The sequence below is a fragment of the Balaenoptera musculus genome, chromosome 2 (assembly GCF_009873245.2).
Source record: "Balaenoptera musculus isolate JJ_BM4_2016_0621 chromosome 2, mBalMus1.pri.v3, whole genome shotgun sequence".
NCBI lineage: Eukaryota > Metazoa > Chordata > Mammalia > Artiodactyla > Balaenopteridae > Balaenoptera > Balaenoptera musculus.
In genome coordinates, this window is record NC_045786.1 from 138180358 (window position 1) to 138252446 (window position 72089).

Sequence of the window (72089 nt, forward strand, 5' to 3'; positions counted from 1 at the left end):
TCAATTGCACTGAGGAGTAGAAACGCAAATAAAAGCAACAAGATACCATTTCATACTCATATATTAGCGAAAACTAAAAAGCATAAAATAGGATATGTTGGCAATGATGTGAAGCAAAAAAGTACTGTTATTGGGATTGTAATTGGTACTATTGCTTTGGAGAGCAATTTGTTTGTAGCTACTAAAATTATAAATGTGCATAATTCACAACCCAGTACTTCCACTTTGGATATGTACCCAAGAGAAACTCTTGCATAATTCCACAAGGAAATTGTCACAAAGGTTTTTATAGAACTTTTTATTTTTCATTTTAGTTTTTATTTTTTATTTATTTTTTAAATTAATTTATTTATTTTTGGCTGTGTTGGGTCTTTGTTTTTTTTTTGTGCGAGGGTTTTCTCTAGTTGCGGCGAGCGGGGGCCACTCTTCATCGCGGTGCGCGGGCCTCTCACTATCGCGGCCTCTCTTGTTGCGGAGCACAAGCTCCAGACGCGCAGGCTCAGTAGCTGTGGCTCACGGGCTTAGTTGCTCCGCGGCACGTGGGATCTTCCCAGACCAGGGCTCGAACCCGTGTCCCGTGCATTGGCAGGCAGATTCTCAACCACTGCGCCACCAGGGAAGCCCTGGACGTATATTTTTTTAATTCTCTTGGGTAAATACCTAAGAGTGAAATTGCGGGGTCATATAATTACTCTGCTTGTATTTTGAGGAAATGCCAAACTGTTTTCCAAAGACACTGCACTGTTTTACATTCCCATCAGCAATGCTTGAGAATTCCAATTTCTCCATATCCTCACCAACACTTGTTATTGTTCGTCTTTTTTATCATAGTCATCCTAGTGTGTGACGTGATATCGCATTGTGGTTTCGATTTGCAGTTCTCTAATGACAAAGGATGTTGAGCATCTTTTCATGTGCTTCTTGGTCACTTGTATATTTTTTTTGGAGAAAGGTCATTCAAATCCTTTGCCTATTTTAAAAATTGAGTCATTAATCTTTTGTTATTAAGTTGGAAGAGATCTCTATATATTCTAGATACTAGACCCTTATCAGATATTTTCGCCCCATTCTGTGGATTGTCTGTTTCCTTTTTTGATGGTATCCTTTGAGGCACAAAAGTTTTTGATTTTGATGAAGTCCATTTTATCTATTTTTTCTTTTATTGTTTGTGCTTTTGGTGTCATATATAAGAAATCATTGCCTAATCCAAAGTCACAAAGATTTATTCCTATGTTTCCTTCTAAGAATTTTATAGTTTTAGCTCTTAATTTATCCACTTTGAGTTAAGTTTTGTAAGTCTATTTTTTTTTTTTACCTTGAGATTTTTTTTTTTAGTAAGTTTAGGTTTACAGAAAAACTGGGGGAAAAATAAAGATATGCCCCCTAATCCCCTCCCCAACCCCCCCCTATTAATTTTTGCATTAATGTGATATTTGTTACAATTGAGGAGCCAACATTGATACATTATTATTAACTAAAGTCCATAGTTTACATTAGGGCTCACTCTTTGTGTTGTACATCAAAGCATGTTATTTTAATATAAAATTGCATATTAACATGTGAAAGAAGCCAATCTGAAAAGGCTATTACTGTATGATTCCAACGATACGACATTCTGGAAAGGGCAAAACTGTGGAGACAGTGAAAAGATCAGTGGTTGCCAGGGCCTTAGGGGGAAGGAGGGAGGCATAGGTAGAGCAAGGGGATTTTTAGGGCATTGAAATTATTTTGTATGATGCTATAATTGTGGATACACGTCATTATATATTTGTCAAGCCCATAGAGTGTACAACACAAAGAGTGAACTCTAATGTAAACTATGGGTTTTGATTAATAATGATGCGTCAGTGTTGGTTCAGCTATTGTAACAAATGTACTGCACAGGTGCAGGATGTTGATGGTGGTAGAGGCTATGTAAGGTTTGGGGAGAGGAGAGGTGGGGGAATGTGAGAACCCTCTATACTTTTTGCTCAATTTTACTGTGAAACTAAAACAGCTCTAAAAAATAAAGTCTATTATATTTTTTAATGAACCATATTGATAATTTAATTGTCCCTTCTAGAGGTATAAATAAATTGTGATATAATTATATAATGAAATACTATACATTAGATAACAAATGAATTAGATCTATAAATTATAAACAGGGATATATCTCAAAAACATAATGCTGAATCAAAGAAAAGCAATTGTTGAATGATACCATTGATGGATATTTAAAAGAATACATAAAATATTGTACAGTGGTTATGGATATACAAATATGTGCGTAAAAGTAAACAATGGACTGGAAGGACTCATAACAATTGCCTCTGCAAATCATGAGAGGAGATGGGAATAGGGCAATGATGAAAAGATGCTTCTGTAACGTTTTACTTCTTTTTAAAAATACACTAAATCACTAATCATCAGGGAAATGCAAATCAAAAGCACAATGAGATATCGTCTCACACCTGTTAGAATGGCTATTATCAAAAAGACAAATAAAGATATGCAGAAAAGGGAATCCTGTACACTGTTGGTGGCACTGTAAATTAGTGTAGCCACTATAGAAAACAGTATGTTAGTTGCTCAAGAATTTTAAAAAGGACTACTGTATGATCCAGCAATTTTACTTCTGGGTATTTACCCGAAGAAGGCAAAAACACTAACTTGAAAAGGTATCTGCACCCCCATGTTCATTGTAGCATTACTGATAATAGTTAAGACATGAAGCAACCTAAAAGCCCATCAATGGATGAATGGATAAAGAAAATAAATACACGTATGTACACACACAATGGAATATTATTTAGCCATATAAAAGAATGAAATCTTGCATTTGCGACAACATGGATGGAGCTTAAAGGCATTACGCTAAGTGAAATAAGTCAGACAGAGAAAGATGAATACCATACGATCTCATTTATATGTGGAATCTAAAAAACAAAAATACAAACTCGTGGATACAGAGAATAGATTGGTGGTTGCCAGAGGTGGGGGGAGAAGAGTGGGCAAAATGGGTGAAGGTGGCCAAAAGGTACAAACTTCCAGTTATAAAATAAATAAGTCACAGGGATGTAACATACAGTATGGTGACTATGGTTAATAATACTGTATTATATACTTGAAAGTTGCTAAGACAGTAAATCTTAAAAGATATTATCATAAGAAAAGAATTGTAACTATGTGTAGTGATGGATGTTAACTAGGCATATTATGGTGATCATTTCATAATATATACATAAATCAAATCATGTGTACACTCAAAACTAATATAATGTTATTTGTCAATTATATCTCAATTTTAAAAAGTAAAATACAATAGACTGGAAGCAAATATGACAAAATACCAAGGGTAGTTCATTCTAGGTAATGGGAATATAGATATTTATTATATTCTTTTCACTTTTCTGTAATTGTTATAAATTCTCAAATAAAACAGGGAATGGGTGGTGAGGAAGTGGAGACAATATACAGACAATTCGCAAGAAGCTGAGAACAGAGACATGAGGCAGACCATGTTTGTGTGCTCTTGGCAGCAATTTAGTAGATAGGGAAAAAGTCCATGTTTCAGGATAAAAAAGATAACTCCAGGAGAAAAGTTCTCTATGAACTCCAATATATATCATTAATTGGAAAAAAAAAAAGAGGGGAGCAATTTGCAGAACAATATGTACAACATCCTGCTTTTGTTTAGAAAACCCAACTTTTATAAAACACAATTATGTATTTCAACATGTGTGAATATATACATACAAAAGAAAAAAAAAACCCTCCAAATGGCAACACTGGTTATTTCTGGGAGGAGAATGCAATTGTTATAATGGTCAAATAGGACTTCTGCTTTTCTTGTATTTGAATTTTTTTACACCACCAATGTATCCATATATATCTCATGTAATTTTTTGTGGCAGGTTAACTTCTCATTTCTGTGAAAAAATTTCACTGTAAGAAAACAGCTGACTGACATTCAATAATCTCATGTTTTCTAACAGAACTTTTGAAACATTTTTTAAATGCCTTACTGCAATGAGCACTGTTGAAATTTTAGAAATGTTCTAATGAACAAAGGTAGTGATTTTATGTTCTGCTTATTTTATTTTTAAAAAATATAACTTGATAATGTGCTCTGCAATTTTTAAATGTCTTGAATTTATTACAAGGGTCTTATTTTCTAAAATACAACATGAATCTTCAATGTTCATATGAGATTTATGCTTGTAATGAGGTAGTTTTACATTCTTTATCAAGCATTCTCTTCTCTGTTTTTTCTTTTAGTTCTGATTGAGATTCCCAAAGGGAATTTTCTTCTTTCTCTTTCTCTCTCTCTTTTTCATTTACATGTTCATCTCCATAGCTAGCAAGATTTGTTGAATGAATTATAGAACTACTGAGGTCTTTGGCATCTACCCTGTCCTTGCCCCCCTCCCTTTATTTTGTAAAGAACCATCTGTTTAGGGATTACAGTTCAGAGCTATTTGGATAGTAGGCTGGATTAGGTAATGCCTAGTGGTCACTTTAAACCTTGTGATTCAAACAAGAATTATGACCGAGACTTATAACCTCCTATTATGACCCTTCTAAAGCTATTAACTCATTGTTTCTCTTTGGAGAAACTTGAAACTTTCTTAGACTAGTGTCTACAAACCTTTTATGGACAGGACAAGATAGGCTCCTTCGACTCTATTCCCTCAGTGAAAAGGGAGTAACATTTTTTCTGTTAAATTTCAGTATCCTCATAAAACCAATAGAAATATTCCCTTTGTTTTTGCATGCTTCGTCTAGTACAGTTTATTAAATTTTAGTGTTGAAAGGGATCTTAGAGAACATCAAGTCCAACGTCTTCATTTTGTATGTGAGGACATGGTGTTTCACGAAGACGGATCTAGTGCCTAAAGGTATACAGCAAATTATAGTCAAACACAAAACAAAGTCAAAACAAAAATTCTGCTCTTCTGACGTCATCTGCAACATACTGGCTTGAGTCTGTTTCTTTTATTCAACATACTTGTTTTGTGGTATTTACTGGAGAAAACAGACACAGAATGGGAACATAAAAGTCAATACCAATTTGGCACCAGCATCTTCATGCAGACTGGAATTCATACACAAAAATTTTCACAAGGATGAACAAGAGTTCTGTAAAAAATGAAGAGTTCTTTATCAGGGTCAGGATTTGAGAGAAACCACTGCTTGCAAGCTGGGAATCTGAAGTCAGCTTTATGATAGACTTGCAAGGACAAGCATAAGAATGTAACATATTATGACATGGAACACCTTAAAGTCCCCCAAAACAAAATTCTATGATCTTTCTGTTCTGCTTACAAAACCGTCTCATGGAAAAGTCGCCAAAGGGTTCTTTGAATGAGAGTTTCAAGTGAATGATATGGAATGGCTATACTTGCAGGTCTGCACTGTCTAGTAACATGTTTGAGGGCTAACTGGAAGGTAAATATAAGACAATATAGTTATTATGTCCTTTTAAAATAGGTAATAGACACACATACACACTTCTAACGAGGAAGCTAAGAACCCTCCTGAACAATAATGTTGAATCAGAAAAATCAGGTGCTCATGGGCGTATTGTGGATTACCTGACATATATAGAACATATTTATGGGTCTCTGTGATTCTACTAGCAAACATCCTTCCTACGCTCACCCCACAATCCATGTCTCAAGCAGTTGGGGTTGATCAGATGTGTGATAGGTTCTGACTTCAAACCAAAGAAGAAAGTTCAGTCTCAAGTATGGTGGGATAGGAGATAAATTGAAGAACACCAACATTACTCCCAGAGCATGTCTCGAAATCCCAGTGCATCCCCTGGGAGGGAGTCCTTGTTGTGGAACACATGAAGGCCTGCAAACTCTGCAGTCCTCATGCTGCATTCCTTAGGGTTGTTTGCGGGGTTCTTGGTGTGCCATTATTTGCTTTACAACCCTCTAGTGAGGGTGGAAGGTTGGGGGAGTATAACTTCACATTCAAAGTTCTCCTAAGTCACTTGGGGCTCCTCTAAATAACTGCAACTGTAGCAGTCATGATCTCATGTCACCAAAGTTCAAGGCCTTGGGCTTCTTCATATAAAATCCAGGATTAATAATAAAAAATTGCCTTACTTCTCTTCTCAATAAGTAAACAAGACTTAAAGCTAAACACACAACTCTCTTCCGTTATCACAGAGTAAAAATATATCCTTATTTATTGAACAAACAATAGTTTTTTTTGTTTTTTTTTAAACTTTTTTTTTAATGCTTCTGTCCTTAGTGTCTTTCATTTTATTAGCTACTTGTTAACACCCTTCTGTTGTTGTTATTTTCTCTTTTTTATGTTTCTTCAGAATATAACTTTTTTTAAAAAAACTTTATTTATTTATTTATGGCTGTGTTGGGTCTTCGTTTCTGTGCGAGGGCTTTCTCTAGTTGCGGCAAGCGGGGGCCACTCTTCATTGCGGTGCGCGGGCCTCTCACTATCGCGGCCTCTCTTGTTGCGGAGCACAGGCTCCAGACGCGCAGGCTCAGTAGTTGTGGCTCACGGGCCCAGTTGCTCAGCGGCATGTGGGATCCTCCCAGACCAGGGCCCGAACCCGTGTCCCTTGCATTGGCAGGCAGATTCTCAACCACTGCGCCACCAGGGAAGCCCCAAACAATAGTTTTGATTACCTTCAAGTTGGGTGTAATTTCATCCACAAGCAATAAATAGTGCAGCTCTTCTACTGGTAAAAAAAGGCAACATCCACTATTACCATTGTTTACTGAACAATTTAACAAACTTCTCAGCTTTACATTCTACCATTCCCTTCCAGGTACCTTGATGCTCCAGACAAACTGCAATCCATTTGTTTGCCAAACAGGTCTAATACATCCCATTTCCATGTTTTGGTTCATCCGATTACTTCTACCTAAAATGTATCCTCTGTCTCACCACACTGCTCTTAGCCCATTGAAATTTTATTTCACTTATTTCATTCATTCATTTATTTCAATAATGCATCATAAAGTTACAGTCTGCCTAAGTATTTAAGAAGACTGCATGTGATTATCTGCTAATAATATTATAGAATAGATTTATGCACTTGGTAAGAAATTGCCATATATGAGCTCTAAGATGCCAGATACATCTAAAGTATTTTGTAATTCTTACCATATGACCCAGCAATCCGACTCCTGGGCATATTATCCAGACAAAACTATGATTCAAAGAGATACATGCACCCCTATGTTCATAGCAGTACTATTCACAATAGCCAAGACATGGAAACCACCTAAATGTCCATTGACAGATGAATGGATAAAGACGATGTGGTACATATATACAATAGAATACTATTCAGCCATAAAAAAGAGAACAAAATAATGCCATTTGCAGCAACATGGATGCAACTAGAGATTATCATACTAAGTGAAGTCAGAAAGACAAAGACAAATACCATATATCACTTATATGTGGAGTCTAAAATATGACACAAATGAACCTATCTATGAAACAGAAACAAAATCAGGGACATTTGAATAGATTGGTGGTTGCCAAGGGGGAGGGGGGTGGGAGAGGGTAGGAGTGGGAGTTTGGGATTAGCAGTGCAAATTGGTATATATAGAATGGATAAACAATAAGGTCCTACTGTATAGCACAGGGAACTATATTCAGTACCCTGTGATAAACCATAATGGAAAAGAATATGAAAAAGAATGTGTATGTATATATATATATATATATATATATATATATATATATATATATATATATAAAACTGAGTCACTTTGCTGTACAGCAATTAACACAACATTGTAATTCAACTATACTTCAATAAAAAATAGATTAAAAAAATAAAGTGTTTTGTAAATCTATGATTACCCTTAACATATATAACATAGTTGGAAAATGTAGACAACTTATTTTTAGAAAAGGAAGAAAAATATTTCAGACATAAATGTCATGTTTGGGTTTGTAATTAATTAATGATATTTATAAATTAAGTTATATGTTAATTTTAAAAATTTACAGCTTGTGTCCATGAATAATTTAAATAAGATTTTGGGAATATACTGCCAAGAGAAAGAAATATTTTTAAAATATTTATTTTGTAAAGCTATTTGAAACATTTTGCAGAGTGGAAATGTTGAGGGACTACTTTTTTTTCTTTTACTTTTTCAAGTTTGTCATCACAGCATTTCAATCAGAAATTAGCAAAAGTAACACCACCATTAAAATGAGTTTGGTGAATTTTATCCCTTAAGTCAGCCCAGATAAAAGCAGGGAGGCGGACACTGGGGGAACTTTAAATATTAGGGGAATTAGAATCCACTTTATTGTCACCAACCCCAGTTGAGTTCCGTAAGTCTGGGCCTGGAGACATTTGGAATCCAGGGGAGTCTTTGTGCTTAAGTAAAAAAATTGATATTTAAGCCCTGACTATATCTCATCTACATTTTAATTATAAATATCACTTTAATTATAAAAATCACAGATTGTGCAGTAGTTGGTTATGTGAAAGATTAAAGATCAAACTGTACAAAGTAATATTCTCAAGAACATATTTATATAGCTTATTACTAGAAACTAAAGTTATATCCCCATATATGCAGAATATTTTCTTCTCAGATTTTATTTTAATTCCAAAGAAAATAACATCTTAAAACTTATTTGGATACAAATCACATTCTATACAATGGGGTATTATAGTAATTACATGTAAAACATTTCAAGAATCTAAATGATTATCCTTTAAATATTTGCATGAAAAGTGACAAAATTTTTACTAGATGAATTGGATGCATTTACTTACAACCTAAACCTTTAAAACAGCTAGAACAAGAAGTAAAATGTAGACTATTACATAATTTTAAACTTTTTTAGATCACCGGTCTCTCTAAGAAGCTGATGAAAATTGTAGAATTTTTCACCCAGATAAACACACATACTGAAGCCTGTCTAGAGACTGGGTAGTCATTCAATATATATTATTATGCGTGCTCTGTCCCAGGGATCCAGAAGTAAATAGAGGCACAAGCCACTTTTCCTCATAGAGCTTACATCATGGAGATGAAGATAGAAAATTTAAGAAAATGATACATAAATAATTACAGGTTGTGATATGTGCTACAATGGATTTCAATTATGAGAACCCCTAATTTAGGACAAGGGACAAACCTCAAATCTGAAGAGGTAATATTACTGTAGTAACTATTTTTTAAAAAGAGAATCCATTTTACATCTCATAAGAAAATGTCATTATGTAACAAAGGAAACTTTAAAAATATGTATTAAATCAAACAAATATTGCAAACAGCATAATAGGTAAGTGTATGAACTTTTAAAACCTGAGATAATGGACTTTATGACATTTAAGGTTGAAATAGACCCAATGATGTTGTAGACATCATGATACAAGCTGTTAGTATAGGTCATAAAGCTATTTTAAAATTCACTTGGCTTTTAGAAAATGACAGGAAAATACCCTTTAAAAACACACTTTAGATTTCTGTCATATCCTGCTGCTTACAGTACTAGGAGCTAGGCTTTTTAGACATCCATGGAAAGTGCACCAAGACTAAGCATGATGAAAGGAAAAAAGAAGGACAAATTAGCAGATACCAGATAGTTGAGGTTAAAAAGCTAGTGTTTATTTCTGTAAACATTTTTATTTTAAAAAAATACTTATTTTTCTTTGAATTTTCCCTCCTGTGTGTCTCACAAGGAAGGCATGGCATGCTTTGTTTATAAAGATTTGTAGTGGTCTGGTGTGCTTAAAAATGAAGAGCTTTCTAAAATGTCCTTTGTAATTAGCATGTTAAAACTTATTTTTATTGTGCTATTTATAGCCTATGTAACCACCATTAAAATCCAAGTGTAAAAGTTATTTAACATTCAAGTTTAAAAGTTTTCTTTTTAACTTATGTATATAACAGCAAAAACTGGAAGAACACGACCAAAATTTGACAAAATAATAGCATAGTAACATCCACTACATCAAAATTACTTTCTCAAACTATTGCCTCTTCCCTTTCTCAAAATAATCTCCACAGCAAGCAACAAAAACTCCCTTCAGAAAAACTAATTCAGCTATAAAGTTGCATTTTAAAAACTGGGCCTTATTGATGTCCAGATTAAACAGTTTGGTTTTAAATCTAGAGTAAACATTCTTCATTAATAAGAATGAAATTGCTTTGGCAATAAAAAATCTTTGCCGTATAAAATTGTGTGATTATATACAACTTTACTCAAAATAAAAACATTTTAACATTTACTCATCTTTATCAAACATTTTATGAAAATCTGCCTTTAAATTATACTCATATCACTGAATTAATTTTTATGTTGTCTTTGAAAGACACATTTAATAAACATTACTTGTAAAGAAAGCTAGTAGATAAAATTAAATTACATAAGTCTACTATAGTAGCATTGCTTTATATTAGGTCTTATAATGACTTTCGGGAAGCCCTAGTTTTTGCAGTTCACATGTCATGGCACTTTATAATTACAAAATGAAATGTCCATATGTTTATTTTGCTTGTAAAAGTACCTGTTCCTTGTATTATGATTAATTCCTGAATTAATGGATTAACAGCCAACTACCTACAATACTTAGTCGTGGATTTTACTGAAACATGTTTTATGCATAAGTTTTAAAAATAAAGTTATGAAACTTTTCACTAAAAGTACAGTGTCAGAATGATCATATATAGAGCCCAAAGCAGTTTGAACCTTAAAGAATTTCTTCAATGTCTTCTATTTCTAAAAACAGTACTTATATTGAATAAAATGCTTCAAAGGAAAAGACTGCTAGAATGAAAATACTAGATATATTTTACAAATCTCTACCAGACAATACAGAAACAAATGCATAGAAGGCAAACAAAACACCCTCCAATCTTGAATTTGGCTTTTATTTTAAAATACATTTAGCATGGAACTATCATAGGACAGAAAATAATAAATCACAAAGAAATGGAATATTTTCAAATACCTTTTAAGCTAGATATAAAAATTAATAAGATAGCATATACTCAAATTATGGGAAATAGTCCCTAAAATTTGATTCAGTGAACACATTTTGAAAGAAAAGTTCTTTGCACATTTTCCAACGTACCGATATGTTCCTAAGTGCCTTGGTTTTCTGTTAATAGGTAAATGTCGAAAATTTAGTTGCTTTACTTACAATTATCAGATTCACTATTGGCAAAAATTATCATGTCCCTAAATTCTCAATCAGAATTATAAAAATATGAGCTCAAATAGTTTTGCTGCCCAAAATAGAAACATCTTAAGTTGATACCTCTGGATAATCAGACAGATATTGCACTAAGTCAGTAATTCCATACCTGATGCTCATTTACATGGAAAGTTAATTCTCTTTATGAAAAACTTACTACAAATAAACTTAATGTTAACCTAATTACAATTACACTTCAAAATATAAAGGCACGAACAGAATAAAGAATAGTTTAATATTTATACTCAAATATTCCACCATGGAAATAATAAAAGGTTGAAAAAAAAAATAGGGCCTGAAATACTGATACTTTAAAATTTTATAATTTACCGTAGTAGCTAATAAATGGTATTAAAAGTTAACACTGCTAAACCCAAGCATTTCCAAATAATTTAGAAACATGGTTTGTTTACATATGAAACGTGCATTGTCCCATCTATAAAGTTCAATTACAGTTCCATTCATTGGAAATATCTACCTGTAGTATAAACGATCAAGACAATGTACAAAAAATATATCTTGTTCCTATAACTTACAATGCACAGAAAAATACCTACAAAAATGGAAATATTTATCCATTTAGGTTCCCAATAAATTAGTGAGAAAGTTTAGTCCATTCCACATTTCTTTCTAAACAAAGGCTAAAGAACTGAAGGTGGTTTACTGCTAGCCCTGTTAGCTTGACAGATATTTTTTTAAATATTTGTCTGATTATATGTAACTTAAGATAAAGTTAGTCTTATTTTTATATCACAGTATACATGGCATTTCTTAATTCAGCAACAGAAAGGCACAATTAGCAAGCAATAAAATTCAGTACCTGAATTATTAAACTAATGTCCAGAACAAGTGCAAATAAAGTACATTCAACACAGTGTACAGAACTGGGAAACAAAAAAAGGAATCCAAAAACTAATTTTTCTGAAAATTTGGTCCATTAAAAATGCCTCCTATGTTCAACATCATGAGTAACATGAAAGGTGATGGCAGTATAAAAAGAGGCAGTAAATCAATATGTGGTAGCATACGAATTCTGGTCTAGTAATTATGCAATTTGATCAGGAAATGGCTCCCATAGTAAATAAACATTAAATATATCTGTTAATAACAACATACCTGTATTAAGTCCAAATACACAGGCACAACTGTTTGCATATTATTATTGATTTTATAATACACCCCCATGGTTTAAAAAAAAACTTAGGTATATTATTTTATATATAACATATATTAGATACATAATTGTATATTATGTTCCTTAATATATATTATATATAACTTGAATCCATAACAGCACAAAACTCTCCAAATATTACATGAACATTCCAAATGGATACTTATCATTTTCTCAATGTTGAAATAGCTCAGCTCACCTAAAACAATAACTGGATGTGCAATGATAAAATGCCCTGACTCTTATGAATTTACTTAAATAATTATTTAAGTTAAATTCCTGCAAAAGCCTAACTCTGATTTGGCTTTTAACTAGAATATGGTTTTAGATATCAGTAACTGATACCCTCCTTTCTTACTGTAAATAATATTTCTCCATCAAGAGATACCAATAAAGAAAAATACGTAAGGAACAAAAAATGTGATAGAGAAACCAACCATTCCATAGGTAAGATACCGATAAGGAAGTTCAACTTCCATGTGCTGTCTTGCTTTTCGAACATCATCACATGGTATATTGAAGATTTTACAGGCTAAAGGAATAGTGATCCTTTTCATTATATCTCTGACTACTAGTACAAACAACATCCCTAGGAGAATCCGCAATATGGCTTTTCCAAACAGAGTCACTGAAATGGGGTGCCTAGGTAAAGGTAATATATCCAGAGGAGGATCTAATATTAGACCCATTTTATAGGTAAAATGAGATCCACATGCAATCCCAGCACCACTTCCTAGAATCTCAGCTGTGTCTCCCCGGGATGTACTCCAAGTGTCTAGAGTGAAAGAAAAGATCCCCAAGGCTAAATGAAGCCCGATGATGATTAATGGAGCATATTTGTGAGTTTGGTTGAAGTTGTCAATCAGGTCCACAAATGGATAGAAGATAGCTAAGATTAAAATGGTATATACGAATCCAGCAATAACATCCTGAGAAAAGAAGAAGGTAGAGTTGTTTAGTATAATAATTTTTTGGCATTTAAGGAAATATATATATATATATATTTCACATTTCAATGTTAATAAATGTACATTTTTTAAATATGTCACATTCTTAAAGTAAACTTTACATAATAGGTACTAAAAGCTGTTTTAATAATACTAAAAAGATTCATTGATGATAATAAAATGATTATACTTTTATAGTTCTGTCCTTTTACAAATTAATACATATATGCTATACACAAATGTATATTCAAATGAACAATAAACTATGCTTAACGTACGTAGTTGTGATTTCTGGGAAAAACAATATACAGCTGACCCTTAAACAACATGAGTTTGAATTGTGTGGATCCACTTAACTGCTGATTTTTTTCAATAGGAAACAGTAGTACAGTACTACATGATCCCCAGTTGGTTGACTCTGAGGATGCAGAACCCCTGATACAAAGGAACTGCAGATACAGAGGAACCAAGTTTATGAAGGGCACTCTGTAATTATAGGTGGATTTTTGATTGTGCTGACCTCCACGTTGTCCAAGGATCAACTGTACTTATTTTTCAAAGACTTCATCTTCATGCATTTACTATAATAATCACACATTTAAATACATAATTATTTCCATGACTAAAGAGGATACAAAGCCTATTTTTCCTTTTCCCATTCATTCATTTATTCACTGAACAAATACTTATTGAGTACCTACATGTGCCTGACACTATTTTAGGGGCTGAGGATACACTGCTTAATAAATGAAAAGATTCCTACTGCCATAGAGCCTACATTTTAGTGGGGATGACTGACAATAACCATGTGAGTAAAAAATAGATAAATATTACAATTTCAGATTGTTATAAAGAAATTAAAACAAGACAATGGGATAGAATGATGAAAGACCCTATTAGAGCGATTAGGGAAACCTGTCTGAGGAGGTGACCCTTGAGCAGAAATCTGATTCCAAAAAAGAGTCAGCCCTACCTTTAGATCTAAGCAGAAGTGTCCCAGGTAGAGGGAATACCAAGTGCCAAGGCCTTGAGGCAGAAAAGAACCTAGTGAGTTCAAGGAACTGAGAGAAATTCCGTGTGGCTCAAATAGTGAGAAGAGTGATGTGATATGAGATCCAAGAGACAGGCACATGTCAAATCATGTAGAGAGGGCCCCTGTAGGCTAGGTAAGAAGTTCAGATTTTATTTCAAAAGTGATAGGGAGCCTGAAAGATTCCCAAGTAGGAGTGTAATAAAATCTGATGGATATTTATAGAAGAACACTCCATCTGCTGTGTAGAGAATATATTATAGGGGTAAAGTATGGAAGACAGGAGACACTAGTGGGAGGCTACTGTAGTGGTTCACTCTAGATATGGTCCATATAAAGAGACGTACATAGATGGATTTAGTAAAATATTTTAAAATTAGAGGTGACGAACTTCAGCTTGGTGATGATCTGAATGTAAGAGAGAAGGAAAAGAAAAAGGGATCAAAAATGACTCCTACTTTTAGGTACAAACAACCGGGTAGAAAATAGAAGATGGTTTATTGGAGGAAATAACACTATTATTAAAAGAACTTTCCTTTCTGAATCATTCCTGACATGAACAAAACTGTTTCAGAATTTCCACCTTAAAACAAACAAAATGAAATCCTGGGATCTAGTATCACTGAAAAATTTATCAGAAGAGTTGCTTATATTCACTGCCTCCACTTTCTCACTTCCTATTTTTTCCTAAACTCATCACTGCATTGAAACCACTCTTTTCATGGATACTAGTGACCTTTATGCTGCCCAAAACAATGGTTACTTCTCAACAGCATTCAATACAGTTAAGCAACAGAGTAGTTGCTTAACGTTTTTCTGTCCTAAGATTTTTATTATGTAATAGTTAGTACATAGAATAAGATACGTAAAGTACATGTGAAATTACAAAAAGAGTATGAAATCACTGCCCCAAAAAAGAACTATAATATTACCAGTACTTTGAATCTATTGGTATGCTGTTTCCTAGTTCTATCACTCTGCATAAGCCTGAGTATTAGCTGAATAAATACCTGCTTTTAAAAACTGTTTTATTACATATCTCCAAATAAAACATTACCTAGTTTTGCTTCTTTCTGAGCTTTATAAAAATGTTAGGCAGTACGCAGTCTCCTTTGATTTGCTTTTTACACTTAACATTAAGTTTTTAAGATTCATTCATCATATGTAGTTAGTTATAGGTCATTCACTGCCACAACTATATAATATTTTATTGTGTGGTTATACAATTTAACTATTTTCCCACTGATGGTCACTTAGGACGTTTTCAGCTTTTGGATTAGTTCATTGGTTATGGTTGAGCTTGAATGCTTTCTTAATTGGTATATATTCTTAAACCAACCAGCATTATAAACAATGCCTCTATGTTCTTTCTTTTTATGTTCCCTGTACGGGTCTATGAAAGTTTCTCCAGGACATATGCCTAGGAATGTCATGGCAGAATCATAGTATATGTGCATGTTCAATTTTACAAGAGAATAAAAAATTTCCAAAATGTTTATAGAAATTTACATCCCATCAGTTGTTGGTATTTCTTGATGTTTAATTTTCATTTCCCTGATAATTAATTAAGCATTATTTCATATGTTTATTGACTATTCGTTTTCTTTTTCTTTTTTTTTTTTTTTAATTTTATTTATTTATTTACTTATTTATTTTTGGCTGTGTTGGGTCTTTGTTTCTGTGCGAGGGCTTTCTCTAGTTGCGGCAAGCGGGGGCCACTCTTCATCGCGGTGCGCGGGCCTCTCACTATTGAGGCCTCTCTTGTTGCGGAGCACAGGCTCCAGACGCGCAGGCTCAGTAGTTGTTGCTCACGGGCCTAGTTGCTCCGCGGCATGTGGGATCTTCCCAGACCAGGGCTCGAACCCGTGTCCCCCGCATTAGCAGGCAGATTCTCAACCACTGCGCCACCAGGGAAGCCCTCCTTTTCTATACAATGTATATTTGTGTCTTTAGGGCAACTATTCCTTTGGATTTTCTTTTACTTGCTGATTTACATGATTATATATATATATGATAACACATCAATTATATTTTTAGGTGTATATTTCAGTATGACATAAAACATCCAATATTTGTTGTCCTCTGCTTTTCTTTTATAGCTCTATGAACAACAAACTTAGATTGCTACAAGTCTCTATACAAATCTGCCTCCTTTTCTGATTGAATTATTAATTACTTATAATATTATCCTGGATAAAAAGGCACATTTAATTTCCATGCTACAGAACCAGAAGGAAGAATGATTGAATTCAGGACATAAACATGGTGGCTATCATTGTAATATCAATTTAATGTACAATATTAAAATGTGTAACAAAGTGGTTTTAAGCATTACAGCACAAAGTATTCAATAAAGAAAAGCTGATGTTAAAGGTAGCATAAAGAACTCAAAGTAGGAAATTTTCCAAAAAGAAGCTTAGCAAATAATTTTAGATACTTATTAATTATAGATAACATATATGCCGTAAAAGTTAATAATTACACATTTGAATGGAATGTTCCTGGTTATCAAATTTACGGTAGAAGATATCAAATACCATAAATTCAATAAAGATGTATTATGTATTAAATTTGAAATTGTCTCCTTTTCATTTCTTCCAATCAGTAAATAAAACTAGAGAGGCTGGTGATTCACTGAGGCTAGAATTCAAGACTTCTGCTGGCTCCTAGGGGTTTGTTTTTTTTTTAATTGTAACATATTTCAGGTGTTCTGCTTCTAATTCAACATGTCAGTGATGCCAACAGGGTTTCTAACAACAAAATGTATTATTGGAATGCAATCCTTGATTATAAAGGCATTATTAGGGATGGATTTTGAAATTTTTATCTTTAATTAAAATTCAAATTTAATACATGTTCAGTACAGAAAAACTAGAAAATATGGATAAACAATAACAAGTAATTATTACCCAGAAATAACTACTATTAAAACTCTTAGTGTTTACTGTTCTGGATCTTTCTCTATAACATGTTTTCAGGATTTTTCCTGTTGTTTGGTTAGTTTGATTTTTATGTCTCGTTATAAAAATGGGTTTGAGAAGTACATTCTACTTTATGATCTCATAATACCTTTCGAAAAAGACTTTCCACATATAGAAAAATAAACTTTTAGTACAATTTTGGGTAAATGTAATTATAACATATTCATAATTTTACTAATGTAGAAACAAAATAGTAATTTGTCAAGTACTTAATCTAGTAATTTAAAAATGGCTTGTGTTTCAAGAAATTTTTAGAGCTAGGTTTGATAACGAATAAAGGAAAAATGGGGACTTCCCCATTAAGTTAAGACTCTGCACTCCCAATGGGTTCGATCCCGGTTGGGGAACTAAGATCCCGCATGCCGCATGGCACGGCCAAAAAAATAAACAAACAAACAAATACATAAATACATACATACATACATAAATAGAGGAGAAATGGATGTAGTAACTCCTCTACTTTTCTGGGGATTAAGAAAATCTATTTAGGAAGGTAGGCAAATGTTAAAAATAAACTTAAGTGTTGCTCTTTGTGTTATAACAATAAAAACAAAGCATATGGAAAATACTCAACAAAGTGCTCATTATAAATTATTTAGACTACATTATTAGAACTTTCTTCTTAATGTTAATAAAGACATCTGCCTAGATAATATGGCATCTAAGCACCTATTAGTAACTTCTAGGCCATACTCTGCCTATAGTTCCATAGTAATTTCACAATAAACAATGAAGATACAAATTATGATTAAGAAAATAGTTCAAAATGCCGGTAATTACTGAAGCATTAAAATATAGGAAAAAGTGAAAATTGTGGGAATATATTAGATCCATAATGTAAAAAGGGGGGGTTCATTAGGACTATAATTTCATATATCAATTATCAAATGATAAAACCAATATAATATTGATTAGGAATAATTGTGCTTATAACACAGAAACATAATTTACAATGCTTGCAAGTCATCTGTGATTTTACTTTTAAAAGAAAAACAACTTGCAATGCTATACATAATAAAATTCAGTAGCTAGTCAGAATAAAACTGATAAAGACATTTTATGGGACAAGATCGTTTTTGAATAATTAAAAGATGGGCTGGGGAATTCCCTGGTGGTCCAGTGGTTAGGACTTGGTGTTCTCACTGCTGGGGCCCGGGTTCAATCCCTGGTCTGGGAACTAAGATCCCACAAGCCTCACAGTGCGGCCAAAAAAAAAAGACCAAGGGTTATCGGACTCACGATTTGGTTGTCAGACTCATGATATGAAAAAGAATACATCAATATTGTTTTTACTTCAGCTGATTCAAGAACAGATGTTATCCAGTATCTAAACATGAACTGAACTCAGCTTGAATATTTAATCAATTCACTATACATTTCCTTTTTATTAAGAACAGCATGGTTGAGATTACATATTCAATATATTAAGATTCTTATTCCTCTTTTATGATGATAATGAATCTAGGGATAATATTATCATTCATAGATGCATAACCTTTTGTTAGTTTTTTAGGTGCGATATTGCTAATTGGTAGTGGAAGGGAATAACTGTAACATGGCACAGAGATGGAAAACATTTTCTTGTGACTAATATTAGATTTGATATAAAAATGTGATACTTAGTCTATTATAAAATTAGTAGAGATTAGTCAGAAAGATAGAATTATATGCCAATTCATAATTTGCATTAATATAAATAATTATAAAAAATAAAACACAAATAGTTTGCTTCTTAACATAGCATTTGGGACTTCTGGAAATTTACTAGTGAAGGGGCAGCTGCTGGAAGCAAGCAATCTGAGGAAGAAGTAGAAACCCAATACTTCTACAGCTACGAGATAAGCTGATGAGACACTTTTATGAGTCGAAAAGTCTAAAAATGTGAACTTCTTAAGGACAAGAAAAATTTTATTTAACCCATTATAAACTTTTGGATTCCATGAATTCATTTCTATCTCTCCACCTTTCTTCTGATCCTTTATCTACAAGATAATACATAATACATTCACAGTGTCCTAAGAGACACCACACTAAATGCAAGGGATAGAGAGTTACTTTTCTCATGTTTCTTATTATCTAGTGGGGATGAGAGATAAAGAAAAAAGCAATAGCAATTTAGCATAAGTGTTATGCCAGAATTATGTTCAAGATGCTCTGGGAGAAAGGCTACCTAACCAGTCTTGAGAAAGGAAAGATGGGGAAGGTAATGAGGCTTTAGGAGATAATGTTTTTTTGTGAGTCGTGAAGAACAGGAGAGGATAGTCCGTTAGGCAAAGAAAAGGAAAAGGGCATTCCATGTGGAGGTTAAGGCATTCCTATTGGTGTTGGGATATGAAACACCCTTTGCATTTGAGGAAACATAAGTCATTCAGTATGGCATCATACTTGTGTGTTGGGCAGTAAACTACAACAGGAGGCTAAACACTGTTCGGAGCAGTGTCTTATTGGAAGTGGGGCTGCTAATTAAGAAGCTGCTGCAGTAATCCGGTTAAGAGATGGTGCAGGCCAGAACTAGGAAATGTCAGTGGGATAGAGGGGAAGGGAAGCGAGTAGGTGTGTCTGGCTGAAAGAGTACAGGGTCTCTGTGCTGCTGCTTTTGAAACTGAATTGCATTCTCAAAATAAAATACCTGATGTAAGCCCTAAAATACTGTCAGGAAAGAGGAGAAAACTAGAGTTTAATATTCAAATACAAGTGGCACCAGGACAGTTTAAGTTCACTTAGCTTCTAGTCACGGGGTCCTCACTTATAAGTAGAGCTCCTTGGTGTCTGTATTTACATTGTTGGTTTTGACTCAGTGGTAGGAAAGGCATAGAAGAGAATGAGAAAATAAAAGTGAAACTGGAAGGAGGGAGAAATGTTATCCTGAGTATAATACTTGGTTATTGTGGGAACTGTTTGTACGAAATACGTGATAACTACATTAAAACTTTACAAAGCATCCTGTTTCTATTTTTGCAAAACAAAGAAGATTTACAGTAACTAACTATATTTTCTCATTTAGGTTTCCAGTAAGTTTGAAAATGATTAAAAATTATACAATTGCCTGTCGATTTTAGAAAAAAAATAAAGCTCTATGAATACAATGTTTTCCTTACCAGAATGGAGTGCATGCCCATGTAAATTCTACTTAGGCAAACTAGAGAACACCAGCAGGGAATAAGAATCAGTCCATATATAAGAGGATACTAAAGGGAAAAAAAAGTAAAATTAGTTAAATAAATTAGGTTAAATATAAACAAGCAAATAAAAAATCACTATACTACAAAACTCCAGGAGAACAAGAACTATGTGTTTTTTACTCTCCGTTGTATTCCCAGCACCTAACCCTAAGCATGGCACATAGCAAACATTCAGGAAATCCTTTTACATGAATGAACAAATGAATCAAATGGAATGTTTCTACAATCTTCGTTGTGGGAATTGGCTCATTTTTGCTTCTACAGTAAAGATTCAATCACTGGTATGCTACAGAAGAAAAACAGGTAAGAGACATACTTTTACTGTAGCTTCAAAATGAAAGTGCCTCTGGAATAACGCCTGAATCTGGTCCAGGTGAATATCATTGCTCCCTTGGGGAGGAGGCATTACCTCCCTCTCACTTCCATCAGTGACTGACTGCTATTTGCCATTTCCCCATCTTCCTTTTGATATTCAGCATCACGTAATTTGTTGCCCATTTTTGCCCCTCCACTAAAATTTCAAATGGCAACCTTATTGCAAAAAATTTTGGTGGGATACTGGGAGCAGAAAGCCATAAATTGGGAAAAAACTTAAAATGTAGACAACTCTTAGTATTAATGGCACTGGTATTAGACTTGGCTTTGAAGCTCCTGATATTAAAGGGAAGGAGGAAATGACTGATGGATGGGCATGTGCCTGATAACTTCAAATTTCTCAGTGAAATTGAAGCCAAGATAGTTCAATTCAATAAGAATTCAAGGTGGTTCAATAAGAAGTGGAGTTGAAAGAGTTAAGTAAGGTTGCAAGAAGAGTGGTCAAGATTTAGTACACGGTTGTTTTGATTTGACTTCTCTACTGCTTTTAACATGGCCCACACATTTCTTCCTGAAAGTCTAAATACCTTGATTTCTACAGCATCACACTCTCGTGGTTCCCCTTTCACCACCTATTTTTTTCTGTGTTTTCTGCACAAGAGCATGTATTCCTCTAATTGTTCCTTAAACGTTAGTTTAACTAAGGGTTCTGCCCTTAGTAGTTACTGGCAGTCTCACCTTTTCTTATTTTTTAACTACTACTTAGCATGCTGAAGACCTATCCATGCCCTTGGATTAAGAACCATTTAGCCAACCCCTGCACATATCTCCATCTTGAGATCCTTATGGAGTTAAACCTACTATACCTCAAACCCAACTCACCATCCTACCACCTAGACTTGTTCCTCCTCTCATATTCCCTATTTCATTTGGAAGTATCATAATCTAAATGAGAAGTATGAATTATCCTTGATTTCTCCCTTATCCCTCATATTCAACCAATAAGCAAGTCTTGCTGATTTTACTTTCTAAATATTTCTTGATTCTGTCATCTCTTCACCCTACTTACACTGTCCTTATTCGGATCCTCATAGTTTCTTTTCTAGGCTCCATGTATTTCTTCAGGCATTCTTCCATATGCATGAGGAACTTGCTTAATGGGGCAGACAGACATGTAACCCTATAAGGAGGTTAAGGGCTATGATAGGAGTATAATAAAAATTCAGAGGGAGTCTAAGGGATGGGCTTTTAACTTAAAGGATGTTAGTTGAGTCTCCCAGATTAAGATTCAAATTGTCCCAAAAGATAAGGAGGATTTACTCTTTAGAGGAAAAAGGAGCACAGGGCAAAAAAGATAGAGGACATTACAAACAGCAGGAGCAAATGAAGAAATGCTTGTGTCCAAGAAGCTGTAAGTAGTGAGGTTTTCTAGGAGAATAAGTTTTAAATTCTTGCTGAGGAAAGGCACTAAATAATAAACACAAAATATGCAAATTATACAATATGTAAATATATAAATGACATTTTATATAAAATATACAAATTATACAATAAAACATGATAAGTACTATGGAGAAATAAAAAGAGAACAGGTGTTGAAACAGTAATGTTCACCAAATATTCCTTGTGCTCCTTTTGCAGTTAGATTGGGGCCATGTGACTGGTTTTGACAATGAACTGGGAAAAAGGTGACTTTTGCCCCTTTCAATCATTCTATGAACTCTCTCTTCCCTACAGATGTGACGCTGGAAGCCGCATGTTGAGATGCATCACAAGATGGGCAAACTTCCATCAGCCTGGGTCCCTGAGGTTCTAAGTGGAACAGAGTTGTTTGCTAACCCGTAATGGATATGAAACACAAATGAGAAATAAGCTTTTGTTGTTAAGCTGTTTTCAGGGTTGTCATTACCAGAGCATAACCACACCTATCATAATTAAAACTGTAACAGAAATAGGATCAGGAGTATGGGAGTGTGAGTGGGGCAGGTTAAAGTATTAAAAGATAGTCAGTGTAGGCTTTATATTGACAAGCTGAGATTTAAGGCAAGACTGGATGGAAGTGAGAGAATTAGCCAACCAGGTATCTGAGGAAAGAACATATATGAGGGAGTGGGATCAGGTAGAGCAAAGTCTTGAGGAAATGCGACTGGCAAGGAAGCTAGTGTGGCTGGAACAGAGAGCAGGTAGGAGGAGAGGTGAGAGAGGTCATGGCAACCAGAGCCTGAGAGCCCTCCGTAAGAAATCTGATTTTGGGGGGAATCAAATGGGGAGCCATTGCAGGGTTTTGAGCACAGCAGTGTCATGGGATTAGACAACAAGGGAGCAAGGGTGGAAGCAGGAAGACCAGTTAGGAGGCTGCTGTTACAATCTAGGTGAGAGATGATAACAGTGGCTTTTGTCGCTGTAGCAGGCACTCAGGTTTTTTCAATTTTTCTGTTAATTTTTTTTTTAAACTGTTAATAGCAAGGGAGAGGCAAAGAAGTAAAAACTACCACCACCACCAAAAAAGTCTCCTATGCGTCTTTCTTCTTTCTCTTTTTTCACTTAGACCCCATAAGGAAGTAAAAAAGTACAAAGTTATTGGTGGGAATTCTCTTACACAATAGATAGAAGAAAAATTTATTTATTAAGTCTCAAAAGCTAGGACTAAAGGTAGGCAAAAAGAAGCATTTTAAGTTAACTGAATTTAACTTAACTTAATCCACCTTTATTCAGGCTTACTAACTCCAAGGTGTTTAAATGGGAGAGTTAGGAATGCAAACAAGCTAGATGCGGAGGCTTTTCCCCTATTCCAGAGCACCTTTAGACCTCACTGGGGTAAGATGACTACTTGGGAAAAGAACAAGTCACTTTTTTTTTCACTGATGGTTGATTTTTTTAAGCCATTAGTCTCTACCTTCACAATATTTTCCCTAGATTTTTTTTGTGGAAAGAAACACATTTGGGGGAAGACCTGATTCAGTTCTGACTACATAACTTTCACATTTGCTCCCCACAGAACAGAATTCAGTATAATTACAGTATCAACAAAGAAGTATTTTATCAAGCAATCTTTTAAGCAGATAAAAAAGATCACAGATCTTAATGACTATAAAAAGTAAAACCACCTAGAAAAACTAGATAAAGTAATATTCCTAAAGTGGGATCATGTTGGGGGAGGAAGATTATGCATAATAACCAATTCATCTGGCACACTTATTTTATATTTAAGAATATCCAAATTATAACTACCTTTTTATTTTATGTTAATCTGTCTCTAAAATTTAGGACCACTGTTCTCATTTAGATATTGCTGGAAAGAAAACAGATTTATGTGGAATTATCCTTTCCTAAGAAATGACAGAATCTACTACAAATATATAAAATATACATAGACTACTCCTTTTCAGTCATTTTTGTTAGTTCCCCCCTTTATTCACAGCTCTTTAGTATTAGTGTGCCCATTTCCCAATCTACACTCACTCCCTTAGTGATCTCATCCAGTCCCAAGGATTTATATACAATCCACATGTTCATGACTCAAATTTCCATCTCTAGCCAGGACACCTCTCCTGAATCTCAGACTTTTATATCCAACTGCCTACGCGATCAATGTCTAACAGGCATCTCAAATGTAACATGACTAAATCTGAACTCCTGATTTCTCTGCCATCTCCACATCTGACCAGCTTAAATTCCTATGGTTATCTCCTTCCTAATAAATGACTTCTCCACTGTTCCATTCCTCAGGCCAAATACCTTGTTGTTAACCTTGACTTCCTCATTCATACCTATCATCCAATCCATTAAAAGTGTCAGTTATACCTTCAAAATATATCTAGTTATTAATTATAATCCCCATGGTAACCACAAAGAAAGTATCTAAAAAATATACACAAAAGGAAATAAGAAGGGAATCAAAATGGTACGCTATAACCCTCCAGTTCCCTTTCCCATTGGATTTGAACCCTGGTCTCGGTGGTCGTAAAAGGAGGAATAGTAGTACTGAAGCTGTGCTCATAGTGTCTGCTATATAGCATGTGGACTAGTTTAAAACAAGGTAAAAAAAAAAAAAGGTACGCTATAAAAAACTCAAACACAAAAGAAAACAGTAATGTAGGAAATTAGAAGTAAAAAACGGCGTAAGACACACAGAAAACAAACAGCAAAATGTCAAAAGTCATTCCTTATCAGTAATTACTTTAGATGGAAATGGTTTAAACTCTCCAATGAAAGGCAGAGATTGGTAGAATGGATAAGAAAACACGATCCAACTATATGCTGCCTAAAGAGACTCACTTTGGATCCAAAGACACAAATAGGTTGAATGTGAACAAATGGAAAAACATATTTCATGCAAATAGTAACCAAAAGAGAGAACTATGTGGCACTACTAAAATAAGACAAAACAGACTTCAGGTCAAAAATTGTTACCAAAAATTGCAATCATTGTTGCTTTTGTTGTGGTCATCCATGTACAATGCTTGGTGTCAGTCTATTTATCTCTTGTAAAAATAAAATACAGTGTGTGTGTGTGTGTGTGTGTGTGTGTGTGTGTGTGTGTGTGAAAAAAAAACTGTTACCAAAGACAAAGGACAATATTTATTGATAAAAGGATCAATTCATTAAGAAGATATAATGATTGTAAACACATTTGCACCAAACAAAGCCCCAAAATAACTGAAGCAAACATTGACAGAATTGGAGAAATAGTTCTACAAGCCAGTCTCATCAGCATTGAAAACCTGCTTTTCCACATAGCCTTTTTCCTAAATAACACTTAGCAGACAATCTAAAGATTCTCCCACAGCCTCTTGATCTTGACTCAGGATTATTGCAAGTTTAACATTTTTCATGCTGTATAGTCTTTTGAAATGTGCAGGCCAGTCAGTACTACAAGAGAAGAATTTAATATTTTCCTTACTCTGGGTAACATGATTTCATTGGCTTTCAGCTTCATAACGATGCTGTCCACTATGCTTTCTTTTTTTTAATTCGTTATCATCTCATGAATCCACAAAGTCAGTCACTTTTCCATCTTTTCCATAGCTTCATCAGGCACTACAGATACTACTTCAGCATTTCCAGAGTGGCCTTACATACACATCAGTGCATTTCCTCTTCCCTTTTCTGGATGTACTATATTGTTGATGCATTAATATTGAACTCATGGCCAAAAGAACTATAACTGGTGCCTGAATGAATCTTACCTCACACATGTATATTTCCTTTGTAAAGCATATCACAGCCTTCTTGTATGTAGGAACACTAAACAACACTGCAGCTTGGGGACCATTTTAAACAGCAAAGCCATCAAAAAAAAAGCACAAAGACATGACAAACGTGGTACTGAACAGACTGCAAAAAGGACTCTTGTTTACAGTATAACAGCTGAAACAAGAAAGCAGTTTATTGCCTTGTTCAGCCTTGGCTGGGAACATGTACGCCAGGTGACTCAAATTTTTCACCACTCTGCGCAGGTCTGAATGTACTGATTCTCGAGTAACAAATTCTACTGCGTAGGTAAACTTACAAACAAGCAATCCATGAATAATGAGGATCAACTGTATGTAGAAATTAAACTACTCTTTTTTTTTTTAATTGTTGTTTGGCTGTGTTGGGTCTTAGTTGCGGCATGCGTTGCAACTCAAGGGCTCTTTCTTGCGGTGCAGGGGCTTCTCTAGTTGCAGCCCACGGGCTTCTCTCTAGTTGTGGCCTGCAGGCTCTAGAGTGGAAGGGTTCAGTAGTTGTGGTGCAGCCTTAGCTGCCCCGTGGCATGTGGGATTTTAGTTCCCTGACCAGGGATCGAACCCGTGTCCCCTGCATCAGAAGACAGATTCTTAACCACTGGACCACCAGGGAGGTCCTGAAATTAAACTACCCTTAAATAACCATAGGCCAAAGATGAAATCACAGGGAAGTTATAAAATAGAGACAAATAAAAACTAAACACAACATACTAAAAATCATGTAATACAATAAAAGCAGCACTCAGAGGGAAGTGTATAGCAGTGGAGCCCTACATTAAAAAGAAGGAAATCAGTCACAACTCTGTACCTTGAGGACTAGAAAAAGAAGAGCAAACTAAATGCAAAGCTAGCAACTGAGGGAAATAATAAAATGATAAGAGTAGAGAAAAATGAAATACAGAATAGAAAAACAAGAGAAGCAACACAACTAAAAGTTATTTCTTTAAAAAGAACAACAAGACTAATAAATCTATAGCCTGGCTGACAAAAAAAGAAGAAGATGCAAATAACTAAAACCAGAAATGAAAGTGGAAACATTACTATTGATCTTACAGAAATAAAAAGGATTATAAGACGGACTTCCCTGGTGGTGCAGTGGTTAAGAATCCGCCTGCCAATGCAGGGGACACAGGTTCGAGCCCTGGTCCGGGAAGATCCCACATGCTGCGGAGCAACTAAGCCCGTTCGCCACAACTACTGAGCTTGCGCTCTAGAGCCCGCAAGCCACAACTACTGAACCCACGTGCCACAACTATTGAAGCCCTCACGCCTAGAGCCTGTGCTCCACAACAAGAGAAGCCACCGCAATGAGAAGGCCGGGCACCACAATGAAGAGTAGCCCCCGCTCGCCACAACTAGAGAAAGCCCGCACGCAGCAACGAAAACCCAACGCAGCCAAAAATAAATAAATAAATTCATTTTTTAAAAAAAGGATTATAAGAGAAAACTATGAACAATTATATGCTAACAAATTAGATAACCTAGATGAAATACACAAATTCCTGGAAAAACACAAATTACCAAAACTGACTCAAGAAGAAATATAGTCTAAACAGACTTACAACAAGTAAAGAAAGTGAATAAGTAATCAAAAACCTCCAAAGAAAAACCTGAGTACAGACAGCTTCACTGGTGAATTCCACCAAACATTTAAGGAAGATTTAATGTCAGTATTTCCCAAGCTCTTCCAAAAAACAGAAGCAGAGGGAACACTTCCTAACTCATTCTGTGAGGCCGTTATTACCCTGATATCAAAACCAGACAAAGACATCACAAGAAAACTATAGGCCGATATCCCTTGTGAATACTGATGCAAAAACTTCTACAAAGTATTAGCAAACAAAATCCAACAGCACATTAAAAGTATTATACACCACGATCAAGTGGTATTTATCCCAGGAATACAAGGGTGGTTCAACAAAGAAAAATCAATCAATGTAATACACCACATTAATAGAATGAAGTAAAAACAAAACAAAAAACACATGATCATCTCAACTGGTGCAGAAAAAGCATTTGACAAAATCCAACACTCCTTCCTAATAAAAGCTCTCAAAACCTTGGAATAGAAGGGAACTTCCTTAACGTGATAAAGGGCATTTATGAAATATCTACAGATACTGTTACGTTCAATGGTTGAAAGATTGAAAGGTCCCTCCCACCCTGCCTGCCAAGATTAGGAACAAGACAAGGATGTCTACCTCTTACCACTGCTATCTAACACTGTATTGTAAGTTCTAGCCAGAGCAATTAGGCAAGGAAAAGAAATAAAAAACATCTAACTTAGGAAGTAAAACTATCTCTATTCACAGATGACATGATCTTAAAAACAGAAAATCCCAAAGAATCCACAAAAAACTACTAGAGTTAAGAAATGAATTCAGCAAGTTGCAGGGTACAGGATCAATGCACAAAAATAAGTTTTGTTTCTATACACCAGTGATGAGTAATCTGAAAAGGAAATTAAGAAAACAATTCAATTTACAATAGCACCCAAAAGAATAAAATACCTAGGAAAAAATTTAGCCAGATAAATAAAAGAACGGTATACTGAAAACTACAAAACATTAATAAAAGAAATTAAACACCCTTATCTTTGACAGGATATATTTATGCATTAGGACATATTTTATGTATATTCTATGTGTACATATATATTACAAATACTTATATGTCCTTAAAATGATAGTATTTATTTTAATTATTGTCTAGTGTCTGCATATAGTAGGCAGTCAATAAATACTTGTTGAATGAAGTAAATGTAAGCCTTTAGCTACTAAGAACATCCATCTTACAGTATCTCATTCAAGATAACCTGGGGTCAAAAGCCACGGTATCATTCAATTCCTGGCCTCAAACTTGGGCTATGTTAAACTTTAGTTCTAAGAGCATCTCTGGAATTCACCATGATAAACTGCAATCTGAAAATCCTGTTGAGTAAACTAGGAAAGGGAACTTCCAATACTTGTTTTAGAATACACATTATTAGGTAAGGATTCTGTAGCTTAAGCTTTTAAAAGTAATATACACTTTCTAAAACAAAGTAACTCAAGTTGCATAGAAATATAAAAGCCACTTCATTCAACAACACAATATGAACTATATTTTCTATACTAAAAGCAAAAATAAATAATCAAAAAAATTTAATCAAAATAGCATGTTTTCCTTCATGGTACTTTCCACACTGGTAGACTAATGTAGAGTAATATGTTGGTTCAAAAAGGTAAAACAAAATCTGACCCATATACAGTCATTTAATGTACATATTAATAAAAATGTGTACTAAAATATTTTCAACTCAATCTACTGTTTTGACCTATACACATTTGTTGTCATCTTAGTTACTGTTTCACTGTCAAACTTTTATATCACAATTTAGCAAAAGAACTCATCAATAGAACTTAATTATAATTTTAAATGTCTTTTATATTACAAACCACAATAAGGAAATACTATTTATTAGCAAACTAGTTGATGTGGCCTTATGTTAACAAAATAAGTCCATTTCCCAATTCCTATTATAGGGAAGGGATTTGTGACGAAAAAAGATAAGGGCTACATGTAATATTATATAGATTGCATCATTTTAGAGCTGCTAAAGGAAGCTCTAAAGCCCACAGCTTTCCAGATAGTTAAGATGAACAACAAATTCTTAATTCCCTCTGCAGAAACCAGAGTAGAAACAAAAGAAATTTAGTAAATCCCGTCTTCCAGGCAGTATCCAGTTCATTAATTCATTACGATTTTAACCTGTCAAATAATTTTTAATCTAATTGTCTCTTGGATAATATAGCTTATTTGCTCACAAGGTCCCAGAAAATTTCTCCAGTGTCTAGTACAGATTCTGTAGAGATTTTTTTTTTTTTAAATTCCTAACTCAAATCTCTAGGGTTGGGAGCAAATCTAGTCTGGGATGACAACAGCTCTTCTGGAGCTGCCTCAGCACTTGGGAGAGTAAGTGGAATAAAGGCAATTAAGTACAGTAATTTTCAAAATGCAAAAGGCATTGCAATAGAAAACTCAAACTGGATTTTTTTATACCCCAAATTCAATTCTAGGCAGATGTTAGAAGAAATGTGTGTGGGTTTGTTTTTTAGTGAGATGTTAATAGATTAAATAATTTAACGTACAATTTACCATGTACCAGGCACTATTCTAACAGCTTTACGAATATTAGCTCATTTAATCATCAGAACAACCCTAAGGGGTAGGTGTTCTAATTTAAATGAAACAGGCAGAGAGAGGCCCAAAATCAAACAGGTATTAAGTTACAGAGATGAGATTCAAACACTGGAAGTCTGATTCACAAGTCTGAGCTCTTAACCACTATACTAAGCTGTATAAAGTGTATTGTTTGTTTAATTCCTTGTATCCCTAGGATCAAAAATACCACAGATACATTTTACTTAGTTTTTCTTAGAATGGAGGCTAGGTACAAATTTCACTTAATTACAAGTACAAAGGATCTTACACTAATTCCTCTCCCCTCTCTTTACAAAATAAGAAACAGACCCAGCAATGCTAAATAACATTTAGTATTATATTCTAGTGGCCTATTCTGATGACTTTTCCAATTTACCATGCTTATTACTTTACACTTTTATCACTACACAAATAGGTTATAATTTTGAGTTTGGTAGGGGTTGCTAGCTTCTATTTTCTTTTTCTTAGAGAATGTTGAGCTTTATCTGCTGAATTTATGTTATTTCCTCTAAAAAGAATGTTTTTACTTAAGTCTTTAGATCTTATCAAAAAAGATGAAAGAGGGAATTCCCTGGCAGTCTAGTGGTTAGGACTCCTCACTTTCACTGCGGAGAGTGCGGGTTCGATCCCTGGTTGGGGATCCTGCAAGCTGGGCAGCCAAAGAAAAAAGCAAAATGACAACAACAACAGCAAAAAGATGAAAGAAAAATGTACAAATCCTTCCTGTTTTCAAATCAATAAAAAATTACCAAACCCAAAACAGATTATATGACCTCCTAGATGTTTTTAATTTCATGCCACTATCTAATCTTTTCATTGCGAATCCTATCACAGAACATTTATCTAAACATTTCCTTCAGTTATTCTACCAAATGTTTTTACTCCTACTGATATGCTTTCCTTAAATATTTATCACTCATAATTGGAATTATTTTTTATATTAGGACATTTTCCATTCACACTCACTGAAGTCAGTAAGTCAATAAAATTACTTACAAATAAAGCAGTTACAGGACTGCCCTGCTGGCACAGTGGTTAAGAATGCGCCTGCCAATGCAGGGGACACGGGTTCGAACCCTGGTCTGGGAAGATTCCCACATGCCGCGGAGCAACTAAGCCCGTGCGCCACAACTACTTAGCCTGCGCTCTAGAGCCTGTGAGCCACAACTACTGAGCCTGCGAGCCACAACTGCTGAGGCCCACGCGCCCAGAGCCCATGCTCCGCGACAGGAGAAGCCACCGCGGTGAAAATCCCGCGCACCGCAACAAAGAGTAGCCCCCACTCGCCGCAGGTAGGGGGAGACCCTGTGCAGCAACAAAGACCCAACGCAGCCAAAAAAAAAAAATTTTTTTTTTAAAAAGTAGTTACAAAGACTGTCCTTAGTAGAATTCAAAAATTTTAAAAGTAACTTAAGCATGGGACAAAGGCAAGCACCAAGAAAAAAAATTATATTTTCAATTTGAGGAATGGACAGTGTTCATATGAACAACAAAGGACAGGAAGAACACATTAATGATATATCTTGCACTGTTCTCATACACTGCTAGTGGAGTAAAAATTGAGGCAACCTGTCTGGAAAGCATTTTGTCAATACATAAAAGAGCTGTAAATGTTCATATACATTGAATCAGTAACCTCTCTCCTAGAATTCTTCACTAAAGAAATAGAAATGAGGGCAAGGATTATATATAAATATGTTTATCATAAAATTATATATACCATACAACAATGAATAAATCAACATTTATTGATAATAAAGTAATGCTTAAAAATATCAGTTTTGGGGAATTCTCTGGCAGTCCAGTGGTTAGGACTCGGCACTTTCACTGCCGAGGGCCTGGTTCAATCCCTGGTCGGGGAACTAAGATCCCATAAGCCATGCAGCGAAGCCAAAAAAATAAAATAAAATATCAGTTTTTGGAGCTACACAGACCTGGATCTAGCCACTTACTACATGCATTTATTGGGACTCTAAAAATGTAAATAACAGATATTAAATTATCTTGAGGGGAAAAAAAGAGATGTATCTCTAAAGATACAGAGCATCTCACAGAACCCTAGGGCAGAATGAGGCTAAGCTTCAAGAAGAAACTGGAATTATAAACTGGACAGTCACAGGACCATCTCTTCTCTTTACATATCCACTTCATTCTTCTTTTTCTGCAGACTAGTTTCTCTGTTCTTCAGTCCACATGGTAGATAAAGATTTCTGAATTCACTACTTCTTCATTGAGGAACCTGCCCAAACAGTACTCTTCTCAGTTCCCGATGGGCAAGAACACGTAGAGAAAATATGGCAGCCCTATAGGTGAGGGAACCTTTAGAGGGTTGGGAACTAGGCAGACTCTCCAAAAGGTGCCTACTTCTTCAGGTGTGGGACCGTGGGCTAGTTTTATCGTCTCTTTGCAATGCAGTTTCCTCGTTTATAAAGATAATAATATCAACAAGTAAGGACAACCCTATAGTATAAAAAGTATTTTGCAGGAATATGAAAATATTTCATTCATTAATAATGTTTTCTAGGAATTTTTACTGATAGAAAATTTATGACATAATGTATTAGTCAGAATTCTTTAGAGAAAAAGAACCAATAGGATGTATATGTATACATATATATTGAGAGATTTATTATAAAGAATTGGCTTTATTATTGGATTTATTTTAAGGATTATGGAGGTTGGCAAATCCAAAATCTTCAGGGTAGGAAAGCAGCCTGGACACCCAGGGAAGACTTGATGTAGCTCAAGTCCAAAGGCAGTCTGCTGGCAGAATCCCCTCTTCCTTGGGGGAGGACAGTCTTTTTTGTCTTAAGGCCTTCAACTGATTGGATAAAGCTCCACCCACATTATGGAAGGTAATCTACTTTATCCAAAATCTACTGATTTAAATGTTAGTGTCATCTAAAAATATCCTCACAGAAACATCTAGAATAGTGTTTGACCACAAATCTGGGTACTGTGGCCTAGCCAGGTTGACTCATAAAGTTTACCATCACACTTTATATTAAATAAAAAAAGAATAAAGTCCGTATACAATATGGTCTCAATTATTTCAAAATTGTAAGGAAATAAAGTTAACGCTAGCTTTTTCCTATTCTTGTATTTTCCAAGCCTTCTATAAGGTTCAGTACTTATCCTGTTTATCCTCTTAGTAGCATTTAACAATATTAACTACTTTCCTTTTCCAGAATACCCTCTCTTTCTTTCACTTGTAGTTTATAGTATATTCTTTTTATGATACTGTCCAATCTATATCCCTCTCTTCTGCAAACATCCCCACTTAGACCCAGCAGTGTGGCCCTGGAGACATGCTCATACTGTATGATCCTGCTCTCTTGGCCACAGCCCCTGAATCAGACACGGACACTTGGCTCTAGGGAAGCAAATCCATTGACTGGGCTGAGCCGATTAGATTCTTTTTCCTAATAGTAATAAAGTCAGAAAGTCAGTCAGTCTCTGTTACGTGCTTGAATTTGGAAATGACATAGAACTAGGGGTGAGGCTGACATACACATGCCAAAGCAGAGACAGAAAAGAAAGAAGCAGAAATGAGAGACCATGCAACCTCAAGAAACAAAGATGGATGGCATGCCTTTAGTTCTGATAGCGTTCCAGAGCCTAGCTCCAATCCCTCAGGAGGCCTGGTAGCACTTTCTTATCCTTGACTTCCACGAGACACCCCACCTCTAGCCTTCAAATAACGTTTTCTGTTTTTTTTTGTTTGTTTGTTTGTTTGCTTAAGCTAGTTCAAATGGGTTACTAGAACACTGCACCCCCCCAGCACACACACACACACACACACACACACACACACACTCACACTCACACACACGCTGCCTTAGTTAGACAACCCCTAAGATATCCTCTTAACCTCTTGAACTGCTACTTGTCAGATTCTGTTCCAGGTTCTTTTTACTCTATCCATTCCTTAAATATTGATGTCTTTAAATTTTTTTTTCCTATAGACCCTCTGTTCTTCTTATTCTGTATCCTCACTGAGGGCAATATCATCCACTCTAATCACTTTGTTCTGCACGTCTATGTTGTTGACACCAAACCTGTCCAGGTCTCTTTCATGTATACAGCTGCCTCCTAGATAGTTCCAAATGGCTGTCTTACACGTCAAATTCAACATATCTAAAACAGAACTCATCTCCTCCATGCTCCTGCTCCTTTCCACAAATCTGACCTAATTTCAATATTTTCTATCTCTATAAATCAAACTAATAGTTCTCACCTTTCCAAATATCTGGAAATTTGGGAATAATCCTTTATTCCACTTTTTCCTCTTTACAGCCACACCCAGTTAATCACCATGCCTTGTCAGTCTACCTCCTAATAACTCTCAAATTCACCATTTCTCTCTACTGCCACCTAAAGGTCAGGGGCCAGCAAAGTCTTTTTCTGTAAAGAGCCAGAAAGCAACTATCTTGGGCTTTGTGGACTATACAATCAGGGTCACAATTACTCAACTCTGCTGTTGTAGCATAAAAGCACCACAGACAATTATATAATGAATGAACACGGCTGTGTTCCAATAAAGCTTTACTGTATAGCCCCTAAAATTTTGAATAATATAATGTACACGTGTCACAAAATATCATTCTTCTTTCAACTTTATTCAACTATTTAAAAATGTGAAAACCATTCACAGTTCACAAGTCATATAAAATCAGGCAGCAGGCCTGTCTGCAGTCTCCTGATCTAGGTCCCTATCATCTCTCCCTTACACTGGCAGAGTAACCTCTTACTAGGCCTGGCTTACCTGCCTCCAGTCTTGCTTCTCTCCAGTCCATTTTCCATCCTACAGACACAAGAGTATTTCTAAAACACCAATCTAATCTCCTTGAGCAAACAGACCATATTTGTTTTAGTCACTCTGATATCTGGAGGGCTAATGTTATTGCTTATAGTACTTATTAGAAATGTGAAGAGATCATATTTGTGGAATTGAATGTCATTACCTTGATTAAAGCTTTTCAGTCAGTGAGAAGGAAAAAAGGTGTACAACTACAACAGAACAAATATACTTGTCATTATTCTCAGGTGAGATGATTTTCCCTATAGAGAACAGATGAGACTATCCTACAAATTATTAAATTAATGGAGAGTTGAACAAAGTTTATATGTGATCAATGTATAAAAACCAAGGGCATTTCTATATTCCAGCTACAAAAAGTTAGACTATTTGAATTTTAACAAGATATCATTTACAACAGTAACAAAAATAAATAAATAAAGTAACTAGAAATAAATCCAACAAAAGATATGCTTGATCCATATAGAGAAAATTATAAAACTTCACTGAAATGCATTTAAGAAAACATAAATAAATAAGATTTACCATATTCAAACATAAGAAAATTCAATATTGTCAGGCTATCAATTCTCTCCATATTAATTTATAAATTCATTGCAACTTCAGTAAAAGTCCAGACAGGTTTTTACATGGAAATTAAAGGGCTGATTCTAAATTGTATATTGAAAACAAATATTCAAAAATAGCCAACACAGTCTTGAAGAATATGATAGAGAACTTTCATAAACAGATACCAAGACTTATTCTAAAGCAACTATACCAATTAAGAAAGGCGATAATATTGCTGAGGAGATAGACAAACAGGCCAGTGAAACAAAACAGAGAACCCAGAATTAGACCCATACATATACGGGAACTTGATATGTAACATAAGTGGCATTATAGATAAGTGGAGAAAGGATAAACTATTCAAAAATGGCACAAGGTCAGTTAATTATTTATATAAAACATTACATCAGATCCATACCTCACAGCACATACAAGGCAACTGAAGGTGGATCAAAAACTTAAATGTGAAAGGACAACTTTATCTTTCCAATTAAAAAAAAACCACAAAAGGATTTTTCTTTTAGAACTAGACAAAATCGAAAGTACACGAAGACAGATAAATAAAAACAGCAAGAATTCTGAAAAAATATTTATAAAACTACAATAAATATAATAGTATAGTACTTGCACAAAATATTAGATATATCAATTCTAAATCAAATTATGGACATAGACCCAAATATATACCTATACTTAATATATGATAAAAGTGACAGTTCAAGTCAGTAGGGAAAAATGGATTATTCAATAAATGGTGCCATTGGGAAATATCAAGTTGGATTCCTTTCTCAAAACAAGAGATGATTCAAAAATTTAAGCATAAAAAATGAAACCATAAAAGTACTATAAGAAACCATGGTAGAGAGGGCTTTCCTGGTGGCGCAGTGGTTGAGAATCTGCCTGCCAATGCAGGGGACACGGGTTCGAGCCCTGGTCTGGGACGATCCCACATGCCGTGGAGCAACTGGGCCCATGAGCCACAATTACTGAGCCTGCGCGTCTGGAGCCTGTGCTCTGCAACAAGAGAGGCCGCGATAGTGAGAGGCCCGCGCACCGCGATGAAGAGTGGCCCCCGCTCGCCGCAACTAGAGAAAGCCCTCGCACAGAAACGAAGACCCAACACAGCCAAAAATAAATAAGTAAATTAAAAAAAAAAAAAAAGGAACCATGGTAGAAAGCCATCCTAATATTACACAAAACCGCGAAACTATGAAATAAAAGATTGATACATAAAAAGAAAAATTTCTCCTTGGAAAAAAAGTCAGAAGAGAAGTAATGATTAGGGAAACATACTTCCAAATCACACCACAGTCAAAAGGCAAATTTCACCACAACATAAAAGGCTTCAAAAACTAGTAAGTAGGGCTTCCCTGGTGGTTCAGTGGTTGAGAATCTGCCTGCCAATGCAGGGGACACGGGTTCGAGCCCTGGTCTGGGAAGATCCCACATGCCACGGAGCAACTAGGCCCGTGAGCCACAACTACTGAGGCTGCGCGTCTGGAGCCTGTGCTCCGCAACAAGAGAGGCCGCGATAGTGAAGAAGCCCGCGCACGGCGATGAAGAGTGGCCCCCGCTCGCCGCAACTAGAGAAAGCCCTCGCACAGAAGCCAAGACCCAACACAGCCATAAATAAATAAATAAATAAATAAAAAATTAAAAAAAAAAAAAAACTAGTAAGTAACACAAGAGGAAAAAAAATATGTCCACACAAAAACTTACGCAAAAATATCCATGGCAACATTGTTGAGAATAACTACAAAGTGAACTCAAATGTCCAACAATAGATGAAAGCATAAATAAAATGTAGTATATCCATCCAATGGAATATTACTCCACAATAAAAAGGAATGAAGATACATGCTATAAATATGGATGAATCTTAACACATTATGCTAAGTGAAAGAAGCTATTCACAATAGACTACATATGTATGCTTCCATTTGCATGAGATGACAACAGTAGGCAAATCTCTAGAATGGATTAGTGGTTGCCTAGGGGTGCCTAGGGATTGGGGGAAAATAGAGAACAACTGCTATGGGTATGGGGTTCCTTCGGGGGATGATGAAAATGTTCCAAATTTGATTGTGGTGATGGTTGTACAATACTATGAATACATTGAAAGCCACTGAATTGTACATTTTTAATGGGTGAATTGTATGGTATATGAATTACATCTCAGTAAGCTGTTGTATGTTTAAAAAAAAAAAAAACAGTAGAGGTAAGAGAATTTCTGTTTCTGCCCATAAATGATTAACTGTTGTAAAAAAAAAAAAGCTGTTCCACTGTAAGCAACCAGAAAACTAGACAAATTATATGAAAGAACTGTTTTCAGATACTGGAAAACAAATAGCACAGGACTGTGATTCATGAGAAAAGGGAAAACAACTGAGATGAGCCCTATGACTGCCCTGGCTTGCTGCTAGAGGCTGTCTCCAGGCTGTAGCGCAGGAGGAGGAAGCAAAACAAAGTCCAACGGTCTCACTGAGTTGAGGGGAGAGAAACAGGAGTTCCCAGAGGTCAAAGCAGCAATAATTTTCAAGAGAGTACTGGAGAGAGGACTCTGTACAGAGAAAGAGCCCCGTGGGGGTGGAGGGGTCTCTGCAAATCATTGGCTGAGTACTAACCTGTGCTCACATTGGATGAAAATCCACCAGGCTGGGGGAAAAACTATTGGAAAGCAGTAGGCCAAATAATTCCCAAAGCTTACACAGGCCTGTAATTGCTTTCCCACCAGGCAGAGTGCTGAGGGAATTGGGTAGTCTTTGGAAGGTTATCACCTTAGTAGTGAGACTAAATTAGCTCTAGACTATGGTTATTCTAGACCCACTCTAGCAAGCCTAAAAAGATTAAACTGACAAGTAATTTAATTGTACACTAGACCAAAGACCCAATAGGAACTTCCAGATATAAACTATATAGTATCTAAAATCATATCTCATTCTACTTCATGAGTTTACCAGAAAACTAGACATTGCAGAAGACCAGTGAATTTGAAGTTGTATAGAATAGAAACTATCCAAATGAAGCACAGAGAGCAGAAACACTGCAATCATCATCATCATCATCTTCTTCATCATCATCATCATCATAGCATTAGTGATTTACAAGTGACCAGTGTTAAACAAATCCAACATACATGAGATTGAAGTTCCAGAAGGGGATGATGTGAGAGAAGAAGGGAGAAAAAAATACTTCTAGAAATAATGCTGGAACACTATACAGAAATAATAATGTATTCTGAGTATTATAACATATGTAGATGTAAAATGTACAACAACAATAATACAAAGGAGGGAAAAGGCAAAAATGAAGTATATTGTTGCTATACTTGAAATGGTATAACATTATTTGAAGGTAGAGGACTTAAAGAAAAAAAAAAGAAAACCAAAGAGGTATAGTTTTTTAAAATTAGTAAAATACCAACAATCTGATAGGAAAAAAATAGAGAAAGTCTTTGAATTGGCAGTACTGGAATAGTCAACTTTTAAATAAATTACGCTGTTAATATACTGGAACATCATGCACATGTGAAAAAAATCGGATAGCTCTCTGTATAAAACATGGAAAATGCTAATACGGAAAGGCAATATAACAGTAGTATAGTGTCACTTCACAGCAGAACAGCCTGGGTCTGAATCCAGGCTCTGTTAGGTACTTGCAGAGTCATTTTGGGCTAGTTACTTATCTTCCCTCTGCCTCAGTTTCTTCTGCAAACCAGTGACAATACTCATGGGATTTTATGGAGATTAAAAGTCATGTAAGGCATTTAGACAATCGCAAGCACAAAATTAGTATTCATTAATTTTTGGGTAAAAGAAAAGGAAAATCTCCACAATATATTTCTACATTAAAAAGCAAGGTCCAGAACGGTATGTTGCCATTTGTATGAAAAACAAGCTATATAAATATATGCCTACAAAAGTAAAGACTATCTCTAGAAGACTAAATAAGAAACTTCTAACAATGAATCCCTCTGGAAATGAGATTCTCATAGCTGTGGAACAGAAAAAGAAGACAAACTGTACTCTCCTCTTCATATTTTTATGTAAATATTGAATTTTCTACAATCTATTACCTATTCAAATAAATTAATTTAAAATGAAGATTTAATAATAAGTACTTATAAAATCAAGAAAATGTGCATTTCAAACACAAGTATCATACTAGGTAAAAAGAAATAAAGTAGCAAACCAATTTGATTTTTTAATAAACTGTGTTTCTTCCGAGAATTACTATAATGATCAGTTTCCTTGGCTCTGGAAGCCTTTTCTGGTCTCTCTCATTTGTGACCTACTTTTCTAACTCTTACTTCTTGCCTTTCTTTTATTGTTTCATGATCTCACAGATATCTTCCTTTTTAATCTACAATAAACTACATTATGATGGAATATCTTATGTTCTTTTTTTCCCCAAAGACTTCATTATGCTTAATTTTTTATTTATATTAGGAAGATAGAGGAAAGGAAAGGTGATCAAATCAGCATTTGATTTCAGTCAACAACTTAATGTTTAAAAGAAATATTTGTCACTATTGCACATGTATGTACACATTATATTCTCAAGGCATATAAAAGCTGTTTTTGTATTTTAAGAACACACATATCTATTTCAAAAATTTTATTATTGCAAAGATCATTTAAAAATCACCAAGTATGATATGAAAAGAGTTTTCTCTGTAAGCTCTGGAATTTGTCTACAAGTTTAAAGACAGCTTGTGGGACTTCCCTGGTGGAGCAGTGGTTAAGAATCCGCCTGCCAATGCAGGGGACACGGGTTCGAGCCCTGGTCTGGGAAGATCCCACATGCCGCGGAACAACTAAGCCCGAGCGCCACAACTACTGAGCCTGCGCTCTAGAGACCGGGAGCCACAACTACTGAGCCCTCACGCCACAACTACTGAAGCCCGCACGCCTAGAGCCCATGCTCCGCAACAAGAGAAGTCACCGCAATGAGAAGCCCGCACACCGCAATGATGAGTAGCCCCCACTCGCTGCAACTAGAGGAACCCCGCGTGCAGCAACGAAGACCCAATGCAGCCAAAAATAAATAAATAAATAAATTTATTAAAAAAAAAAAAGACAGCCCGTGCCTCACTAGCTATGTTACTCTGAGTAAGTCATTTATCCTTCCTCTATGTCAGTTTCCTAATCTGTAAACTTGTATTAATAGTAGGACCAAACATTGGGATGTTTTAAGAGCAGACTAAATGAGGTAATAAACATTTCAAACAATGTCTGACCCATAGTAAGACCTTAATAAATGTTAATAAAGATAATAATATAACTATTATTATTATTAAAAGTAGTGAAAGCATATGCCCTAGTTGGGAATGGGTTAGCCTATAAAGTGTGAGATGTCACTAATTTTTTAAAAATGAAATTCATCAAAAACTTGCTTAATGTTATTAAATTAAGTATATAATTAGAACTCATTATATGCCATATTATTTAAAAATTAAGACTTTTTATTTCTGGAAAGAACATGCAGACATAAATACAAAAGGAGTGCTTTATTTTTTATTTTAGATTATTCTTCAAAAGACTATGTTCTTAATATCTGATGTCCCTTACTTCTTATTTTTTCCCAATTCAGGCTACAAAAAATTCCAACAAATAATATGAGAGCAATAATCATTATCTTGGCCAATGGATCAAGCTATTTAATACCTGGAGAAATGCCATAACACTTTCTATCTTGCATTACTGGAAAAAATTCTTCCAGCATATCAAATAATTGTTTGGAGCCATACTGTTTCAATCTCCCTTTTTGTATTATTAACATATCTTTAAAAGATTCAAAGAATCGAACTGCAAAAGAACTGAGACAGCAATGTTGGAGAAATATAAAATATATTCTAAGGATCAAGAGTTGATTTTACTGGCTGGAGGTTGGTTTGTTCGTTCTGCGGACCAGTCCCTTAATTAAAGAAAAAAGTTAATAACTATGAAGAATCTAAGGGGACTTCCCTGGTGGCGCAGTGGTTAGGAATCCGCCTGCCAGTTCAGGGGACACAGGTTCGATCCCTGGTCCAGGAAGATCCCACATGCCACAGAGCAACTAGGCCCATGTGCCACAACTACTGAGCCTGTGCTCTAGAGCCCGCGAGCCACCACTACTGAGCCCTCGCGCCACAACTACTGAAGCCCGCATGCCTAGAGCCCGTGCTCTGCAACAAGAGAAGCCACCGCAATGAGAAGCCCGCGTACCGCAACGAAGAGTAGCCCCTGCTCACTCCAACCAGAGAAAGCCCACCCGCAGCACTGAAGACCCAATGCAGCCAAAAATAAATAAATAAATAAAATTAAAAAAAAAAAAAGAATCTAAGGAATCAGCCTTCCTTGATATTTTTGAAGGGATTGAAGAAGGTACATTTCTTCCTCAAAAATATTTGGGGAATTTCAGTAAAATGCAATACCCCTCACTTATCTAATGGATCAGAATCTCTGGGAATAAGGTGCAGAAACTGCACTTTACAGAAGCCCCAAGTAATTTTTCTGGCTTACTGTCATTTTAAGAACAAATGAATAATGAAACAGAAAAGGTTCATTGAAAAGGCTCCATGTAAGTGAACCTTGTCCAGATTTCAAGTTAAGAACATGAAGTGAGGAGTGAGTGAAGTAGTTGTTCCAAGCCAAAGGGATGGCATGTGAGATAACTCAGTTTCCAGAGAAGTTTCAGCATCCTAGGCACTAGAAATAAACACACCTGTCCTGAATAAGCAGTAGGAGCACAAGCAGATGGAAACAACTGTCAACCAAAACTGCTATTAATTAGAAAAACCCTAGGCTTGCATTGTTTAATTCTTATCCCACTTTCCAATATATATTTTTTTCATTACCCACTCTGGAAATATAAGCCTCCTAAGTGCTATAATACTAATTGGCAGAGAAGAGGACCAAAACACCTTAAGCAAAGGAAGGTACTTTTGTTTTCAATCATAACAAGGATTTTTTTAAAAAGTAAAAAATTTAAAAAGTCATTTTGGTTTTTTGTACTGCATTATTACAACCAAACATTTATGAACACAGAACTTTCATGTACGGGAGTCTTTCTTTCAAAACAACTAACCAAAGACAATCATTCAAATTTTGGAAGTTTATTCAAACTTAGAGTGGACACGTAAAAGAAGAAACTTAATTTTCCAAGATTAATTCTAATGTAACTGGTCAGTTTCCACATCTGTAAAATGACAGTTTGAGACTAGGTGATTTTTAAAGTCCTGTCTAGCTCAAATTCTAAAACTGTATGATATATAAATTCCTCAAACTTTGAATTAAATATACTAGGTTGTTCAAAAACTGTAATGTAAGCATATTCTGATAATTCAAATAACCCTAAAGTGTCAAAATATTGATAGCTGCATCCCATAAACAATCCAGCAGTACTGTTTTCAGACTTCCTGTTAGCATGTGTTCTGAATGAATGATGAGCAACAACGACTTTCTCTTTCTTGGACTGCTAATATTAATAGCTTGCAACATAGCTACTCAACGAGGAGTTACAAAAGGCTCTATCATTATGGAATCTGGAAAATCTCATAAAAATAAGAGAAACATCATTAGCTAACCAGTTAATATTATAAGTCAATGACAATCTTAAATTCTGAAGCATTTAGATTAAATAAACTTGAGATATTTATCTATTATGCAAAACAGGCAGCACTACTTTACAATCTGAATATTACTGTGTATCTCCTTAGGTTAAACAGGAAAAAAAAAAACTGTTGATGGTACTCTTCCCTCATAATTCTGCCATTCTTACTATACACATTACATACTTTCCATGTTCCTGTAAGAGAGATGCACTGCCCAGAAGTGTCCATGAGGACAAGGGTTTATCTATACTGAAATTAAGTCTGAGATAAGTAAGCTTACCATAATGGAGTTTTATACAGAATGTGTATTTCTCAGTGTGAGATGATTTTGTGCTGTAATGGAAAAAAAATCAAGGAAGTCTGATTCCTTAGATTCTTCATAGTTATTAACTTTATTCTTAAATTAAGAGACTGGTCTGCAGAATGAACAAACCTCCTTACAATTTAAAAGGCAGATAACTAACACAACATTGTAAACCAACTATACTTTTTAAAATAAGAATTTTAGAAAAACATAAAAAATCAGTCTAAGAATAAATTTTTCTTCTATATAAAAAAAGAATTAGCTTTTAAATCTAAGTAACATTTACAGACCATGAAAAACTGAAAAATGGGAGGGCAGAAGAAGTAGGCCAAAATATAAAGTTTACTGTTAAAAACTCATCCCCAGCTGTCAGGCTGATCTTGCTGTCATATTTACCATTTTTACAAACCCACTAGTCTGACCAAGAACCCTAACTTTAAGAATAACTTTAAAACCATTTGTAAAGCTAATTCAACAATAATACTGTAGCTCAAAGTGATAGTTCAGATCAGTGATCCAAAAGCTAATTAAACTGTGTCTATCATCAAATTAGCAACCACACCCCTTAAAAAGAGCAGTCAGGCGGTGCTCCATTAACTTCCACAAAGCGTGGCTTTCATTTAAAATTCATTACTTCATTGCCTGAACAACCATGTTTGTTTCATAAACATTGTCTCGGGATAAAGCCAATGACTTTACCTACGCCTGAAACAGAAATCAGTCTGGGGAAAGGCACCATATAAAACGGGTGAATCTTAGTCACCCAACTATTAATTATAAGGACATTACATTACATTAAGTAATCATAATTACATTCTGTGCATCACAAGAATTAAAACCGCTTAGAAACTCAACCAAAGCCCGATGATAATGTATTACTCCACGAATAGTGTTTACTTTAGGTTCCAAGAAAGGTATTACTATTAAAATAGAGTTTGACGACTAAGTCTGAAGGTTTCCCCCATCGTTTCATTATTTTTTTTAAAGCTAGAAAGGGCCTGTTTGCGGGTACTGTGAAAACCTGTGGGAAGAGAGGTTTGGGAGGGGAACGGCCAAATTCAGATAACTGCAGACAGCAACAACGGCTCGGAGTCCTTTAACTCCCCTAGGCTGAGCCGGGCGAGGACAGGGACCCTTACCTGCCAGCGGCCATAGGTGAGGAGGATCATGGAGATGGGGATGGCAGTGCCGGACATGGCATGGGTGGAGGGCATGCTGTACTCTGAGTTGTAGAAAACCTCCAACTTGACCACGGGCGGCGAGGCGGGCCGCGGCCAGCGGATGATGTCCTTGGTGCACTGGCCCAGGTACATGGCCAGCACCCAGATGACCACGAGCCTCCGGCCCACTAGGGCGTCCAGGTTCCAGATCCAGAAGGGGAAGAACAGGATGTAAAAGAGTTCATTGCCCAGCTCCGTGCCGAAGCAGAACAGGTAGTAGAGAGGCATGTTGCTCACGTGGGCCAGCTGGCCCTCCTCGCCCGTCAGCGAGTTGCGGCGCAGGACCCCCGCGCGGCGCTGCGAGGCCGGGCCCAGCTCGGTCGCCCGCCCGTTCCGCACGCCGTTGGGGGCGCCGCCGCCGCCGCCCGGCTTGGCTGGGCACTGATTGCGGTCGCTCTCGGGCGGCGGGGGGCCTCCGGACGCCCCCAGCTGCCGCTCTCGGCGCCTGGATTCTCCGGCGAGGGGCGCCTCCGCCTTCTCATCCTCCCTCGGGTCGGCGGCAGCTGTGGCGGTGCGGCTCACCGGCGCTTCCACCCCGCACAGCCGTTGGAAACGAGCCACTTTCTGCGGGTCCTGCAAACTGCCGACCAGCTGGACCAGCCGCTGCCTCACCGACATGATAACGGGACCGCGCAGTCCGCGGGCCGGAGGACGGCGGCGGGAGGGTGGACCGGCCGACGGTGCAGCCCCGATCTGTCTCCGCGCGCCTCGCCGGCAGCGCCTCCCTCCACCCGCTCGGGTCTGCCGGGTGACGGCGCCACAGGCCTCAGCGGCCGCCGCGCGCCCCCGCCCCGCGCGCCCTCGCCCCGCGCGCCCCCGCCCCGCGCGCTCCTCCCTCGCCGAGCGCTCCTCCACCGCCCGCGGCCTCCACGCGCCGGCGCGCGCCGCGCCCCGCCCCGCCCCCATGGCCACTATGGAAGGGGGCCCGGCCGCTTGGGTCCGCCCCGAGCTCACACGGGCGGCGTCAGGGCGCCTGAGGCTCGGCGGGGCCGCGGCCTTGAGGTTCTTCTCATTAATACCCACCAGGCGTCGCGGCGCTCGGCGGGCGGGACTTTGCGCGTCCTCCTTCCCCAACTTCATCCCTCGTTCCCCGCCAGCTGGGGTTGCTGGCTTCTCTCGGTCTAGCGTTGACTGGGAGAGGCCACGATCCCGGTGCCAGGTTCGGCGGTGGCAGTGGCCAAGCACCCGGACGACCTGCTGGCACAGAATCAAATGGTGAATGAAGGCTAAGTAACCACCATGCGCCCGGAATCGTTCGACTCAAGGAATAACAAGTAATTACGGAGCTGTCCCTGATGATTGGTGTCCTGAAAGCCACGTGCCAGTTGACTAGTGGTGACAAGAGTAGATATAGATCCCAGGACAATAGCGTGTCATTGATTGTCAAAAGTTCACAAATAGCCGAAGTAAAACCAATAAATCACTGAAGTAGTAATTAGTGAAAGGGTATTGTGCACACACCGAAAAACAGTTTGCAAACTGGAATCACCCAAACCAAAACATGGAGTGAGGCTCAGGGATATATTGTTATAGAGCAGCTTATATAGTGAGAAGGCAGTGACTGTTTCTTCTTCATAGTGATTGGTTAAAATAGTAGAATTTTCAGTGGTTACCTCATGTCAACCTTGAGAAACGGTTCAAGTTTTTTTTATAATTTCCAAAGGCATAAGCAAGAAATGACTAAATTGGTTTTGTCTGCCCAGGGAATTTTCAAGACTGGCCTTTATTTGGTTTTAAGAGATCACAGTTATTATTGACTTACATATAGAATTTACTTTTAATAAATTCTAATAGCTAGCAGGGTTGCACAGATGATACACAATTGGTGGCTGAATGCAGGGTGTAGATTTTTGAGTTTGATAAGGCTGGTTGAGAGACTTAACTTTCATGTTTCACAAGTTACAAACTTGACTTCTAGAAAGAATGGTTTTTTATCAGAAGGGCTCTGAACTCTAATTCCAGGAAGTTATTTCAGGTACGGTGAATGTCTATAATTTTAAAATTTGAACTTCTTCCAAGAAACAGGCTGGAAAATTCCCCTCCCTTATGTCATTAGAAATATTTTCTTCTTTCCCAGGGAGAATTATTCTCCTTCTCCCACTCCACTTGCCAGGCCGTGGCCATGGAAAGATGAATAAATCATCAACCGTGCGCTCAAGTTGCTCACAGTATAAATGGGAGACAGAGAGAGATCCACCTCTGGAGTACAGAGCAGATGGTAAGTGCTAAAACTGAGTCATAAACAACATGCTCTGGAAAGAAGAAACAAGTTGACTAGGGACAGCAAGTAAGGTGTTAAGAGGTGATCCAATTGAGCTGGATCATAATTGAAGAGCAAGATGTGAATAAGTGGAGAAGTCCATCTGAGGAAGAGAGAAAATGAATAAAGACAGGGGATGGAAATGTGCAAAGATGTATTTGGTAAACAATTAATAGCTCATAGAATACAGAGTAGGAAGGGTAAGTGGCTGGAATGGGGTTAGAGACGGAAGATAGGACCAGATTGTAAAGGCTGGGGATTTTATTTTGTAAGCAGTGGGGAGCCATCGAAGGCCTTTAAGCTAGGCAATGACACCAGCAGAACTGTGCTTTAGAAAGATGACTAGGAAGGAAATCAGCGATGAATTGCCAGAGGTTAGAGACCAAAGGCCAGGTAAATCATTAGAAGATGATTACAGTAATCAGGCGAGAGAGAATGAGTGCCTGAACTAGAATCGGGTTCTGGGAATTGGAAGGAAGGGATTTGAAAGGATTTCATTTGAATTCAGAGATCTGCAGGCAAATAATAGTCCATCCCTGATTGGAAATTATTGTGTCTAATATTGAGACATTTCTAATCTAGTGAGGAAGACAAAACATGAGAAAACATGCAAGTATATTCAAAGATGTAAAGCCAGGCATAATAAACAGTTCTAGGAAGTGCGATACAAGCAATCACTATGTGGAGTGAGAGGCAGAGAGGCGGCATTGGGTTAGCTGTGACTGGTTCTGTGAAACAGATAGTTAGCTGGCATATGAAGTCAAGGAGCAACTTTGTTCGTAGAAAGAAATGTCGAACAGTCTCAGTGAGGCACTTTACACATGCTTTTCTGTGAAAATAATTTGTTTGTAGGGGAATTATTCAGATTTATCCAAGAAATTTTTATTCTGTGGATTAGTCTAAAGATAGCAGAAAAAGAGGAAAATATATAAAACAAAGTAGAAGGTGATCTTTACAGATGTTCCTCTATTTGCAGTGGGGGGTCCTGATAAACCCATCATAAATTGAAAATATCGTAAGTCAAAAATGCATTTAATACACCTAACCTACCCATCATCTTAGCTTAGCCTAGCCTACCTTTAAACGTGCTCAGAACACTTACATTAGCCTACAGTTGGCCAAAATCATCTAACACAAAGCCTATCTTATAATAAAGTGTTGAATATCTCATGTAATTTATTGTATACTGTAGTGAAAGTGAAAAACAGAATGGCTGTATGGATACAGAATGGTTATAAGTGTCTCAGCTGTTTACCCTTATGATCTAGTGGCTGACTGGGAGCTGCGGCTCCCTGCCCTGCCCAGCCTTTTGTACTGCATATCCCTAGCCCTGGAAAAGATCAAATTCAAATTTGATATATGATGTCTACTGAATGTGTAATATTTTGCACCATCATAAAGTCAAAAAATCTTAAATCGAACCATCACATACTGGGGACTGTCTGTGTATTCCATGGCTAAATTATGACTCCTTCAGCACTGGCAGATTTTACCAGAATGCAATATTCCCTTTAAAGGCAATGGAGACAAAAATGATGGGGAAATGGGAATTTGGCCTATGACTGCACTAAAGAGGAAAAAGAATGCAAGTTGACCAAACTTAAAGAGGCTAACACTGTCCTGCTGGTGCAATAAATCTGTTAATGATAAAGACAAAGTCTTAGCTGTAAACCAAAACACCACAGTGGAAAGAATAGTAGTTTTGGTGGATTCTATTCACATTCACTCTGAACTTTTTATAATAGAATATCTTAAAACTTAACAGAAATTTAACTATATCAAAAGATTCAAATTTAAACATTCTGTGGCAAGCATTTTTATAATAAAGCATAAACATTTTTTAAAAGAAAAAAATATTGCTGCCAAGTAAGGATATGACTATATGGGGGTGATTCAGTGTCTTGCCTGCAAAGCCAAAAATGTCTTAATCCATGTCCCACAATTGACATGTTAAACAACCTTTGTTATATCCCTCTCTCTGTACGTAAGTTTAACTTTATGTAATATTGAAACATTCTTTTTTTTAAATTTAATTTTATTTATTTTTTTATGCAGCAGGTCCTTATTAGTCATCAATTTTATACACCTCAGTGTATACATGTCAATCCCAATTGCCCAATTCATCACACCACCACCACCACCCCCTGCCGCTTTCCCCCCTTGGTGTCCATACCTTTGTTCTCTACATCTGTGTCTCAATTTCTGCCCCGCAAACCGGTTCATCTGTACCATTTTTCTAGGTTCCACATATATGCATTAATATACGATATTTGTTTTTCTCTTTCTGACTTACTTCACTCTGTATGACAGTCTCTAGATCCATCCACGTCTCTACATATGACCCAATTTCATTCCTTTTTATGGCTGAGTAATATTCCATTGTATATATGTACCACCTCTTCTTTATCCATTCGTCTGTCGATGGGCATTTAGGTTGCTTCCATGACCTGGCTATTGTAAATAGTGCTGCAATGAACATTGGGGTGCATGTGTCTCTTTGAATGATGGTTTTCTCTGGGTATATGTCCAGTAGTGGGATTGCTGGATCATATGGTAATTCTATTTTTAGTTTTTTAAGGAACCTCCATACTGTTCTCCATAGTGGCTGTATCAATTTACATTCCCACCAACAGTGCAAGAGGGTTCCCTTTTCTCCAAACCCTCTCAGCATTTGTTGTTTGTAGATTTTCTGATGATGCCCATTCTAACTGGTGTGAGGTGATACCTCGTTGTAGTTTTGATTTGCATTTCTCAAATAATTAGTGATGTTGAGCAGCTTTTCATGTGCTTCTTGGCCATCTGTATGTCTTCTTTGGAGAAATGTCTATTTAGGTCTTCTGCCCATTTTTGGATTGGGTTGTTTGTTTCTTTAATATTGAGCTGCATGCGCTGTTTATATATTTTGGAGATTAATCCTTCATCCATTGATTCATTTGCAAATATTTTCTCCCATTCTAAGGGTTGTCTTTTCGTCTTGTTTATGGTTTCCTTTGCTGTGCAAAAGCTTTGAAGTTTCATTAGGTCCCATTTGTTTATTTTGGTTTTTATTTCCATTACTCTAAGAGGTGAATCAAAAAAGATCTTGCTGTGATTTATGTCAAAGAGTGTTCTTCCTATGTTTTCCTCTAAGAGTTTTATAGTGTCAGGTCTTACATTTAGGTCTCGAATCCAGTTTGAGTTTATTTTTGTGTATGGTGTTAGGGAGTGTTCTAATTTCATTCTTTTACATGTAGCTGTCCAGTTTTCCCAGCACCACTTATTGAAGAGACTGTCTTTTCTCCACTGTATATCTTTGTCTCCTTTGTCATAGATTAGTTGACCATAGGTGCGTGGGTTTATCTCTGGGCTTTCTATCTTGTTCCATTGATCTATGTTTCTGTTTTTGTGCCAGTACCATATTGTCTCGATTACTGTAACTTTGTAGTATAGTCTGAAGTCAGGGAGTCTGATTCCTCCAGCTCCGTTTTTTCCCCTCAAGACTGCTTTGGCTATTCGGGGTCTTTTGTGTCTCCATACAAATTTTAAGATTTTTTGTTCTAGTTCTGTAAAAAATGCCATTGGGAATTTGATAGGGATTGCATTGAATCTGTAGACTGCTTTGGGTAGTAGAGTCATTTTCACAATATTGATTCTTCCAATCCAAGAAGATGATATGTCTCTCCATCTGTTGGTATCATCTTTAATTTCTTTCATCAGTGTCTTATAGTTTTCTGCATACAGTTCTTTTGTCTCCCTAGGTAGGTTTATTCCTAGGTATTTTATTCTTTTTGCTGCAGTGGTAAATGGGAGTGTTTCCATAATTTCCCTTTCAGATTTTTCATCATTAGTATATAGGAATGCAAGAGATTTCTGTGCATTAATTTTATATCCTGCAACTTTACCAAATTCACTGATTAGCTCTAGTAGTTTTCTAGTGGCATCTTTAGGATTCTCTGTGTATAGTATCATGTCATCTGCAAACAGTGACAGTTTTACTTCTTCTTTTCCAATTTGTATTCCTTTTATTTCTTTTTCTTCTCTGATTGCCGTGGCTAGGACGTCCAAAACTACGTTGAATAATAGTGGTGAGAGTGGACATCCTTGTCTTGTTCCTGATCTTAGAGTAAATGATTTCAGTTTTTCACCATTGAGAATGATGTTTGCTGTGGGTTTGTTGTATATGGCCTTTATTATGTTGAGGTAGGTTCCCTCAATGCCCACTTTCTGGAGAGTTTTTTATCATAAATGGGTGTTGAATTTTGTCAAAAGCTTTTTCTGCATCTATTGAGATGATCATATGGTTTTTATTCAATTTTTTTAATATGGTGTATCACATTGATTGATTACGTATATTGAAGAATCCTTGCATCCCTGGATAATCCAACTTGATCATGGTGTATGATCCTTTTAATGTGTTGTTGGATTCTGTTTGCTAGTATTTTGTTGAGGATTTTGGCATCTATATTCATAAGTAATATTGGTCAGTAATTTTCTTTTATTGTAGTATCTTTTTCTGGTTTTGGTATCAGGGTGATGGTGGCCTCATAGAATGAGTTTGGAATGTTTCCTTCCTCTGCAATTTTTTGGGAAGAGGTTTAGAAGGATGGGTGTTAGCTCTTCTCTAAATGTTTGATAGAATTCACCTGCGAAGCCATCTGGTCCTGGACTTTTGTTTGTTGGAAGATTTTAAATCACAGTTTCAATTTCATTACTTGTGATTGGTCTGTTCATATTTTCTATTTCTTCCTCGTTCCGTCTTGGAAGGTTATATGTTTCTAAGAATTTGTCCATTTCTTCCAAGTTGTCCATTTTATTGGCATAGAGTTGCTTGTAGTAGTCTCTGAGGATGCTTTGTATTTCTGCGGTTTCTGTTGTAACTTCTCCTTTTTCATTTCTAATTTTATTGATTTGAGTCCTCTCCCTCTTTTTCTTGATGAGTCTGGCTAATGGTTTATCAATTTTGTTTATCTTCTCAAAGAACCAGCTTTTAGTTTTATTGATACTTGCTATTGTTTTCTTTTTTTCTATTTCATTTATCTCTGCTCTGATCTTTATGATTTCTTTACTTCTGCTAACTTTGGTTTTGTTTGTTCTGCTTTCTCTAGTTCCTCTAGGTTTAAGGTTAGATTGTTTATTTGAGATTTTTCTTGTTTCTTGAGGTAAGCTTGTATAGCTATAAACTTCCCTCTTAGAACTGCTTTTGCTGTATCCCATAGGTTTTGGATTGTCGTGTTTTCATTGTCATTTGTCTCTAGGTATTTTTTGATTTCCTCTTTGATTTCTTCAGTGATCTCTTGGTTGTTTAGTAACGTATTGTTTAGCCTCCATGTGTTTGTGTTATTCACATTTTTTTCCCTGTAATTCATTTCTAATCTCATAGTGTCGTGGTCAGAAAAGATGCTTGATATGATTTCAGTTTTCTTAAATTTACTGTGGCTTGATTTGTGACCCAGGATGTGATCTATCCTGGAGAATGTTCCATGCGCAGTTGAGAAGAAAGTGTAATCTGCTGTTTCTGGATGGAATGTCCTGTAAATATCAATTAAATCTATCTTGTCTACTGTGTCATTTAAAGCTTCTGTTTTCTTGTTTATTTTCATTTTGGATGATCTGTCCATTGGTGTACGTGAGGTGTTGAAGTCCACCACTATTATTGGGTTACTGTCAATTTCCTCTTTTAGAGCTGTTAGCAGTTGCCTTATGTATTGAGGTGCTCCTATGTTAGGTGCATATATATTTATAATTGTTATATCTTCTTCTTGGATTGATCCCTTGATCATTATATAGTGTCCTTCCTTGTCTCTTGTAACATTCTTTATTTTAAAGTCTAGTTTATCTGATATGAGTATTGGTACTCCAGCTTTCTTTTGATTTCCATTTGCATGGAATATCTTTTTCCATCCCTCACTTTGTCTCTATGTGTCCTTAGGTCTGAAGTGGGTCTCTTTTAGACAGCATATATGTGGGTCTTGTTTTTGTATCCATTCAGCAAGCCTGTGTCTTTTGGTTGGAGCATTTAATCCATTCACGTTTAAGGTAATTATCGATATGTATGTTCCTATGACCATTTTCTTAATTGTTTTGGGTTTGTTTTTGTAGGTCCTTTTCTTCTCTTATGTTTCCCACTTAGAGAAGTTCTTTTAGCATTTGTTGAAGAGCTGGTTTGGTGGTGCTGAATTCTCTTAGCTTTTGCTTGTCTGTAAAGCTTTTGATTTCTCCATCAAATCTGAATGAGATCCTTGCCAGGTAGAGTAATCTTGGGTGTAGCTTTTTCCCTTTCATCACTTTAAGTATATCATGCCACTCCCTTCTGGCTTGTAGAGTTTCTGCTGAGAAATCAGCTGTTAACCTTATGGGGGTTCCCTTGTATGTTATTTGTCACTTTTTCCTTGCTGCTTTCAATAATTTTTCTTTGGTCTTTAATTTTTTACCAGTTTGATTACTATGTGTCTTGGCATGTTTCTCCTTGGGTTTATCCTGTATGGGACTCTCTGCCCTTCCTGGACTTGGGTGGCTATCTCCTTTCCCATGTTAGGGAAGTTTTCGACTATAATCTCTTCAAATATTTTCTTGGGTCCTTTCTCTCTCTCTTCTCCTTCTGGGACCCCTATAATGCGAATGTTGTTGCATTTAATGTTGTCCCAGAGGTCTCTTATGCTGTCTTCATTTCTTTTCATTCTTTTTTCTTTATTCTCTTCTGCAGCAGTGAATTCCACCATTCTGTCTTCCAGGTCACTTATCCGTTCTTCTGCCTCAGTTATTCTGCTATTGATTCCTTCTAGTGTGGTTTTCATTTCAGTTATTGTATTGTTCATCTCTATTTGTTTGTTCTTTAATTCTTCCAGGTCATTGTTAAACCTTTCTTGCATCTTCTCAATCTTTGCCTCCATTCTTTTTCCGAGGTCCTGGATTATCTTCACTATCATTATTCTGAATTCTTTTTCTGGAAGGTTGCCTATCTCCACTTCATTTAGTTGTTTATCTGGGGTTTTATCTTGTTCCTTCATCTGGTACATAGCCCTCTGCCTTTTCATCTTGTCTATCTTACTGCGAATGTGGTTTTTGTTCCACAGGCTGCAGGATTGTAGTTCTTTTTGCTTCTGCTGTCTGCCCTCTGATGGATGAGCCTATCTAAGAGGCTTGTGCAAGTTCCCTGATGGGAGGGACTGGTGGTGGGTAGAGGTGACTGTTTCTCTGGTGGGAAGATCTCAGTAAAACTTTAATCCGCTTGACTGCTGATGGGTGGGGCTGGGTTCCCTCCCTGTTGGTTGTTTGGCCTGAGGCGACCCAACACTGAAGCCTACCTGGGCTCTTTGGTGGGGCTAATGGTGGACTCAGGGAGGGCTCATGCCAAGGAGTACTTCCCAGAACTTCTGCTGCCAGTGTCTGTGTCCACACGGTGAGCCACAGCCATCCCCCGCCTCTGCAGGAGACCCTCCAACACTAGCAGGTAGGTCTGGTTCAGTCTCCCCTGGGGTCACTGCTCCTTCCCCTGGGTCCCGATGTGCACACTACTTTGTGTGTGCCCTTCAAGAGTGCAGTCTCTGTTTCCCCCAGTCCTGTCGAAGTCCTGCAATCAAATCCCACTAGCCTTCAAAGTCTGATTCTCTAGGAATTCCTCCTCCTGTTGCCGGACCCCCAGTTTGGGAAGACTGAAGTGGGGCTCAGAACCGTCACTCGAGTGGGTGGACTTCTGTGGTATAAGTGTTCTCCAGTTTGTGAGTCACCCACCCAGCAGTTATGGGATTTGATTTTATTGTGATTGTGCCCCTCCTACCATCACATTGTGGCTTCTCCTTTGTCTTTGGATGTGGGGTATCTTTTTTGGTGAATTCCAGTGTCTTCCTGTCGATGATTGTCCAGCAGCTAGTTGTGATTCTGGTGTTCTTGCGAGAGGGAGTGAGAGCACGTCCTTCTACTCCGCTATCTTGGTTCCTCCTCTGAAACATTCTTAAGACTCATGTTCTATAAAGGTAAATGTTGCTGTCATTTCTAATGGAAGTTTCCTAAAAGTAGTGGGAAAACACAACAGACAGTCTTAGCCTTGGTCATTTTACCTTCAACAGGTAATTTATCATATTGAGTTGCGATAAATCACTGATTCAGCTACTTTTACAATGAGTTCAAAGAACTTTATCATTAGAAATGCACCTTCTAAGTAATTTATGTTCAAAACTATGTTATACTGTATTGTATATTTGAAAGTTGCTAAAAGAGTAGATCTTAAAAGTTCTCATCACAAGAAAAAAAATTGTAACTATGTGAAGTGATGGATGTTAACTAAAATTGTGGTAACGATTTTGCAATATATACATATATCAAATCATTATGTTGTACACCTTAAACTAATACAATGTTCAATGTGAATTATATCTCCATAAAACCCCCTGGGGGTGGGGGAAACTATGTTACTTAATAAGAAAATGATAATATTCATTTTAAACTGAATATTCATTATAATTAATTTATTTTCTTTTGTCTACCAGGAACCCAAATTAATTTCGTTCTTTTTTTTTGTTTAGAATTTTTTTTTAATCTTTATTGAAGTATAGTTGATTTACAATGTTGTGTTAGTTTCAGGTGTACAGCAAAGTGATTCAGTTTATATATATATATATATATATATATATATATATATATATAACTGATTTCATATATATATATAATTTACATATATATGTGTGTGTGTGTCTATATATATGTTCTTTTTCAGATTCTTTTCCATTATAGGTTATTACAAGATAGTGAGTCTAGTTCCCTGTGCTATACAGTAGGTCCTTGTTGTTTATTTCATATATAGTAGTGTGTATATGTTAATCCCAAACTCCTAATTTATCCCTCCCCCTGCCCTTACCCCTTTTGTAACCATAAGTTTGTTTTCTATGTCTGTGAGCCTGTTTCTGTTTCAACTTAATTTCTTATTCGTTAAACTACAAAATTTATATGTTACAAACTATTTACCGTAAATTATTACTATTACTAGAATATTTTTGACATGTAGATGTCATTACATAGCACTTATGGCATCAATAAGTGGTCATTATGAATATTTTTGAAAGATTAAACCCATGTTTATTAACTTCTTTACATATAACCTAATGGTTTTATCCTGCATCTTTGATTAGTTTTATATTTCTCAAAAATAGGATTTCCTTGAATTCTCAAAAGATACCTATCATACCACAAAGGTAAAGAAAATGTATGACAAATATAGATAAAATTTTATAAGTAACAGTTGAAATTTTTATCCTCTACATTTTCTATGCCACAACCTTTCAATCACTTCTCTCCCAAGAAAGATTCTACGGGAAAAAAACCTTATAGAAAAATGGTCTGAGTATATCTCAGTCAACAAAATAAATGGCCTCTCACCCACTTGTTTCTGGTGCACATAGGCTGAGATCACCATGGAATTTTTTTCCTTACTGTGCAGACCGTTTACACTCAGGTTATTTTACCTCAACTCTGTAGTACTTTTTTTAAATCATTTTTTTCTCCCTAATATTTTTCTTGTTTGTTTGTTAACATCTCTCTTTGCAGCTGTACTTTTCTTATTCTCAAAACCTGATTCCTGGCTCACCCCCACCCCACCTCCACCTTCCCAGAAATGATTGGAAATACAGGTGTACAACCAACTCAGAGGTTTTTTTTTTTAAGTTCAGTACATGAAACCTCCAACCACATCTGGCCATTCACCATTCCAGACATTTTGGTAGGTGTTAATTTGCCCCTAATATTTTGATGTTTGTAATGTATTAAATTCTCCAATAAATATCCAATGGAATATTCCGGTTAAATTTCTAAAGAAGGTAAACTTTTTAATAAACTTTTGCTCATGGTGACAATATTTATTAAATGTGTTTGTTATATTTTTGAAAGTACAGTAGAAAGAACAACCTGGGTATTTTTGCATTTTTTTATTGTGATCAATAATACACAACAAAATTTACTATCTTAACCTTTTTTAACAACCTATCTTTTTTGTGTGTGGTTATTTGAGGACTTTGAAGACTTTTAAGATCAGGATTAGAGGTGGACTTATAGAATTGAAGAGCTGGAAGGGGTTTAGAAGCCATCTTATTAATTTCCTCGTTTTTGAGAGTCATTCAGTCTATTCATCTGGTAAATGAAGCACCAACTGTGCTAGATTCCCAGAGATGCAATGTTATTAAAACACAGCTCCTGCTTTAAAGATGCATATGTTCATATAGTCACTGAGAGTGCTATCATCCTTCTTTTGGGCTGGCAGATTAGGTGACTAGATGTTGTCTTGAGTTTCCTTCTCTGAATTCTCTCACCCATTCTTTATTCTTAAGCCAAGTTCAGTTGACAGGGAAGGAAGGAGCATTCTAGGAAGTGGTTGAAGATTTACATTGTAAAGTGGGGTTTCAGAGTCACAGTTGACTCTACAGGAAATCTATAATGGTTGCTTCAACCATAACAAATTCTGTGTTTATCTTTTAGGTTCAACATAATCAGTTTCTACCTTAGCAATCCAATGTTATTTCCAAGGAACAAGGATGAAGCCTCCATTCCAGTCAGGCTTGTCTTTCATTCATAGACCACCTACATCACTAACTCAGAGCCTCCTTTGCCTACCTGGAACACTGGCTTTCTTTCCTTCTACCTACCAATATCATGCCCCATATTCAAGGTTCATGTGAGAGAAAGTGAAACTGACACAGATAGCAGCAGAAACAAAAGGTTTCAAAGACTCCTGCCAAGGTTTGAGCCCCTCATCCCAGTTGTTCCTCAGGCTACCTTTGCTGCCCTGCCTTTCTTCATGCTTGACTGTTCAGTTCTTCCTTGGATTTCATGAGCCAATAAATTCCCCTTTCTATTTAAATTTGTTTGAGGTAGGTTTTCCAATTTTCAAATCAAATATAATCAGGCAGGTAGTTAGAGGCAGAGTTAGAAGTCAGATCTGATTGCTAATCTACAGCTTTGCTGACAATTTTTTGTTGCTGCAGAACCTCTTGCTGTCCCCCAGAGGCAAGGCCCTGTGCTGAGCTTCTAATTCCTTTTATTCCTTTTTATTTCCTGGGAGCAAAATTGACACTGAATAAAGAGTTAATGAGTTACTATAAACGTATGCAGTTATGCAAAGAACACTATCTTGATTCGGAAGAGCTAGATTTGGGGCTTGGATCTGCCACTGACTTCCTCTAAGATTCTAAGATCCTAGGCAAATAAATCACTTACAACCTCAGAGGTACAAATCCTCATTGCAAAGTGGAGAGAACAAGAGCCTTATAGGATTATGGAAAGGCTAAAATGACATTATATAGGTAAGAAATTTTTTAACTCTAAAGTGAGTTAATCACAGAATATACCTTGGAAATTTTATTTAAAGAACTGAATCTGGTATATTATCATTTTAACATCACCGTACAAATATCCATCATTATCTCAAACTCAGCATATTCAGTTAGAATCATTGTCTTCTTCATACCTCTGGCTCCATTCACCACCCCCTCAAATCTCTTCCCTGCTTTAAAAACTGCTTTTTTTTTTTTTTAATTTTGTTTGTTTATTTATTTATTTATGACTGTGTTGGGTCTTCGTTTCTGTGCGAGGGCTTTCTCTAGTTGCGGCAAGCGGGGGCCACTCTTCATCGCGGTGCGCGGGCCTCTCACTATCGCGGCCTCTCTTGTTGCAGAGAACAGGCTCCAGACACGCAGGCTCAGTAATTGTGGCTCACGGGCCCAGCTGCTCCGCGGCATGTGGGATCTTCCCAGATCAGGGCTCGAACCCGTGTCTCCTGCATTAGCAGGCAGATTCTCAACCACTGCGCCACCAGGGAAGCCCAAAAACTGCTTTTTGAAAGGCAAACTGGATCACAGTTCTATCCTGCTTAAAATCCTTCCGTGTTTCCCCATGGCCTTCAGGATAAAAATTAAAATTTTACTTTGGCATTCCCGAAGGGCTAAAGTTAGATCTCTCAGGATGCAAGAGGAAAAACAGGTGATTGAGGTCTAGTCTATCCAGAGCTTTGGTTTTACAGAGGCTGTTTGGCTACTACCAGACTTTTTGTTGTCTTCTCCTCTCCCCCCATGAGGTATGCAAGCTAAGGGGACGTTAACAGGCAGAGTGAGGGAAGCCAGGTGCTATTCAGGCCTCATATACAAGGTCGTCGTCATCCTGCTCCTGCCTCTTCCTCTTACCACTGCCCTGACACCCTCACTCTATATTTAGTTATTCTGAAATGAATTGCTCTGAATATTTCATTCTCCCTTGTGCCTCTGTGTCAGTGCTCTGTGTCCGTTCTCTGTGTCAGTTTATGTTATTTCTGTCTTGAACTCACTTCCTTCCATCTCTCACCTGGCTGAGTCCTTCAAGACTGTTTCCTACACGAGAACATGAATTAGTTGAAGACAGGAATAATATCCTTGATTTCTATATACCTAGCACCTAAATGTTGTCCACCAAAAAATATATATATATGTGTGTGTGTGTGTGTGTGTATGTATAATAAAATATAGAAGGCTGCAAATAAGAAAAAGGTGTATTGGGGGTCTTAAGAATTGCAATTCAGAAGATACAGATTCGGGTAAAACCAAAAGAGTGTTTCGGGGAAGGGAAGGAGTCAGGAGCTTATAAAGGCAAAAGCCATGAGGCTGTACTCTGACATAAGAAAGGAAATATTTGTCCTCAAGGGGTAGGCCGTCCCAACTTTTTTTAAGGTTAGGGTCCAACAATTACTTTGAGCTTCTGGGCAGATTTTCTAGATGCCTTTGTCAGCACAATAAGTGGTCAAAAGGTCAGATTCCATCCAGGCAGAGACATGCATAAGTCACATTTCCTCAGTGGTCTCCTGGCTCCATTTTAGAGAGCTCTCCTAACAATACCAACTCTATTTTGATTTTCCTTCCACAGTGTTTACTGAATAACTGAATGAATATATACGAGTGAATGAGCTTTAGAAATCCATTCCTACAGAACTCTCCTAGAAAGATCCTGAAGCCTAAAGAGATTGTTAAAACGTATATGAACTTGATTATTTGGCTTTCGCTCATTCCCAGCACAGCTGTAGGTTGTAAGAGGTCATTCCCTTGTCTGTTCCTATACAAATCTTTGAGAGACCTGATGATGCTTAGAGATGACACAGGTCTGTTCAAACCAGTGTGTCCAGCCAGTAACTATTTGGTAACAAATTCCTTGGAATTATTTGACTTAAATGATCACGAGAGGGAACAGTAAAGTGAAGCTTTTCCTTTTTGGATACCCAATTTTGATATTAAAGTTAATATTTATTGGATCTTGTTATATGATGTGTACTATTTGATATGCTTTACAAATAGTAACTAATTTAATCATCACAACAACCCTGTAAGGTAAATCTTTCTATCTTCATTCTACACATGAAAAATTGAGGCATAGAAACATTAAAGAATATGCCTGAGGTCACAGAGTTGGTAAGTAGTAGAGCCTGCTTTGAACACCTGAAACCAGAGCCCGCAGTCTTAACACATTATCTATATTGCCTCCCAGGAGGTCGTAAAACAACCAGTTCAATCTTTGCTATTCTCTTATTACCATTATTAGTCAAGAAATTCCATCTTCTGCCTTATTGTAAACAACATTCAATTGACTCCTGAGTCCTGAACTCTCATATTTTATCTCCATTCATTTTAATTACAAGAGCAAATGTTGTTTACCAAATGCAAGGCATTAGAGTAAGAGCCAAAGAAGATACACAGAGGAATGGGCACAATCATGCCCTCAAGAAGTTTATAATCTGGAAGGAGAGAGAAAAGATGTAAAGTTACTGTAGTAAAAGATGACTGTTAAATACTTTAATGCAGGTACAGACACAGTGTCAGAGGAATAATAGTGGAAGAGATTAATTCCCAAACAGGGAAAGAATAGCATGTGTGTTGGATAGAAATTCAGAGGGGGGAATTTTGGAGGGAAAACATTCAAGGCGCAGGAGATAAAATGGGAAAACACAACAAGACTGGAAATATCAAGAAAGGTTTTACAAACAGCTGAAAGCTTTCAACGGGAGGAAGAAGAGATGAGGTTAGACCTCTTGGAAAGATGTAAAAGCTTCACTAAGGAATTTGGACTTTATTCTTAGGCAACAGAGAGCCAAAAAAGAGCCAAAAGAGTGCAAAGAATGCTGAGGCTGGAGTAGTGATCTTGAGGGAGATTAATTTGCTAGCCATGTGAGAAATCAAATAAAATTGGAGGCTAAGGATACCAGTTAATAATGGGCAAGGATGAAGTTAATAAGGGCCTGAATGAGAGCAGTAGCTGTGGAAAGAGGATGGCAGATGTAAGATATTCAGAAAATATGTCTACTTAGGATGAAATAGTATGAAATCAGTTTAATAAGTGTCATATTCAAGGACAGACTATGTCAAATCTGAAAGCATTGTTCAGGGGAAGTGGGGGGACTGTTGCAATAAGGGGGAACCTGTGACCAGAAGACGTGCGAGTATCTCAGCAGTTGTGCAAAAAGGGGTCTTCGTTTATAGAGAGGAGTGAACAAGGCTAGAAAGGACCAGGTGAGGGGATGTGGGATGCAAGGGTGGTGTGATGGGAGAGTAAATCAGGCATGTTTTACCCCAAGGCCAGCCTCTTCTCAGAGAGCTGCCCTTAAGGAGGGGCTGTATGCTGCCTCAGGCTCAGGGTGGGTCCGAGTTCAGGGTCCTGGGGGAAGGAAAGAAGCTTAACCAAAGTTTGGTTAATGTCATTTTGTTCCTGTTGATCAGTGGGGACAAAACAGTTCAGCTAATCATTTATGAGGCAAAGAACGGGGATTTAGAGGGTCTGTGTGTGCCACTGTCATAGACAAACGAGGCAAGCATCTTATCCAAGTCCTATGGGGAAGAAGGGTGAGGGGACTGCTTAACCTTCAGATAAAGGTCAACGTTGTCAAATAAAATAAGAAGACATTACTTTATACTCAGATTCCTGTTGAGGAGCAAAAGTGCTAGTATTCTTTGGATGTCAAGTTCAAACCTGTTTGAGTTTCATTTCAACACCTAGGCATACTCATTCATTCTAACACACCCACATCTAGTAACAGGACAAAGACTCCAGTATTATAAAATTTATCTGGAGCTTAATCATTCCACTGTTTTCATACTTGTTCTTATTACAGTTTAGTGCTAGTCACTAAGAACAGAAATGGTTGCCAGATACTAAAATTATTGTTGAAAGGTAAAGTCCAAACATTGGATCCTAGGCTTCAAACCTGTAATTTGAACACTGTAGTTTTAATTGTTGCTAGTTCAGGATAACAAGGCGAGTTGACATGACGCAACCTTAGATTATCTCAATGTGAGGCTAGAAAAAGCTGACATTTCAACCATCCAGTCAAGAGGCAGACATCACAGCCGCTGACAAAGACTCCCCTTGACCTAGCCTAAATCAGCCTTGGGCTCAGTCCTTGGCCTCTTAGTCTAGTTTTAGCAAGAATCCTGCTGAGTGGGTTTAGTGAAAATCCCCCACCTTTGGTATCTGATCACCTTTAATATCAGATCAAATTCCTCATACTGCACTCTTGATATCTTATTACCATGGGCCAGCCTTCAGCAAGAATCTCCCTTACCCCTGATGTTTTCTCTTAGTAATATTCTATTCACTGACCTCCACCCTGCTCCTTGGCTGTAAATCCCCACTTGTCCTTACGGTATTCAGAGTTGAGCCCACACAACCTGCCCTACTGCAAAATCCTCGCTGCAGTAGTTTGTCTTGAATGAAATCTTCCTTACTCTCTTTAAAAATGTCATGAACATTTTTTTTGACAAGGTCAAGTTCACATATATATCCAGAAGTAGGCTATCACTTCAGAAGCAGGTCCCTGTTACTTTATTCTTTTTCATATTGTTTTGATTGTCTGGTGCACAAAATTATTGCGTTTCATGTATAAATTATGAGTATATAAATCCATATCACTCCCACTTACTGTCTGAGGAGAACAAAACAATCTTTCGACTTCATAATTTCCATTTTTAAAATCTTTTTATATTAACTCTGCAACTAAATTTAGCCGCTTTAGATTTTCAAAAATAGGTATTTTCATCCAAAAATATACTCAACTGAAAAAGAATTTAAATGGAATACTCTTATACATTGAGTTATCAAGAATACCAGAATATCAAAAGAATAATGATGCTTCATTATTTCATTTGACCCTAACAGTGATACTATAATAAATTATTATCACCAGTCTATAGTTGAGACAACTTAGAATGTGGCAGAGCTGGAATGAGAATTAAGTCTGCTGGGTATTGGTGGAATACTGTCTTCTTTTTACTACACTGCCCTATACAATACATAGCCAGAGAAATATTCTATGTAGGAGTGAAAGAAGATTAAATTAAAAGGAATGATAGTGTAGATGAAAGCATTTAGTTTGAATATATCTGTCTTACCTGCATTCTTTAACTGGTTCATCTTCAACATAACTCAGAAATCGCCATTTACAGAGGCATAATATTTGTATCCACAGATGTATATATTTCTCTTCTATGGATAAATGGCACTCCTGAACAGTTTTTAAGTATATTAATGGAAATGATTGAATGAATGTTTGAGGCTATATGCTATAACTTAATTTATTAAATATATATATTATTTGGGGGATTCCAGAGCTGACATAGTTTCTAGATGTACCATTGCATAGGGTAATATTTAATCAGACTAACATGGCCTTGATAACCAAAACCAGAAAAGGACAAAACAAGAAAGGAAAATTGCTGGCTACTTGCACTCATGAAATAAGATGTGGATATTCTAAACAAAACATTAGCAAATCAAACCAAACAATGCATTAAAAATGCTAGCATATCGGATTTATCCTGGGAACACAAGGTTGGTTTAATAGTAGACAATTGATTAATGTAATTTACCACATTAACAGATCTAAGGAGAAAAACATATGATCTTCTCAGTAGATGAAGGAAAAACATTAAATAAAATTCAACATCCATTCACAACAAAATCTTTTTTTTTAATTAGGACTATAATGGAACTTACTTAACTTGATAAAAGTTATCTGCAAAAAACCTATACCAAATATTTTATTTAATAGTAAAATACTAAACATGTCTTTAAGATCAGGAGCAAGTAAAAGATATCCATTATTACCACTTCTCTTCTTGTATTGGAAATCTTAGTTGCTTCAATAAGACAAAGATAGGGATGGAAGAAACAAAACTGTCATTATTTGTAGATGATAAAATTTAAAATTCTAGAAATTAATTATTAAAATCGATAAGAGAAACTGGCAAGAATGTATAAAAACCAATATACAGGGACTTCCCTGGTGGTCCAGTGGCTAAGACTCCGTGCTCCCAATGCAGGGGGCCCGGGTTCAATCCCTGGTCAGGGAACTAGATCCCACATGCCACAACTAAGAGTTTGCATGCCACAACTAAAGATCCTGCATGCTGCAACAAAGATCCCACGTGCCGCAACTAAGACCCAGCACAGCCAAATAAATAAATAAATAAATATTTTTAAAAAATCAATATGCAAAAGTCAACTGCAATTCAACAGTAAAACATCAACAGCAAATGTCAATTAGAAGACGTAATTTTTATTTTTTTTATGATTTTTTAAAATTAATTAATTTATTTATTTATTAATTTTTGGCTGTGTTCAGTCTTTGTTGCTGCACACAGGCTTTCTGTGTTGCAACGATTGGAAGCTACTCTTCATTGCGGTGCGCAGGCTTCTCATTGCGGTGGCTTCTCTTGTTGCGGAGCATGGGCTCTAGGCATGCCGGCTACAGTAGTTGCAGTACGTGGGCTCAGTAGTTGTGGCTCGCAGGCTCTAGAGCACAAGCTCAGTAGTTGTGGTGCATGGGCTTAGTTGTTCCGAGGCATGTGGGATCTTCCCAGACCAGGGCTTGAACCCATGTTCCCTGCACTGGTAGGCGGATTCTTAACCACTGTGCCGCCAGGGAAGTCCAGAAGATGTAATTTTTTAAAAAGATGCTATTTTCTTTTCTTTTTTTTTTAATAAATTTATTTATTTATTTTTATTTTTGGCTGCATTGGGTCATCATTGCTGCACGCAGGCTTTCTCTAGTTGTGGCGCGTGGGTGCTACTCTTCATTGCAGTGTGCGGGCTTCTCATTGTGGTGGCTTCTCTTGTTGCGGAGCATGGGCTCTAGGCACGCAGGCTTCAGTAGTTGTGGCACACAGGCTTCAGTACTTGTGACTCACGGGCTCTAGAGCGCAGGTGCAGTAGTTGTGGTGCACGGGCTTAGTTGCTCCGTGGCATGTGGGATCTTCCTGGCCCAGGGCTTGAACCCATGTCCCCTGCATTGGCAGGCGGATTCTTAACCACTGTGCCACCAGGGAAGCCCCAAAGATGCTATTTTCTTTTTTTTTTTTTTTTCTTTTAATTTTATTTATTTATTTATTTATGGCTGTGTTGGGTCTTCATTCCTGTGCAAGGGCTTTCTCTAGTTGTGGCAAGTGGGGGCACTCTTCATCGCGGTGCGCGGGCCTCTCACTATCGCGGCCTCTCTTGTTGCGGAGCACAGGCTCCAGACGCACAGGCTCAGCAATTGTGGCTCACGGGCTTAGTCGCTCCGTGGCATGTGGGATCTTCCCAGACCAGGGCTTGAACCCGTGTCCCCTGCATTGGCAGGCAGATTCTCAACCACTGCGCCACCAGGGAAGCCCCCGCTATTTTCAATGGCAACAGAAAAACCAAAAGTACTCAGGAATAAATTTAATAAAATAGATATCGCTTTTTGATGGAAATGATAAAATGTTATGAAAATACAATATAATACATTAAAATCCTAAGTACATAAATATGTCAGGTTATTAGATAAGACTCTATTTGATAGTTTTAGTTCTCCCTAAATTTAACTACAGATTCAATTAAGTTATAATTTAAAACTAGACAGATTTTTACATTTTTAGTGGAACCTGATAGCTAATTCTAAAATTCATATGTGAGAAAAAGGACTAAGGTTAACCAAGAAGAAGAACTCCTAAAGAAGGAGAACAGGGTGAGAGGACTTGATCTACCAGATAACAAGACATTAAAGAACTATAGTAAGGAAAGCAAAGTGTAATTGACATGGACTTGTATGCAAAGACCAACAGAGCATAACAAAGACAAAACAAACAAGCAGAACAACCTACCAGCATAATGGCCATTGCAGATCATGGAGGAAAGAGTGAGCATTCAATAAACAATGCCAAGGCCATTATGAATCCCTATGGGAAAGCAACAGATCATTCCTCATACAATATACAAAAGAAAATTCCAGGTGGATTGAGATGTAAATGTGGAAGGCAAAACTTCAAACCTCTTAAATGATATGTAGGAAGATATCTTTATTATATTAGGAGTAGAGAAATGTTTCTTAAATTGAGCACAAAACCCACAAACCATGAAAGAGAATATGGATGAATTCAATACACTTAAATTAAGAACTTCTATTTATCAAGACACCAAAAAGAGTAATAAACTGAGAAGATACTGTGACACATAAAACTAACAAAAGATTAGCATCCAGAATAATTCTAAGACTGTTAGTTAATAAGAATAAGACAAACTAATACAAAAAAATACATGCAAGACACAGGCATTTCACCAAAGAAGAAATCAAATGGTTCATAACCATATAAAAATATGCTCAACCTCTTTAGTAATCAGGAAAATGAAAATTTAAACCAAACAGAGATACTATTTCATGACAACCAGACTGGCAAAAATTTAAAGTGCGTTAATACCAGATATTGGTAAGAATATGTGGAGTAATCAGAACTCTGATACATTGCTGGTAGAAGCTGAAATTGCTACAACCACTTCGGAAAATAATTTGGCATTTCCTGGAAAAAAGAACACAAGCATACCCAACATCCCACCGTTTCCACTCCTAGGTACACTTTAAGGCATCTGTTGCACATGTGCCTTAGGAACATGTAAGAATGTTCATAGAAGCAATGTTTGTGATAGCAAAAAATGGGAAACCCAAATGTCCTCCAACAGAAGAATAGACAAATAAGTTGTTGTAGGTTCCCACAATGGAATACTCTACACAGCAGTGAAAATAAATTAACTTTTTTTCTACTGTCAATGAAAATTCAATTAACTATCAAGTTAAGAAGAAAAAAGGGAATTTTATTTGAGCCAAACTGAGGATTATAACCCCGGAAGTAGATTCTCAGAAAGCTCTGAGATCTGTTCCACCTGTTATAAGTTGAAGGAATAGTCATATACATTTTTGAAACAAAGGATTATACATCAAAATGATATACAAAATTCGCCAAGGATACATAGTCCAGGTAAACACATACAGCGACCATGACCCCCTACAGAGATGGGAAAGAACACTATTTTTTTTTTTTTAATAAATTCAGGTACAGATCTTATTTGGATTGTGCTAATTTTGTTTTTTTTACTTATTTATTTTTTAATTGATTAATTAATTATTTGGCTTCATGGGGTCTTAGTTACAGCACATGGGATCTTAGTTACAGCACATGGGATCTTCGTTGAGGCATTCGGGATCTTTCATTGCAGCGTGTGGGCTTCTCTCTAGTTGTGGCTCGTGGGCTCCAGAGCACGTGTGCTCAGTAGTTGCAGCACAGGGGGTCTTAGTTCCCGGACTGGGGATGAAACCTGCGTCCCCTGCATTGGAAGGAGGATTCTAAACCACTGGGCCAGCAGGGAAGTCCTAAGAACACTATTTTTTTTTTTAATAGTTGAAGAGTTTTATTTTATTTTATTTTTTAATTTTATTGGAATATAGTTGACTTGCAATGTTGTGTTGGTTTCAGGTGTACAGCAAAGTTATTCAGTTTTACATATACATATTCATTCTCTTTCAGATTCTTTTCCCATATTGGTTATTACAGAATACTGAATAGAGTTCCCTGTGCTGTACAGGAGGTCTTGTTGGTTATCTATTTTATATATAGTAGTGTGTGTATGTTAATCCCAAGCTCCTAATCTATCCCTCCCACCACAAGTTTCCCCTTTGGTAACCATAAATTTGTTTTTAAAATCTGTGAGTCTGTTTCTGTTTTGTAAATAAATTCATTTGTATCATTTTTTAAAAATTAGATTCCACATATAAGTGATAGCATATGATATTTGTCTTTCTCTGACTTACTTCACTTCGTATGATAATCTGTAGGTCCATCCATGTTGCTGCAAATGGCATTATTTCATTCATTTTTATCACTGAATAATATTCCATTGTATATATATAACACATTTTTTTTTTTGGCAAATGTTTTCAGGCATTTAAAAAATATTTTTTAAACATCTTTATTGGAGTATAATTGCTTTACAATGTTGTGTTACTTTCTGCTGTAAAACAAAGTGAATCAGCTATATGTATACATATATCCCCATATCCCCTCCCTCTTGCGGCTCCCTCCCACCCTCCCTATCCCACCCCTCTAGGTGGTCACAAAGCACCGAGCTGATCTCCCTGTGCTATGCAGCTGCTTCCCACTAGCTATCTATTTTACATTTGGTAGAGTACATATGTCAATGCTACTCTCTCACTTCGTCCCAGCTTACCCTTCCCCACCCCTTGTCCTCAAGTCCATTCTCTACGTCTGTGTCATTATTCCTGTCCTGCCCCTAGGTTCATTAGAACCATTTTTTTTTTATTCCATATATATATGTGTTAGCATACGTATTTGTTTTTCTCTTTCTGACTTACTTCACTCTGTATGACAGACTTGATGTCCATCCACCTCACTGCAAATAACTCAAATTCATTCCTTTTTATGGCTGAGTAATATTCCATTGTATAAATGTGCCACATCTTCTTTATCCATTCACCTATTGATGGACACTTAGATTGCTTCCATATCTTGGTTACTGTAAACAGCACAGCAATGAACATTGAGGTGCATGTATCCTTTCGAACCACGTTTTTCTCTGGATATGTGCCCAGGAGTGGGATTGTTGGGTCATATGGTAGTTCTATTTTTAGTTTATTAAGGAACCTCCATACTGTTCTCCATAGTGGCTGTATCAATTTACATTCCCACCAACAGTGCAAGAAGGTTCCCTTTTCTCCACACCCTCTCCAGTATTTATTGTTTGTAGATTTTTTGATGATAGCCATTCTGACTGGTGTGAGGTGATACCTCATTGTGGTTTTGATTTGCATTTCTCTGATGATTAGTGATGTTGATCATCCTTTCATGTGTTTGTTGGCAATCTGTATATCTTCTTTGGAGAAATGTCTACTTAGGTCTTCAGCCCATTTTTGGATTGGGTTGTTTGTTTTTTTGATATTGAGCTGCATGAGCTGCTTGTATATTTTGGAGATTAATCCTTTGTCAGTTGCTTCATTTGCAAATATTTTCTCCCATTCTGAGGGTTGTCTTTTCGTCTTGATTATGGTTTCCTTTGCTGTGCAAAAGCTTTTAAGTTTCATTAGGTCCCATTTGTTTATTTTTGTTTTTGTTTCCATTTCTCTAGGAGGTGGGTCAAGAAGGATCTTGCTGTGATGTTTGTCATAGAGTGTTCTGCCTATGTTTTCCTCTAAGAGTTTTATAGTGTCTGGCCTTACATTTAGGCCTTTAATCCATTTTGAGTTTATTTTTGTGTATGGTGTTAGGAAGTGTTCTAATTTCATTCTTTTACATGTAGCTGTCCAGTTTTCCCAGCACCACTTATTGAAAATGCTGTCTTTTCTCCATTGTATATTCTTGCCTCCTTTATCAAGGATAAGGTGACCATATGTGTGTGGGTTTATCTCTGGGCTTTCTATCCTGTTCCATTGATCTATATTTCTGTTTTTGTGCCAGTACCATACTGTCTTGATTACTGTAGCTTTGTAGTATAGTCAGGAAGCCAGGGAGCCTGATTCCTCCAGCTCCATTTTTCTTTCTCAAGATTGCTTTGGCTATTTGGGATCTTTTGTATTTCCATACAAATTGTGAAATTTTTTGTTCTAGTTCTGTGAAAAATGCCATTGGTAGTTTGATAGGGATTTCATTAAATCTGTAGATTGCTTTGGGTAGTATAGTCATTTTCACCATGTTGATTCTTCCAATCCAAGAACATGGTATATCTCTCCATCTGTTTGTATCATCTTTAATTTCTTTCATCAGTGTCTTATAGTTTTCTACATACAGGTCTTTTCTCTCCTTAGGTAGGTTTATTCCTAGGTATTTTATTCTTTTTGTTGCATTGGTAAATGGGAGTGCTTCCTTAATTTCTCTTTCAGATTTTTCACCATTAGTGTATAGGAATGCAAGAGATTTCTGTGCATTAATTTTGTATCCTGCTACTTTACCAAATTCACTGATGAGCTCTAGTAGTTTTCTGGTAGCATCTTTAGGATGCTCTATGTATAGTATCATGTCATCTACAAACAGTGACAGTTTTACTTCTTTTCCGATTTGGATTCCTTTCATTTCTTTTTCTTCTCTGATTGCCATGGCTAAAACTTCCAAAACTATGTTGAATAATAGTGGTGAGAGTGGGCAACCTTGTCTTGTTCCTGACCTTAGAAGAAATGGTTTCAGTTTTTCACCATTGAGAATGATGTTGGCTGTGGGTTTTTCATATATGGCCTTTATTATGTTGAGGTAGGTTCCCTCTATGCCCACTTTCTGGAGAGTTTTTATCATAAATGGGTGTTGAATTTTGTCAAAAGATTTTTCTGCATCTATTGAGCTTATCATATAGTTTTTATCCTTCAATTTGTTAATATGGTGTATCACATTCATTGATTTGTGTATATTGAAGAATCCTTGCATTCCTGGGATAAACCCCACTTGATCAGGGTGTATGATCCTTTTAATGTGTTGTTGGATTCTGTTTGCTAGTATCTTGTTGAGGATTTTTGCATCTATGTTCATCAGTGATGTTGGCCTGTAGTTTTCTTTTTCTGTGACATCTTTGTCTGGTTTTGTTATCAGGGTGATGGTGACATCGTAGAATGAGTTTGGGAGTGTTCCTCCCTCTGCTATATTTTGGAATAGTTTGAGAAGGATAGGTGTTAGCTCATCTCTAAATGTTTGATAGAATTCACCTGTGAAGCCATCTGGTCCTGGGCTTTTGATTGTTAGAAGATGTTTTTTTTTTTAACTGACAGGTTTTTTTAAAAATTTATTTTATTTATTTATTTTTGGCTGCATTGGGTCTTCGTTGCTGTGTGTTGGCTTTCTCTAGTTGCGGCAAGCAGGGGCTACTCTTTTTTTTTTTTTTTTTTAAACGGCTCTGATGTCCTGCTAGCCATCTTTTTTTTTTTTTTTTTAATTTATTTTATTTATGACTGTGTTGGGTCTTCGTTTCTGTGCGAGGGCTTTCTCCAGTTGTGGCAAGCGGGGGCCACTCTTCATCGCGGTGCGCGGGCCTCTCACTATCGCGGCCTCTCTTGTTGCGGAGCACAGGCTCCAGACGCGCAGGCTCAGCAATTGTGTCTCACGGGCCCAGCCGCTCCGCGGCATGTGGGATCTTCCCAGACCAGGGCTCGAACCCGTGTCCCCTGCATTGGCAGGCGGATTCTCAACCACTGCGCCACCAGGGAAGCCCAGGGGCTACTCTTCGATGCAGTGTGCGGGCTTCTCATTGCAGTGACTTCTCTTGTTGCAGAGCATGGGCTGTGGCACGTGGGCTTCACTAGTTGCAGCAAATGGGCTCAGTAGTTGTGGCTTGCGGGCTCTAGAGTGCAGGCTCAGTAGCTGTGGCACACGGGCTTAGTTGCTCCACAGCATGTGGGATCTTCCTGGACCAGGGGTCGAATCCACGTCCCCTGCATTGGCAGGCAGATTCTTAACCACTGTGCCACCAGGGAAGCCCCCCTTTTTTAAAAAAATAAATACATTTATTTATTTATTTATCTTTTTTTTAAAATTTTCGACTGCATTGGGTCTTCGCCGCTGTGCACGGGCTTTCTCTAGTTGTGGCGAATGTGGGGGCTACTCTTCATTGCAGTGGCTTCTCTTGTTGCATAGCACAGGCTCTAGGCTCACAGGCTTCAGTAGTGGCACGCGGGGTCAGTAGTTGTAACTTGGGCTCAGTAGTTGTGGCTCATGGTCTCTAGAGCACAGGCTCAGTAGCTGTGACGCACAGGCTTAGTTGCTCTGTGGCATGTGGGATCTTCCCAGACCAGGGCTCAAATCCTTGTCCCCTGCACTGGCAGGAGGATTC

General features: G+C 36.9%; 1 protein-coding gene, 1 long non-coding RNA gene and 1 other non-coding gene across 3 annotated transcripts; 2 read left to right on the plus strand and 1 right to left on the minus strand.

Annotated features, from left to right (window-relative positions):
- The first annotated feature begins 886 nt into the window (after positions 1-886).
- On the plus strand, positions 887-23326 carry LOC118890637. The gene is made up of 3 exons (XR_005018777.1): positions 887-897; positions 15603-15605; positions 22561-23326. It is a non-coding gene; the product is annotated as an uncharacterized LOC118890637 (long non-coding RNA).
- Positions 10850-45518, minus strand: SGPP1 (sphingosine-1-phosphate phosphatase 1). Its single transcript, XM_036843731.1, has 3 exons — positions 44660-45518; positions 20425-20514; positions 10850-13297 (listed from the first exon to the last, which is right to left on the minus strand). The coding sequence occupies exons 1-3, from the start codon at positions 45356-45358 to the stop codon at positions 12746-12748; spliced, it is 1341 nt and encodes a 446-aa protein (XP_036699626.1). The 5' UTR covers positions 45359-45518; the 3' UTR covers positions 10850-12745.
- Positions 24738-24863, plus strand: LOC118891547. The gene has a single exon (XR_005019104.1). It is a non-coding gene; the product is annotated as a small nucleolar RNA SNORA61 (small nucleolar RNA).
- Positions 45519-72089: the final 26571 nt, after the last annotated feature.

Excerpts from the sequence above, each read along its gene's own strand:
- SGPP1 (XM_036843731.1), bottom strand. The coding sequence starts at position 45,358 with ATGTCGGTGAGGCAGCGGCTGGTCCAGCTGGTCGGCAGTTTGCAGGAC. Across the intron at positions 20,515-44,659 it reads TCACCTATGGCCGCTGGCAG|TATCCTCTTATATATGGACT; the intron begins GTAAGGGTCCCT and ends TTTTCCCTTTAG. Across the intron at positions 13,298-20,424 it reads TGGGCATGCACTCCATTCTG|GATGTTATTGCTGGATTCGT; the intron begins GTAAGGAAAACA and ends TTCTTTTCTCAG.